General features: G+C 31.4%; 3 protein-coding genes and 1 long non-coding RNA gene across 5 annotated transcripts; all 4 read right to left on the bottom strand.

Annotated features, from left to right (window-relative positions):
- Positions 1–5,548: 5,548 nt before the first annotated feature.
- On the bottom strand, positions 5,549–20,801 carry LOC108457048 (protein CHROMATIN REMODELING 24). 2 transcript variants are annotated; one of them, XM_053018945.1, is made up of 23 exons: positions 20,399–20,801; positions 20,169–20,282; positions 18,644–19,578; positions 18,439–18,569; positions 18,294–18,348; positions 17,809–17,940; positions 16,247–16,354; positions 16,062–16,117; positions 15,901–15,991; positions 14,995–15,129; positions 14,819–14,896; positions 13,876–14,085; positions 13,722–13,793; positions 11,606–11,686; positions 11,414–11,532; positions 10,339–10,450; positions 9,972–10,040; positions 9,780–9,874; positions 8,929–9,057; positions 8,735–8,800; positions 8,514–8,646; positions 7,439–7,531; positions 5,549–5,746 (listed from the first exon to the last, which is right to left on the bottom strand). In XM_053018945.1, the coding sequence occupies exons 1-23, from the start codon at positions 20,502–20,504 to the stop codon at positions 5,723–5,725; spliced, it is 3,144 nt and encodes a 1,047-aa protein (XP_052874905.1). In that variant the 5' UTR covers positions 20,505–20,801; the 3' UTR covers positions 5,549–5,722. The 2 variants fall into 2 exon arrangements, with proteins under 2 accessions (XP_052874905.1, XP_017611345.1); XM_017755856.2 differs by lacking the exon at positions 5,549–5,746 and having other exon boundaries at positions 6,980–7,531.
- A 4,795-nt stretch (positions 20,802–25,596) lies between these two features.
- Positions 25,597–26,421, bottom strand: LOC128280593 (uncharacterized). The gene is made up of 2 exons (XR_008270688.1): positions 26,287–26,421; positions 25,597–25,838 (listed from the first exon to the last, which is right to left on the bottom strand). It is a non-coding gene; the product is annotated as an uncharacterized LOC128280593 (long non-coding RNA).
- A 9,589-nt stretch (positions 26,422–36,010) lies between these two features.
- LOC108454525 (uncharacterized) lies at positions 36,011–39,858 on the bottom strand. Its single transcript, XM_017753014.2, has 8 exons — positions 39,638–39,858; positions 38,788–38,997; positions 38,561–38,698; positions 38,350–38,428; positions 37,580–37,648; positions 37,362–37,437; positions 36,353–36,409; positions 36,011–36,257 (listed from the first exon to the last, which is right to left on the bottom strand). Exons 2-8 carry the CDS (start codon positions 38,989–38,991, stop codon positions 36,167–36,169), a joined length of 714 nt encoding a protein of 237 aa, XP_017608503.1. The 5' UTR covers positions 38,992–38,997; positions 39,638–39,858; the 3' UTR covers positions 36,011–36,166.
- A 5,315-nt stretch (positions 39,859–45,173) lies between these two features.
- LOC108456055 (uncharacterized) lies at positions 45,174–48,416 on the bottom strand. The gene is made up of 6 exons (XM_017754648.2): positions 48,158–48,416; positions 47,730–47,822; positions 47,385–47,643; positions 46,756–46,870; positions 46,080–46,247; positions 45,174–45,443 (listed from the first exon to the last, which is right to left on the bottom strand). The coding sequence occupies exons 1-6, from the start codon at positions 48,251–48,253 to the stop codon at positions 45,407–45,409; spliced, it is 768 nt and encodes a 255-aa protein (XP_017610137.1). The 5' UTR covers positions 48,254–48,416; the 3' UTR covers positions 45,174–45,406.
- Positions 48,417–61,212: the final 12,796 nt, after the last annotated feature.

Raw genomic sequence — 61,212 nt, 5'->3', positions numbered from 1 at the left:
TCTCTGCGACTGTGCAGGACCCGATGCTGGAGCTTGCACCTAATCAGCCCTCAATGGACATTCCCGAATGTGGTGCTCAGGAGACCCACACCTCAAACAAGCTCCAATCCTCCTTCAACACTCGCTCGGATGGCTCCTACCACAATCTTCATAATGTAGTATCCCAGTAGAAGCAACAAGAGGAACAGGGCTTCCACTCTAACTAGCCCATCATATCTAGCCTGTTTCTTAGGCCTTTGCACAGAACTTGAAGGGTCCGAATCTCATTTGTTCTTACCTCTCTCCATGTCTCTATTCTGGCGCTCTACGCGCTTAGCCTCCTCAACGATCTTCGCTTTTTCTACCAGGACAGAAAACTCGCGCTCCCTCTGTGGACCTATCAGTACCTTCAAATTATCCATTAAGCCATCCTCAAATCAAACACACCTCTCATACTCACCTGCCACCATGCCTCGAGCATAGTGGCTCAACCTCAAAAATTCGACCTCATACTTGACCACAGATCAATTACTTTGCGTGAGGTTCAAAAACTCACGTTTGATAAAATCAACATAGTTGACTCCCACATATTTACTTTGAAACGTAGTCTTAAGGAACTCCCAAGTCAGATGGTCAAGCTGAGTGTCTTCCTTAACAATCAACCACTATTGGTAAGCCTCATCACAAAGCAATGAGACTGCACCCTTCAATTTCTGTTCAGAGGTACTGTCCAGATCGTCCATAATCCTCACTGTGGCCTCCAACCAGTACTCAGCCATATTAGGGGCGACTCCTATGATACCCCTGAATAACTAAGCTATATTAGATTGGAGTCGCTCAATCACTGACCCTCAGCCCCATATCCAAAATTAGGTCCAGCGACCCTCTCTAATATCCTTAACATGGCTTGGAAAAGTGCGTTGTCCCAGCCGATCGACTCTGAGACCCAGTCTCAGTAGTGAGCGAAATCTGTGTCTCACTCGTGTCTAAATTTAGCATACTGCCTACAGAGGAAGGCTCAGCTCGAGCCTTCTACAGCCTCTACCACGGCCTTGAATACCACGTCCATAGATACCTCGTGCACTCATTGTAATTTCAGAGTTTATCTACATTAAGAATTTTATGCATCAATTTTAGTTTTTATTAACAGATGTTTATGTATAAAGTATCATAAATTCAGAGTTGTCTTCAAAAATTTTAGTCTTCTAACTAGCTCAGTACAGTTTCAAAAGGTATTAACTATAGTATTTCAAAATAGTTTAACTAAGTACAAAAATACTTACAGGATCGATCCTAGAGACTCGGTGAACCACTACAAAAATACTTATAGGATCGGAGCTAGAGACTCGGTGAACCACATTCTCAATCAGAGTATTTTAAACCATTTGTAAACCAATTCTTTAAAACATATTTTGAAACACAAAATCTACAGCCGAGTTTTGTAACCTGGCTCTGATACCACTAAATGTAACACCTTATACCCGGCTTAGACGTTATGGCTGAATCTAGCGATGTCACATGGAATGGGTTTTGAAATCAAATTTATCGAGTTAAAACCGTTTCTGTTTATTAGCTTTTATTTATCTCTCGTCAATTTCAAAATTATTTTCTCATTAATTTGATTCGTTTAAAAACATATTCTGTAGCGGAAGCTTTTAAAACCGTGATATTTAAAGGAAATTGTTTGCGTTTAGGAAAAACGTTATTTTTAATTAAACCGAATTTTCGTTGAGTTTTGCAGTTTAAAAGTCCATGAACACAGTTAAAATTCAAAATAAAGACAAACAGTCTGAAATTAAAACAAAAATACCTAAAAAAAAGAAATAAACCGTAAATGAAATTAAAGTAGTTCAATAGACATGTGGTCATGTTGAGTCCTCTACCGTACCGATCCATCTAAGTCTAGGGATTACCTATACGGATATGACTGAAAGGGGTGAGTTTACGTAAACTCAGTGTGTAATCCCCACAGAAGACATGCATACAGTCAAACAACAGTTATCAGTCAAATGCGGTTTGGGGCCTAAGCCCATTACAAATTCAAATACAGATATAAATTAGGACCTTAGCCCATCTCAGATACAGAATGGATATAGTAACAAAAATTAGTATCCTACCCACTAGCCTCTACACACCATCTCCGACCATCCCTACACACCATGTGGAGTTTAAAACACCCACTAAGCCTTACACACTAAGTCGTACCGAATGCGGCACATATCAGTAATACTGCAGCTGAGCTGCTAGATAATAGACATGAAAGCCTTTCAGCACACTTCCTCCAATAATCAATCATCCCACCCCAATCACATTAACAGGCATGCATATAGATTTAACTAATAAATCATGCGTTTAGAAACAGATAAAAAATAAAAAATATGGGCATGCTCAAAACAGTACAACGGTCTAACAGAACACAAAGGTTTAGGGTTTAGTAAGCCTTTACCGACCTTATGGTAGGTTCAGAGTCGATTAGGACGACCCATGCGATCCTACGAAAAATCTTAGCATAATGGGCCCACATACCCATGTAGGCCCACACACCCATGTGGCCTATACGCCCAGATTGGCCTTGCCCATGTGGATCACACCGTCTGACCCAGATATCACACGTCCGGGTGGCGTGCCCATGTGGTCCATAAGGCTACACCCCAGCCATCACACGACCATGTTCTGCGCACAACCTAGCCTTCGTCATTCACACGGCCGTGTTGTCGCACACGGCCTACCACACAGGTGATCACACGCCCGTGTAGCGACAATAATGGCCTTTTTTAGCTTTTGCCAACAACTTGATTTCTGCATTTCGAGTATACACCTAATACAATTCGTAGCAAACGTAATCCCGAGCACTCCAGAACCTAACAATCGATAATTTAAAGCCCAAATTCAGATTTAACATGCGACTAAACCATAACTACGAAACCAAACACGATATATCGTCTACTCATCACTTACCTCCTAATTCTGGGCAATCCTTAACTATGAATCCGTAAGATGAGGGTCACGACTTCCACGATTCGCTGCTGCCTTAAAAATTCGACATTAACGGAGAGTTAAAAACTTCTCAAACGAACAAAAGAAAAACTTTCTCCCTTCAAACGAGAATGGAAGGGTTTGGGAAAAAATATAGGCCCAAAAAATGGGCTTGGATAAAAAAAAGAGGCTCGTTTAGAAAACGGGTTGAGCCTCGGGCAAGAGTTTTTGGCCTGGGCCCATCTCGGCCCGACCCGAATTATATAATAATTTATATTTTATTTTTAATCATTTTAAATTTTTAATATAATCACTTTTTATTATATTTTCAATTTGTGTATTGTTTTAAGAATTGTTTTAATATTATTTTTTATTTGTTTTAATATTTATTTTTATGTTTTAAAATGTATTTTATTTATTATATTTTAAAATTTTTTATTTAATAAAATAAGCTAAAAAATTTAATATGGGTCGGGCTAGGGCTTAACAATTTTATTTTGGGTCGGGCTTGGACAATTTTTTAGGCCCCCATTTAGGGACAAGCTTGGGCCTAGAAAACGAGCCTAAAATTTTGTTTGATCCCGAACCCGACCCGGCCGATGATCAGCTCTAATTATACCTAAAGTAAAACAAATTAGTAATTTAGGTTATAAGTATTGTTTTTACTAATATTTTTAAGAATATATACTTAATTTAGGGATCCAGCTCATTTTGAGTTACTTGTTCAAGCCATTTAGGTTTATGTTCATTTGGAGTTCGATTCAAATTCGAGTTCATGTTAATTTTAAGTTGGGTCGATTTTGAATTCGAGTCATGCAACTACTGTAAATAATGCAAAGGACCTTTACAATTGCTAATATGAATAATTTTTCTAAAAATCTTTATGAAAGTTTTTAAAATTTGTTGAATTTTTTAATTTTTATGAAATGTGTACATGGATTACTACGAGAGTAGTCACATCAACATCATTAATTTTAATTGTCCAATTAACTTTTAAATTTAAAAAAAGTAAATTGACTAAATTTTAAAGTTGAGGCCAAAATAATAAAAATTTGTGATCAAAATAACAAAAATAAACATTAAGAGATAAATTTATTATTATAACTAAATTAGAACAAATTAATAATTTAGGTTATAAGTATTATTTTATTAATTTTTTAAAATATTATACTTAATTTAGGGATTCAAATCACATAAGAGTTACTTGTTCAAGTCATTTAGGGTTCTATTTATTTCAAGTTTAATTCAAATTCATATATTGCCACGAGAGTAATCACATTAGTGTCATTAAAGTTTTAACAGTTCAAATAACTTTTTAATCTAAAAATAGTAAACTAAATTTTAAAGTTCATGGTCAAAACGACAAAAAAAAACAACTTTAAGAGATAAATTTATTATTATACCTAAACTAAAATAAATTAATAATTTAGGTTATAAATATTATTTTATATTAATTTATTAAAAATTATATTCTATTTAGGATTCAAATCACTTTGAATTACTTGTTCATGCAATTTAGAGTTATATTTATTTCAATTGATTCAAATTGAGTTCACCTAAATTTTAAGTTAGGTTGTTTTTCAATTCAAGTTGGGAAAATAATATAAATAATGTATTGAACCTTTTACAATTGCTAATATGAACAATTTTTCCAAAAATTTTTATGAAATTTTTATAATTTTTTATTTATTGAATTTTTATAAAATGTGTACATGGATTGTCATGAGAGTAGACGTTTAGTGTCATTGAAGTTTTAATGATCCAATTAACTTTTTTTATATAAAAATAATAATTTGACTAAATTTTAAAGTTGAGGGTCAAAATGATAAAAAATTATATGAAAAAAACGTTAGGAAATAAATTTATCATTATACTAAAACTAAAATAAACTAATAATTTAGGTTATAAGTATTGTTTTCATTAATTTTAAAAGTCGTGCTTTAAAATCAAATCACTTCAAGTTACTTGTTCAAGTTCACATCAATTTTAAGTTGAATATTTTGAACTTTTATTATATTTTATAAAATGTGTACATGAATTGTTAAGAAAGCTTAAAGTAATTTAAATAGTCCAATCAGCTTTTTTATCTAAGTAATTTAACTAAATTTTAAAACTGAAGACTAAATTAATAAAAAATGACTAAAACAGCAAAAAATCAAACTTTAAGAGATAAATTTAGGATAAATTATACCAACAATCACTCAACTTTAAGATAATTGGTAAAACAGTCACTTAAATTTCAATTTAGTCACTCAACTTTTAATAAATAACAAATTAGTCACTAATATTATTGAAAAGTGACAAATCAGTCACTTATTATTAATATTTTTCGTCACAAGCTTAATAGTATAGTTGAGGTGGCTAGTTAACTTGTCACCAGGTTCAAAAAGAAAAGAAAATATAATTGGGTTTTACTTTTTTCCTTCTCATCTTTCTCTTCATCGTTTTCTCCTTATGCTTCTTTTCTTCTTCATCTTCTTTTCATCTTCTTTTACCACTTCTTTATCCTCGTGTGCTCTTTCTTCGTCTCTACCTCCTTGTCTTTTTTCCTTTTTTTTTTCTCTATGTTCTCATCATCTTCTTCATCTTTGTGCATCTTCTCCTTCTTCTCTTTCTTTTTCTCTTCTTTATTTCTCCAATTTCACTATCCTCTGTTTTTCTTATCATTCTCTTTATGTTTCTCCCCTTTATCCTCCTTATGCTTCGGCTTTTCCTTCTCATTAATTTGGTCTTCTCCATTGTTTTTCCTACTTATGCTTCACTTTCCTTATGCTTCAACTGAATGTGAAAACTGACATTTCAAGCAAATATAATAACAAGAAAAATAGTGTTAGCATAAAAGGTTTCAATGATAAATCAACACAAGTCAAAGAAAAACTGCATTTTCTTACTCCCTCTATCTGTAAAAAGATTTTGCTTGCTGTTGTTTCTAAAAACTGCATGTTGGAATTTCTTCTATTTAAATAGAAAAAATAAAAATTTCTAACTTTATACCCAGATTTCTAACATTTCAAGTCAAAGAAAATGCTACAAAGAAAATGGATCTTTATACCCAGATTTGTTTCTAACTTTCTTCAAGCAAAAACAACCCATGAATGCAATTAATCTTTTTCCAAGAAGAAGGTTAATATAGACCAGACATGGTGCATTGGCTAGTGAGAGAGATTAGATCGAGTCGATGGACGATAAACTTGTCGTTGAGGACAGAAGATTTAGCTTCGATTTCGACGAGACCGATGGTTATGGTGGGAACCTCGGTGATCTTGATGCAACGGAGGGCGTTGACCATGGAGGCATCGGTATCGTGGAAGTAGTTATCGTCTTTAAGTTCCAAAATTTTGACTTTTGAGAATCGCTGGTACAAAGCTACTTCAATTTTCTCCTCTTCTTCACCATTTCTTCTCTTATTCTTCTCTTTCTATTGCCCAAGGCTTTAAATGGGATTGTTTAAATGACAACTAGACCCACCATTAAATACCACGTCCCTTTTCGTTAAGTCGAAGAATAATTAAAAGATTAATTTATTATTTTTAAAAGTTGAATAATTAAATTAAAACTTAAATGACTATTTTTCTACCACTATAAAGTTAAATAACTGTTAGTATAATTTACTTATAAATTTATCATTATATTTAAATAAATTAATAATTTAAGTTACAAGTATTATTTTAATTAATTGTTTTTAAAATTATACTTAAATTCAAATCACTTCAAATTACTTCAAAATTCAAGATCAAGTTTGGTCAATTTTAAATTTAGGTTAGGCAAGTTTAAATTATTGATTTTAATGGCCAAATCTAAATTCAAATTAATTGAATATAATTTGGAAGAATAAATAATTGGGTAGCATTACAAAACAAGCATAAATAGAGGAGGTAAAACAATTTATGCAATATTGTAACCAAAATGGAGCCAAAGTGATACATAATAGCATTAAGTAAAAACAATTTTTATTTATAGTTAAGAAATATAAATACATGCTCCAACAATTATAAAATCAAATCAAATCATAATGAAACAAAAATAAATTAAAAATTGAACTAAAATTAACCAACCAAATTAAAATCTGTACATGATAACACAATAAAACAACTAACCATACGCATGCTAAAACACAATCCTTAGTACTCAAACTCAAATCCTCAATTTCAATCTCTCATTGAGTAAAAGCAAAATTAAAATAAGACATATCAACATGTAATTTTGAAATCCTAGATTTCTTGTGTACAAAAGAGCTGTGTTTAGAACAGTTACCACCCACAAAATTATGCATTTCCACCACAAAATCTAGAGGGACCATCAAACACTTGTTCGAAAATTCGAGTCCAATTGCTAGGTAGTTTTCTATTGTGTCAGGTGGGACAAGCCTAGATTCAGGTGAGCAAAATACAGATATAACCAAAGACCTTATCTATACATTTAACACTTTCTGGAGTTGTCCAGTTATATCATCTACACCTACTTCAGTTTCTTTTTGAGTTACCTCTGCTGTCTTCATCTTTTGGAGCTCTGCATTCAGTTCAGCAATCTGCTTTTCTATCTTGGCTCCCTTATCAGGCAACCTCGAAATCGTAATCTGGCACAACAAATTCAGAAGATTATAACACAAGATTTAGAAGAGTTATGCAAAAACAGATTTCCTGGTGTACCCAAGGTGGTATCTTCAAAAATTGAGTATGAAACAACAAGAGTACCATGGAGACCCCCATACTAGGAGTCTTATTACATTTTGCCCTTTTTACTCAAAAATAGGCAAATTAGTTTCTATATGTTAAATCAAAGAGCAAAATGGTCCTTTTTGTTAACAATTTCATCCATTTCTACTGTTAAAAACAAATGTCGCTAACAAAATAATCAAACAATTACAACTTATGCTAACATACAATGACCAATTTTTAATAGTAAAAATATTTGCTCTTAAATCTAACGAACAATAATTAATTTAACTATATTTTGTGTAAAAGAGGCAAAATATAATCTGGCTCTTAATACAAGAGCCTCCATGATACTTCTACAAAATGAAACTGTAGGCTAATGAAAAGAACCATATAATTTCATTGCTTGCATACACTTAATAGTCGAACACAGGCAAGACTACACAAACAAGATGAATGAAATGCAAGAAAACATGCTATATTTGGAAAATTGAATTTCAAAGAGTGAATTTGAATACAGTTTGTTGTATAAATTGTGAGGAAAAAATTGAATTAAGATTCAATATATACCCTATAGTTGAAAGAGTATAAAAAGACAATCATGCATATTTAGACTGGCTTTATCATACATTTTATACTAATTTTGAAATCCATATCCTTTCTTTCAATAGTAGGATCAGAATATAATTTTACAAACAAGCCCAACCAGAGAAAATAAGGTTAAAAATTAAATAAAGTAAAATGCAGCCACCAGCCTGATCTTGAGGGAAGATAACTCAGCCATACAAAAAACTTCGGTTACGTAATTTAGTTTACCATTATTTAACCATTTCAAGAAAGAAATGCACACAAGATTTGCCATGCACAACACTGTCAAGAAAGAAATTTGATTCAAAACCGTACCTTATTAGCATATATTTGGGACAGACGGTTAATTCTTTGTTTAATTTCACTCTCAGTTAATTTAGCTACTTCGATAGGCGACAAGCTTTTCCTGCTCATCATGATATCCTTTGGCTTGAAAGCATATACAGCCCTGTCAAACATTTCAGATATAACTATCATGTTCCACACAGATATGTAAAGATTATATCATTAAAATAGTGGATGGTCATAAGAAATACCCATCAGCTTTCTGTTCAACAGAAGAACTTGAAGATGAATGTCGCACGACCATATTTTCTTTTTTCCTGATTCCGTTAATGTTTGGAATGGTTAGAGCTTTGACAGAAAAAATGAACATACTATAATAAAGGAAGCTAAGTACACAATTTGGATCAAAAGACAATAGGGGGAAAGCAAGAGGCAGAGTTTTTACCGTATGTCTTCTTCTTCTTCCTCTACAACTTGTACAGGTGCTGTTTTAGAGAAAAGTAGACTGTGATGACTAACTCCTGCTATTCCCAGTGTTTCCAGGAATTTTATGTGGGTTTCCAATAACTCATCCCTGTAAGACAAATTACAAAAATCAGAACATAGAAATACATGAATGCATAATAAATGAATGTCATAAACAGTTCCAGAAAAGTCTAAAATTTCGATATGCTCCTGCAAACAAGCAAATATTATGTTGCTTCATAAAATTGTATCTAGTGAACAAAAATGATAACATTGTTTACTCACTTAGGTTTTTCAGAAGTATTATGATCAACCAAAAGAAAGGTTTCAATTTTTCAAATAAATTATTGAAGACCTAGATTCTAAATGAAAGCAGAATTTATCGGTTGGACATTTTAATTCATAGATGTGGATATTAGAACCAAGAGTGGGGATATTCAAGACACTAAAAAAAACAAGGGAGAGAACTAGACAAAAAGAGAAGCAACTTAGACAAAAAAGAGAAGTAAACATATTACATAAATATAGATAACAGTTTAAAAAGAAAATACAGCATTACTCATCCCAACAGGAAAATAAGCAATTTGGCACAGGTGTCTATATTCAAGAAAACTATAGCACGTTCAAACAGAGAGTAGTTTTTGTTAATACTCCCAAAGAAAGATAAATTTCACCATACTGCTGGCTTCATTATCCTTTACAATTTAAGTTATTTCACTTCCATTAAAATAAGGTATTAATAGCAGTGTTATCATAGTAGGAAAAGAAGTTCTAATAAACAGTGCAATAAAAGTAAATCATGGTATCATACTACTATAGATAGAACAGTACATTTTATGTTGACTATCATGCTCTTCATGTAATTGCTTTTGGGTGAGTGAAATGTCAAACCCCTGTTTCGGAAGACTAAAAAGTTCTCGAAGATCCTGAAAGAAATATAAAAAAGCTAAGTATGTCTATCACACACAACAAAGTACTAAATGCTTAAAATAAACAGGACAAGAAGTTTTAATTAAAGAATACCTGCTGGCTGAAGTAGCGAATCTGTTCTTTGTGCTCAGTTGCCGTCTTAAATAATCCCCCCTTGTATATCTAGATCACAATTTTTAGGCAAAGTAGTGAAAATAAACACATCAGTAAAGAAATTAAGGAAAAATGAGACCACGGCTGTAAGGCTGGAGGCAAGGAATCCTACATGTAAACTAGAATCCAAAGTTCCCATATGTTATCACAAAATAGTTATTGTTGCCAGATAAAATTTATCATTCTCTTTATGCACAGCTACAATAATTACGGCAATGTCAACCACCTGGGAGTCCCAGCAGGTTAACATATAGGTACTGTAAATGAATCAACACGGATAACAAGAAACTTCTGAGATTTCATCAACCTGCTTTCTGTATATCTTTTCTTCAACAGTTCCACAGGTCATCAACCTGTACACAAGGACATCCTTCGTTTGCCCAATTCGATATGCCCGATCAACACTTTGATTATCCGTGCTGCAAAATTATTAATTAGCTTATTAACCCTGAAACAGGATATACCCTTCCCAGAAAAGCAAAATCAGTTTAGGTTAAGAAAGCACATTTTTCAAAAGCATAGCAGCAGAGTTAGTTCATAGTAGAAAAAAATAGGATTAGGAAAATACAATTGCAGAACTTTTTATCATTTCAACAATTGTTCTTAACATGCCCAATCCTGTCTCACGTCCACCAACCTCATGTATGCCCCAAGATGTTTCAAGTATTTCACCATATTGTCTCAAAAAGAAGTGATAAAATTAAATGATTTTATCAAAAAATAATAAAAATTGCTGAATGTATTTCTTTCAGGACTTTGGATACAGATAATATTCAGCAGGCAAAATTTATGCGAGTACCACTTGGCAACTCTTTCATCCACCTTTAATGGAAAATTTTGCTAATGACTACAGCTGCTGGGCAAGAAAAAGCTGTTACTTATTAGTAATAAAATCCCATCCACCTCCCAATGTGGGGTGCATGCGGACATACACAGAAAGAATCCTACTGAACCAAATAATTTTGTTCAAACTCTGTTCTATTACTTGAATATCAATCTTCTTATTTAACAACCTGAAACTATAGGTCTAATAGAAGCCCCAAGTGAGTATTTTTTTAATAAATGCTTCAGATAATCGATATGGGCAATCCAATTTGGAATAAAACTAATTTTTGGGTGAGGAAGGTCCGAAATAGAACATGAGCCCTCACAGTTTTTAACTCAATCGGGTATTTGAAACCACGCGGCCAAGATGTAGAGAAAAATCCACCATTACATTGTTAGATATTAGATAAACTGATGGCCCAAAAAAAAAAAAACAAAGATATTGAATAAACTAATATCAAAGGCTAACTATTTTACCAAATTCTTCATTTCTTAAAAGGGAGTATTAATCAAATTATACTAGAAACAAACTGAAGAACTGAGGAGAAAAAAAGAACCTTGGGTTCCAAGCAGGATCGACCACAATGACACGATCTGCTTTTGTAAGTGTAAGGCCTAGACCACCAACTTGGGATGTCAGAAGAAATATAGGAGCCCCATTACCTTCTTGAAAATCCTGAAAATAGAAGAGATGAAAATATAACACCAAGAGAAAATTTAAATCAATTTAATGTTAAAGAAGCACTTACATTAACAATCTTCACTCTATCACTTGCTTTCGTGGTACCATCAATACGTAAAAATTTGTAGTCGTTTAACACTAGAGACTCCTGTGATCAATAATAAAACGTGATCACAAATTGCCTTGGGCACAAAGTCTAACAAATTAGAAATTCCAAATAAAAAACAAAACACAATTCAAAGAAGATTCATCTTTGATATATTGCAGAGATTTTTTATGTTACAGGGTAAATCAGTGAATCCACAAGTTGGGTTGCAAGCAAGGCTACCACATGCCCTATTTCTCTTTTTAATTCTCCTTTTCACTATACCCTAACACATATATGTCACCATTCCAACATGCTTGTGGAGTCTAAAAAAGCTCCATTGGCAACGTATTAGATAGTTTCTCATTCAAGGAACTCTTGGTTCTCAAGTTTGCATTCAAGCATTTAAAAACAAGTCAAAACCAAGAATTTATAAAATTCTATATATGGAAAATTCCCCCTATTTGAAGTTCTTGGACAATTATGTTATAAAACAAGTGAATTCTGTTCGAGAATTATATTATTACAAAAGAGTTAAGCATATAGTTTCACCTTATGAAACATGGACATAGACAAGACATTGGTACGATATGGCACAGACACCAGGACATGACAATTTTCAACAAGACAAAACATGGCAAAAATACAATAATTAAAATGTATTTGATATATTTTAATTAATTTAGTTTCATATATAAAAATAATTTTATTTTTTTCCATATCAAAATTTTTTTCAAGTACTTTTGAGCAATATTTTTTATGAGTATTAATTTTCTTAAATTTTAAAGTATTAATAATCTTTTTATGATATATATTTTAAGATTAAATAGTTATAATTTATTAAAATTCAAATTAATCTTTTTCTTAATTTCAACAGCCCAACCTTCTCAATCTCTTTAAGCTTTACCATGTCCAAACAAATTTGACCGCGTCCTAACCGTAGCAATTTTTTTTTTGTTTGTTTGTTTTTTCTTGTGTTCCAGTCAGGTAGACATTCTATGTCCATGTCAAAAACCAATAAAATACCACTACAACCAAGGTTCAAGCATGTCCATGCTTCATAGGTTTCACGATACAGAAAAGCAAATGAAAGCCAGACCTTTGATGTATTCAAGAGAAAAATAAAAAAAGATTTTTTTTTCTTAATCATGAATGAAGACAATTGTGAAACCCTTAAAATTTCAAGTTTCAAGTTCAGATAATGATTAAAAAGGTTGATGAATTATATGGGAAAATATTTGATACACTACTAGTAGAAATTTTAAACTCCACAAGCATGGTTGGAGTGATGACATGTGTCCTATAGATATAGTAAAATATTTTAAAAAATAAATATATAAAAGAAAAGGAAACCATGGCAAATTTTTAACTCTGCTTGTGGAGTTAAAAAGTTACACTGCTTGTGTACCAAATACTAACGCAAATTTTATATGCTAATCACACTATATTGCAATACATAATATGATAAAGAAATTTGTTTCATATCTCATGTCAAAATGGGATAGACTCCATTCAGGATAATTTAATGGATCAAAAGTATATGTTGCAACCTCAAATGGAGCTAGGATTTTTGGCTCACCACAAGTAAGCAACCAAGAAGACACGCCATGTTACCCAATTTATTACCTATCACTATTAAGAAACTTCACTTTCTTCTCTTCAAGCAGAATGAGTGAGAAATAGACATCAAAAGGTAGTGTCTGTTTAATTGTTGGGAAAACAATTATATAAATATATGGTACAGCTGCCTCACAAAATTGGAAGATGTTATAGAGCAATCTCAGCAGTCTAAGCAATAACTCAGCTAATGCTACCATGAACAAAAGCATAAAGTAATACCCCAGAGAAAAGGAGGATCAAGAGGGAAGGATAAACAACAAAAAAAGAAGGGGCTGGATGGCTTATTTGGAGAGTCCATTGTATTACTAGGGGTCAAATTTTAGAAATGGCAAAAAGTTGCTTCCCTTGAGGTAAAACTTAGTCCATAATTTCCTACCAAATTGCTCATACTGACAACTAAAACTCAGAAGCTTGAAAAATTAGACAGCATGCTACCATGAAAGGTAAATGAGCTAGCAAGTCAAGATCTAAAACAAACCTGAATATGATTGAGCATTTTACGAGTTTGAGAAAATATAAGAACATGGTGGCCCTCTGGAATTAAAGTGTCCTGAAAAAACCATAAAATGCATTTGACTTAAGAAGATTATTTATACCTTGGAATAAATCTATACATAAGCAGAGCCCCTTACCAAAAGTGAAAGCAAAAAGGATATTTTGCATGAGAGATTGTTGTGATTATCTTGAAAGTCATTCGTTTCAGCAACATCAGCAACATGCATTGCCAATTTTTCAGCGACACTAGCATCTTCTGGATTTAGCATTGAATCCATCCCTTCTAGTACATCCTCAGCAGCTCTCTTTGTCAAGAGAAGCGGATGATCACATATTTTTTTAAGAATCTGTTTCAAAGAATGGGCACTTTTTCTTATTACCTCAATAAGATTAAAAGGAACTAGCTAACTATGTCAAAACTGTATAATCCAGCACACAAACTGTTTCAGCTAGTCCACATAAATTAACAGCTAATTATAAAGAATAACAGATCATACGCAAGTTAAATATAACCAGAAAAGTTTGGATACTAAAGATTGATAAAAGAGACAGGTTACTTTAATAGTGTAACTTTATCCTGACAAAATCTGTGAAATAATATATTCTAACCACCTAGATAACCTAAAATAAATATTCCAAGCAAGCAACTACAATGAAAGATAATTCCTCCAATTGAAGCACTGCACAAGAGACATATCTCTTCAAAAAGGAGATACAGAATGCACATCTTATGACAGATTCAGAGAAGAAAAACATTTTCATAAATAGAATGGAATATGTTCACAACTAAACTTTCAGTATAACAACAAATAATTATCAAAAAGCTGGTGCCATCATTGGATTCTTTTGGCCAACAATCCCTAGAGATTTTAAACAGACTGGAAGCACACAACTCTTGTGTTGATTGACAACCAAAATACCTGAAGAATGTTCCTTATAGCTAAAACCTCCAAATCTTAAAGAACAATTGATGGTTGTGCACATCAGCACATGAAGAAACGACTAAACATACAAAAAATCAAATGCGTGTGTAAACTGGAGGAAAAACAGAGCTGGGAAAAATTGAACAGAAAATGGTACCGTCAATGCAGCTAGAGGCGAGCCATCAAAAGCTGAAAGAACTATCTCACTATTCAAAAAAGCTTCGTACAACCGTCGCTAAAAGGGGAGACACGAATAACCATGAGCAATAAAAAAAACTAATAAATCCACAATCAAGAGTAACATTCAGAAAAGTAATGCTAACGAGTTTGCACCTGGCAAGCAGTCAACTTTAACCACACAATGATCTCATTTTTCTTAGAAAGCTTGGCAGTTGACGTATCATCTTCACCAAATACCTCTTTCTTTAACCGGCGCAAAAAGTAAGGTTGAATACGTTCTCTTAGCTCCTACACGGGGGGAAGGAAAAAAGATAAAAAGTTATGTTCTTTCATTTCAAGACACATTCAATGGCCATAACAGAGAAAAAAGAAAAGGCAACAAGTAGGCATTATGGCTCCAAAACATAAAGGACAATTATATGATATAATTTAAGATGGATAGCAAAGTACAAATAATTGAACATTAAAAAATAAAAAACTGGCCCCCCTGAATTGCAATTTTTCACTAATAAATTTTACCAGAATGCATTTACTTGTAACATCACCAAAAACCTCAGCATTTATATGCAGTCAGATTTTACCAAGATCTTACATGGTGAACTTGAATACTTATATTTTTGTTGAGGATATTTAAGCAAATAGACATATGATAGTGCCTCTTAAATCAAGTTTTTACAAAGTCATATGGGATGCAGCAAAGATTGATGTGTACCAAGTCTAAAACAAAATAAAATTACTATAGCCATGGATGGTCAGGAATCAAGAGAGATTATAGATTGAAGTCTCTAAAACATCGCATTTGAAAAGCAGTTTGAGATCAAAATCAATTTTTACAAAGTAATCCTATGAGACTAGGAGTAGAAAAGATTGATGTGTGCTAAAGCAAATGGCAAATAACAATGCCCATGGTAAGGAATATAAAGAAAGATAAGAATAGTTTCTGCAACACTGTATCTTCACGGAAAGCAATTTGACTTTTAACATTAGAATAATTGAATGATGCCCAGGATTGAATCATCAAAGCACATTCTTATCAAGTAATACTTATTAAAACAACACCTTGGCAACCGTTGAGCCAACACGCTTTTCCCTCTCAGAAGCATTTTTGTCATTTCCACGTAAAATAGCATGCTCATATCTTTCCTTGAACCTGAGAAAATATCCAATTCTGTTACATGCTGCAGGAGCATAACAAACACCAGTTGAGCAAAAACAATTACCATTTATTATCACCGAGTAGCTCAGGACAACAGAAGTTGAACAAGGCCCACAGTTCCTAATACAAATCAATAAAAGACAAAAACAAAGTAGAATACGATAATCCAAAGTTTGATTTCAAGATAAAACAAAATATAGTGAATTTTTGGAGTCAAAGAAAAATGAAGATAAATGTGAAAGATGTTACCTTTAGATTATTCTGAATTGGTGTGCCACTTATGACTATACGATGAGCACTTGGTATATCAAGTAAACTCTTTGCCCTTTGTGTGCTAGGATTTTTTATGAGATGGCCCTGGAACAGTAATGCAGTATGAAAGTCAAGCAAAGGAACATGAAGCACTTACAAGAAAAATGACACATTCAAAAGGAGACAAGATTTTATGCAAATGCAAAACATAAAAGATATATGTTGAGTGAGTTGCCATCCTAGTGCTGTCATCTTCAGCAGGCAACCATTATCTGAAGAAAATTCATCAATAGTAATCATATATCATTTAATTATCCTAAAACTCCATCATTTAATGGCCCCACTTTATTTTTGAAGCTCATCATGCTTCAATAGTAAATCATTTATAAGGTATCTTAAAGCTCATATGACTTTACCTGCAAATAATAAGTTCTAACTACGCCAGAAGATTAGATCTTAGGCCATCTTTTGCCCCTCACATAGTACAATAAATATCTTATTACCAGCTTTACGTGATAAAATCCATCTAAAAATACTTGGCAGTACAAAATACTTTTATTATGCCAATAGAATCAAGAAGAAACAAAAGGAGAAAAATATATTTATCCCTATTGTAGAATCAAGAAAATTTGAAAATGTTATTTACCACTGCTCTTTAGAATTTAGATCAATACTTTGCCTTTTATATTGGATGGATTCTTTAACCTTTAAAATTTAAAATAAATGCTAGTAAGGAAAAAAACAAAAGACCCCAAATCCAATATACATACATGAATGCATGAATAAACTCATTAGAAGTACAACATTTATTTAGTTAGCCGTTTCAGCACTGTCAAGGGTGTCAGGCGCACTCAAGGTGCTACGACAATGCCCGATTAAAATAAGACACATACATATAAATAAATATAATATATAATTATGTAATACATGTAGATTAGAATAAAGAATAACTAGTAAGGTAAAATATGAAGAAAAAAAAGAATTTACAATACAAACTACAAAGCCAAAAACAGAGCTCTGTTTTTTAACGCTGAGCAACATTTCCTCTATTTTTAAACAACAAAGTAAACTTTAAAATCAACTGACCATAAAGGAGAAAAAAAAATTAAAAGCAGGAAAGAATAGTAGAGTAGATAGAGATTAAAGTTTGGGCCCCAAAAAAGACATATTAAAGCTAAAAATAGGGTGTTGGACAGAGGATGAAGGTTTAAAGAGAGGTTCACTGTCTAGTGCTCATCTAGATAGCTAATCTGAAATATCTGAGGGTTGCATATTATAGCCAACAAAGATAAACTATATCAGCACCCTCCTCCCCATTCAAAGATCTGGTGATAGGATGCTCCGATGGAGCTACATTAAGAATCAGTTAAAACAAATCATACTTAATGTAAATACATCAGATTTTTCCTATTCTGCATATTCAACAGCTTTTGAACATAATGCCCACAAAAAAAATATAAACCAAAACACTGCCATTAAAAAAATAGAAATTGCAAAAATTCATTGGCAACCAAAGCCTATAAATTTTGAATTACAGGCAGCATAGCAACATTGTCTACCTCATCAAGAATCATATAGTCCCATATGATATCATCCTCATCCTCATCATCATCACGGTAGTAGCTTTCTCCTTTCAAAGCTTTAGAATTGTTTCGTACAATATCATATGTTGTAAGAAGAATCCCTTGGTTCTACAAGAAATAAGAAAATTCAACAAACATGAAAACACTAATGTGGAACAGAATAACAAGCCAAGGAGGAATTACAAGCATTTTTGTGTGAATGCTATATGCACAAATTAAACAGCAAACAACACCATAAATGAATAAATAATGTCAAATATCCAGAAACTTCAAAAATCAAATAGAATTTCATGTTAGCCAAAGTTGAAATAGCCTGAAACCTTGAAACTTGCAAAAAGATAACTTCCTGAAAATTGAAACGGATCTTAAAGGTGCAGTTATTGTCTCTTATTCACTTGCAGAATATGAAGTATTTGTTTATATTTAGCATTATTATGGGGTGTTAAATCAACAACCATGACCTGAAGCACATCTTCGAGCTCATATTGCCGAGTTTTAGCAGAAGTCGCAAAGTACCTGTGCAGAAGCCGAAATAATGATTATTCATACTAATTCAGCATCTTAACATCAGAAATACTGTGAAATTTTTAAGTCAAGTAGCCTCACTCTCTGGTCTTCCCAGAAAGCCCTACAACCGAGAGTTCTTTGATCCAATGAGAGAGCAATGTTTTCGGGGCAACTATTAAAGCTCTTTTAATCAACTTTGAATGAAACAATCCTGCTAGAAAGCCACAAATCTGCCCAAATAACAAATAAAAAAGTTTCCATATGAATATATATGACACAAACACACACACACACATTTCCTTACCTGCATTGTTTTTCCCAGGCCCATATCATCCCCTAAGATTCCACCCTTACCCTGACAATGCAAAGACCAAAGCCATTTCAAGCCCTCGCGCTGATGCAGATACAACATTTTTGCAACTTTAGTTGGAAGCTTAAAGGTTGAATTTGGGCCACTCAAAATAAAAGGCTGGTCAGCTTCTGATGAGTATGAATCATCAAGCTCATCAGCTTCCTCGGACTGATCAGACTTCTTCAAGTTACCACCACATTTAACAGCTTCATTAAATCCTTGCTTTGAACTCAATACTGCACAATCATTGTCATCCTCTTTTTCTCCATGTTTTGATGCAAATGACCTACCCACAGACATCAATCGCTCATATGCATTCTTAGGTTCATTCTTCTTAAGCCTTTGGAAGTTTTTCTTAGGTTCATGTACCCTAGTAACAAAAGTGGCATTCCCAAAGTCACTCTGTGATTCACTCTTTTCTTCTTTTTCTTCAACATTTGAATCAAAAACCTGCCTTGCAGACACCAATTTGACATTAAGTTTTTTTGACTCTTCTTCATAAACATCATCTTCACACAAATCAACTACATCCTGAACACCACCTCCAACATTCTTACTCGAACCTGATGAGGTATCAGATGGATCAGACATACTGGAAAATGAAGACTCGGCACTACCATATTCTGGAATATTCCTTTTAGGAGCTGTCTTTTTCTCTATAGACATAAGCTCAAGCTTAGAGCTCAAGTCATTTAAAATATCTCTAATTTGACTTCCACCCTCACAAACATTCTTTGTTTGCAAAGGTGAATCAAAATCACAAATTCCAGAAAGTTTAGGTTCATTGGGAATAGAGGTTTTATCAGCACCCCCGCCATCTCGAGATGAGACTTTGCACAAACGACGCCTACCCTCAATCTTCACCTTTACAGGCTTTGCTTCCTCTTCTGAAATTCATTCATTCATTCAAAAAAAAAAAAAAAAAGCACGTTAATTGCAGAAAATAAAGTAAAAGGAAAAGGGAGGAGAAAAGAAAAACAAATAGATCGTCCTTCTGAAAGCAAAAACAAATGAGAAAAAAAAGGGGGTAACGACAGACTCTAAACATATAAAGGATAAAATCTTTCAGATAAGAGAATTAAGACCTATAAACAAAAAGAAAACCAAAAAAAAAAAAAAACCAAGTGCACAAATAAAATATATAAAAACCGATTGAATAAAGCAGAAAGAAAAACATCTAACAGGAGAAAAAAAAAAAAAAAGAAGCACAATTTATTGTAGAAGAGAAAATCAAAACCCACACTTTAGCTCAATCGAAATTATATAAGTACTTATATCCCTACTCAAAGAACTCGGTTCCAATCTCCGTTCCAAAAATTTGAACTTGATTGACACTGAAACCCATTTAAAAAATGAAGAGATGTAACATCACTATGCTTTTTAGTAAAGAAAACCAAAGCCCACCAAATATGTAATAAAAAAACAAACAAACAAGAAACTGGCATCTAAGCAGTAAGAAAAAAAAGACTTCTTATACCAAGAGGAGAATCAAAATCGGTGATTTCAGAGAAGCCAGGAATAGAATCATCTGTATGGGATTGTTTGCAAAGACGACGCCGAACTTGGAATTCCTCCTCTTCAGACTCTTCTTCTGCAAAAGCCACAACAATCGAACCAATAATCACGACATAGCCCAAAAAAGAAAAAAGAAAAAACCCTATTTGGGGGAGGGGGAGGCAATAGAAAGGAAAAGAGAAGAGATTGTACTGGTGGGTTTGGGTTTGGGAGGTGCAGAAAGATCGTGAAGGAAACGGTAATGGCTGTCGTTTAAGCTTACAGCCTTTCGAATGTTGCTCTCCTCTTTGTCCGCCATTGAAAATGTATCTCCTAAAGGCTAAAACTCAACATTTGGAAAGATTATATATAGAGAAAAATTAAAGGGCGTCACTCCTTTTCCCGCTTTTGTGTTGAATTTTTGAATTTTAGTCAATTGAAACAACAGTTGCTTCTCTTTTCGAGTTTTTAATTTCTTTTTCTTTTTACAAAATCAAACTTACAAATGCGAAAACTCTTCGTATTAATAAGGTTTCAATAATTGATTTGCAGGGCTATCCATTTTTTTATGCTTTATCAAATAAATCATGAGAGGTTTTGCTCATCATGGGTTGGAGCCGGATGAATGAAAAATTTTAGATTTAATTTTTAGGTTCTGGTGACTCGGAATATGGGCTTTTTTTTCCCAAATTCAGCCCGCTTGAAAAAAAAATCCAAAATGAAATCTGAAAGCCCCCTCGAATGTCCGAATTTGAGCCTCAATTACGAGAATTATTTGAGATACACGCATAACATAGTTGAATTTTAAAAGACTCAGTATGAGATCGTTACAAACATATATTTCTAACACATAGCATAACACATCCAAATCATCATAAATATAACTTTCACATATCATCATATTTAATGAACATAATAAGTTATGCTTATGCACATTTCTGAGGATTTACTATCCATCTCCGCTACACACTAATATCAAGTTCCCAAAACTTCTCCATCCGATAACACACCATTTATGGACAACATCACATAGATACCGATAAACGATCACATAATACATCGTGGATAAGCCACCACACATAATTGCCGATAATTACCACATAATCACAGTTAAACTACCACATAGCTTCCTCCTTTCACAATCCCACCCCATGCATGTGATATGACCATTTTAACAAATATGTTTCACTTTTCACATTTTCCACATATTTATGCTCATAACTCATATTTCTCAGTTTTTACACGTATCCATATATCATGCTCACATTTTCACATATCACATAGTTTTCACTTTAGAATGGTTTAATATTTTCACAACACTTAGGGTCAGTTCTGTATTGCTTTTCAAAAGCACTTCTGGCTCCAAAAGCACTTTTGGAAGAAAAGTCATCGTAACAATTCGCTTTTAGAAATTTTAGTTTTTAGAGTGCTTTTCAAAAGCACTCTGAAACTGAGAAGTTAAAATTTTAGCTTTTCCTCTCCCAAAAGCACTTTTAATGCTTAATTACTTTTTCACCCCTTCAATAATAGAATACTTCTCTTTTTTTTTCTTGGTACTCAATTACAAATGTGTTAAAATCATTAATTAAAAATAAAAAAATTTTAAAATACTAATTACAAATATTTAATAGTTATATTTAAATATTTAAAATATAGTTTATATACTCTAATTAAATTTTATAAATAATTAATATTTATTGCTTAAAATATTTAAAATTTATATTTTATATATTAAAATATTAATAAGAAATTATAATATATTTTTATATTTTACTAAAATATAATAATATTAGCTAATTTAAATATTATTTAAATGTATATTTGTTACTTGATAATAACATGTCTAAAATGGACATTTTATTTCTCAAAAGTACTTTTTGACAGCAATGCTAAACACTCAAATTTTAAACCAAAATTTTCAAAAGCACTTCTCAAAAGCACTTTTCCACAGCATTTCTCAAAAGCACTTTTCAAAAGCATTTTTCAAAAGCATTGCCAAACTAGCCCTTAATAGTTTAGGACACTTACTTAGATTCCTCTTTGATTAAGTTTTTCAACTCCACTCGAGTACTTAATGTACTCACAAATTAATTAATTAAATAATATTTTATTAAAATAAATAATATTATATTTCACTTAAAACGAGAGTTAGATCCCACGACTTAAACTGTAGATCCAATTGCACAATCCTATTAGAGGAGATTTCACTTGGACCTAAGCCGGTAGATGAATCTATCACATCAAACATGTATTTTAGTTAGATCTATCAGATTTGATTTTTTAACACTTAAAAGTTTTAATCATTCGAAATAGTTCTCACCATCACTTATTCTTAAATCGAGACTTAGATTAATTGTCTTCGTTATCACACTAAGGATCTCTTTGATCAGCGCCATTTGGTCCTTCAAGCTGATACAAAATCACATTAGTATTTATGTTAAACCAATAATAAAATAACTTGATGATATTATCACCCTAAACCATTCAGCCAAACCATGGTATTACTAAAATGATGAATTTTACGAATCGAACAACCTTACTTAAACTAAATTTAATACAAGAAGATCAAAGGATCGAGAATGGAATGGGATCAATGTTTAAGTGATCTAGAAATAAATAATCAAATAAGTGAAAGAAAAATATGAGTTTTAGTCACTAAGCAATCGGCAAAAGAAAGAGGAAGCAAAAAGGAAAAAATTTGGTCACTGGCCACAGCTCGGCAGTAGTTCAGCTATGGAGGAGCGGCGGTTCGACAGTGTGAGAAAATATTAAAAGGAGGAGGTTTCGGTCACTACAATTGGAAGAAAGGAGAAAAGAGAAAATAGGTAGAGGAGAAGGAGACCCGTGGTGGTTTGCTGTGGCAGTTATGATAGCTCATTACGGTGGAAGGGAGAAGGAGTGAAAAAATGTGGCATCTATAGTGGTTAGGAGGTCTTTGATGATGGCGGAAGGCTCAGTTGGGGTGGTTGGAGAACAAAAGTTAGAAAGAGGTGGAGGTGGTGGTTCTATGTTAATTTGAGAGATAAAAAAGATGAAGAAAATGAAAAAATGGAGATTAGGGCGCAAATAAGGGTGGTGGACGACATAGTGGGTGTGTGTAGCTTGGTCAACCATAACCAGGTTCATTATATCAGAAACTTATGGCAAGAGAGGAGATTTTGGCAAGGGAGTGAAACAAGGAATGAAAAAGAGGATGTGTCTCACAACATAAGGCAAGTTTGACTTGCTAAAGGAGGAAAAGAATCCTCCACATATGGCAACAAAAGGGTGGACAGCAAGGCTTGAATGCACATACCAATTGTATGCAAAAATCTAATTAAAAAAATGAGAACATGGGGGGTTCAAACTAGGAATTTCTAGGGTAGTTAATGAGCTTCATTCGACTAAGCCACAACACTTCTTTGTGTTCATTTTTGTGCAAATAATTTAAGGCATAAAAGATGGCAGTTTCACTATATTACAAATAATAGAAAAAAAATGAGATGTGACAAAGGGTTGAGGAAGACATTTTGCAAAAGCACAACTACATTTTCAACTTTTTATGTTTTTTTCCCCTAAAAACACTCTAAATCCAACTCTTCATCATATCTCTAAACCTTTTAGTAATTGTAGATGTTTATTTTTTGTTACAGAGGTTTTTAACAATAATAGTTTAGGGAAATATCGTTCTTTGCAAAAGCATGTTTGGGAATAACTACCTTTGGGAGTAACATCATGTTGGAAATAACTAATCTTGGGAGCAACACTATGTTCAGAATGACTACCTTTGATAACAACGCCATGTTGGGAGTAACTAGTCTTGGAAACAATTTTCTCATTCAACAATGAGACAATCTTATTTTGAGTTATTATTATGAACATTTTAAATTTAAATATTAGTATGTTTATATATATTTTAAAAACTTAATTGAAATAATAAGTTTTCAAAGTGACCTCTGTTATTGAAATTATTTTGTTTTAAAATATAAAAAGTTGTGTGCATGTAACTTAAGCTACGTTAATATTGATTGGCCTGAAGGAAGGTTAATATTTAACAAAATTACATGTGCAACTATAGTAATAAACATGTGTCGACTATTCGATTTTACATGTGAGTAATAAATCGACCCAAAGAAAGATTTATTGCTCAACATGTTTTTATTGCCATTGTTTGATTACTACACTAAAATATCACTTACAAGTTAATATTTTGTCCAAAGATGAAATATTGATGGAGTATCAAATATCTTGAGATGGGGTTTGCCTTTATTCTAATTATTTTGGTTTAAATTTGAAGTCTTATATGAAGTTGTTTTATTTATTTATTTAACTATTATTATATTTGCCAACATCAATGTATGATATTTTGGGATAAATATATATACATATATATTGTAACACCCCCTAACCCCAAATCGTCGCCGGAACGAGGTTATGAGGCATTACCAGACATATCAGACAATTTACGAATAATTTACAATTAATATAACTTTCATAGTATAATATAATAATTAAGTCCCTATATTGGACTCTCGAAGTTCAAACATGTATTAAAAGTAAAACGGGACTTGTTCGAGTGTTTCGGAAATTTTTTTTTATAAAAATTTCGGCAGCATTTCTGCTTATTTTTACCTAAAACCCCCTGCAAATTCAAACCAAAACAACCAACACCAATGTTTCACATTCATATAACTAATATTCATATCATTAACATAATTTTTAACTTAATGTATACATATAATTTATATGCAACTACCTAGTACATGCCACTTAACCAAAGGAAGAAATACATCACCAAAATCTTTTTGTTGGAGTCGGGTTTATTTTGGATGCTAGATCGAATCCGAAACTCTAATAACATGCGCACGGAAATAACCGTACGCTGAGTATTTCATACTCAGTGGTATTACTATAAATCAAGACTATTTAACATTAATAAATTACAAATATCAACCATAAATTTTATAATTATTTAAACTAATTTTATATATAATTATTTTACTTCATAAATCTTAAATTCATAATTCATTTTTCTCATACCAACTCAATTGATATTTTAGTTCATACATTCTTTCTCATACTTTTCAATAGTGCCAAAACAAATAATCTTATTTTCAAAATTTCATTTCAATTATTTACCCTATTAACAAGGCTCGGACTCTGACAGATACACGGATTCCACCCAAACACACCAGGATGTCCAACCCAAACACACCCAGAATATTATAAATCCTCCATAACACACCAGTAAGGCATTAAGTGCCTCTTCGGATAAACCGAAGTATATAATAACAGAAACATCTTCTCGGCCGAACTACAATCTCCTCATCACATCACAAATCCAATGGCATGCCATTTGTATCAAATCTAGTCCGACAAGTTAATAGGGTATTATTTTACTTTTTCTAATTTCAATTTCATTTACACAAAAATTTTCAATACTCAATCAATTCAAATATCTATTATCTTAATTCATATACAAATTAATTGTCACACATACTTATATTTAAATTTAAATATAATACTTACTTTATCTTAATTATTCCATAACTATAAATTCAATATACATTTAATAAATAGTTTGAGTTATAGTAATACAAACCCGAAACACGAGTTTACTCCTCAACGATCTTTTCTTTTCCTTTGGATGCCGATGCCTCGGTTTCCTCGTTAGCTATGAAAAAAAATAAAAAATAACAATTTACATTATTAATTACAGCATTAATTTAATAATTAATTGAATTTTTATTCAATTTATTCCCTAATTCTCATTTAATCCTAATTAATCTTTTATTTGTTTAACTTAATTTATACTTCATTTCTACTCAATTTCCTTCCATGTTCACCTAACAATCTAATGTTCATTATAAAACCCTAATTTAAAATTTATTTCAATTTAATTTCCTAAAACACAAAACTTATAGCTTCTTTTACAATTTAATCGTTTTTTCAATATCTAACTTAAAATTCATTCAATTAAATCCCTAATTCTTCTTTTTCTTCAACATGAACTTTGTTTAAAAGCTTTTAAACTTTCAAACTATCAAATTAATTTCATCAAAACCTTGTTTTAAGACTTCTAAAACATCAAATTTAAGAAAAAAGGACTAAATTTAGCTTACCAAACAAGTTTGAAGCTTCAAAATTCCAAATTTTCCCCTTTTTTTTTCTTTCCCTTTTCTTCCCCTGTTTTCCGAATGCTCTCTGTTTCTTATTCTTTTTGTTTCTTTTTATTTCATTCTTTTATTCTTTTATTTACTTTATTTTTTAACTAACATATATTATAATATATTTATTTTAAATATCTATTAAGCATTTAATTATATACTCACAAGTGTACACCATCAATACCATACATTTGTCAACATTTATTTTTTATTTTTTCATACAATTATTTAATAATTTAATTATTTAATTAATAAATATCTTTTACTTTAATATAAAGTAACTTAATTATTTTATTACAAGTGTACATGTATCTATTTATTACAATTGTACCAATATTTTTTTACAATTGTCATTATTCAATTTATTTGTCAAACAAAATTTCATAAATTAATAAATTAATTATTTAATTAACAAATATCTTTTTACTTAAATTATAAGTAATTTAGTATTTAAATTACAAATGTACCAATATAATTTTTACACATATATATTTTATTACCATACAATTATCTACTATTTAATTTATTTAATAATAATGCTAATAATAATAATCTAATATAAAACCATAATGTTAATTAATAATTATAATAATTTAATATAAAACCATAAATAATAATTATTATAATATATAAAACCTAAAAAATCTTTGATTTTATTTCACCAATATGTCGCCTCATTTGTAGTCAATGGCTTAATTGCCATTTTAATCCTTTTTATTTTCTATTGCTTTAGAATTAAACTTTTACCCCTTTTTCAATTTAGTTCTTTTTGCTAATTATTCTAAATTAAGATAATTTCACCTAATTAAATCCTAATTAGACACACCACTAGGCTCATAAATATTTTTAATAATTATTTTCGAACTTATTTCACTAAGACGGAGGCCCTATAACTCACTTTTTCGGTGCCCGTGAATTTTTGGTCATTACATATATACTATTATCTTTTAATTTGGTTGAAAGATGAAATTAAGAGAAATATTCTGAAACAAATAAATTCAGATTTTGGCTTTGGGTTTTAATTAAGGATGTTTAATATTTTAAATACATTAGTTGAAACAAAATGTCACCAAAGTGATCTCTTTTGCGTAGATTAGTTTATCTAAAATTATAAGATAATTATATGTTTTTGTGATTCATGCATTTATTAATTGACCCAAAGGTAAATTAATATTTGATAGAATTTTAACGACATAGTGATAAATGTGTGACAATTATAAGGTACTTTATGGGAGTAATAAGTTAGCCCAAAGATCGATTCATTGTTTGACATAATTTATTATCAATGTTTGATTGCTACAATAAGATTATCACTTACTGTTAATATTACTATCCAAAGACTTGATATTAATGTTGTGTTTGGTATCTTGAGATGGGATTAACCACTATTTTTAATTTATTATTTACTTGTGAATATTCATGTAAACTTGTTTTTATCTATTATGTTCTATATTTAGCTAGTTCATCTTCTGCTACCACTATATCTACTAATATAAATTCTATACCCATGCTTAATGGGACTAATTTCAAGGAATAGAAAAGGCACTTACTTATAATGTTTAGTTGTATAGACATAGATCTCACACTAAAGGAAAAACAACCAGCACCTTTCACTACGGAAAGCAACCCTGAAGCTAAAAGAGATTTTGAGAGGTAGGATCGTTCAAATCGCATGAATCTAATAATCATTGAGCGCAACATTCCAGAAGCCTTTAGGGGAACATAATCTGAAGAGATTACTCAGACCAAGGTTTCCTTGACGAAATTAAGAAACGTTTTGCCAAAAATGATAAGGTTGAAATGACATTACTTTGACTTCTTTGATGTCTATGAAGTATAAGGGTCAAAGAAACATGAGAGAATACATTATGAAGATGTTCCATGTTGTTTCAAGACTTAAGACACTTAAGATCGATTTTTTTGAGGAATTGTTTATTCTTATGGTTTCAGTATCATTTCTTGCATAGTTTAACCGGTTTAAAATTAGTTACAACTATCAAATGAACTCATTTCTCAATGTGTGCAAGAGGAAGAAAGGTTTGAAACATTATAGTCTAAAAGTACTCATTTTGTTAGTGCCTCTAAAGACAACAACTTATAAAAGTGCTTATTTGGTTAGTACCTTTAAAGACAACAACTTACATTCTAAATAGAATACCCACTAAAGTAGTTGCAAAAACACCTTACAAGCTTTAGACAGGTTGAAATCTTAGTCTAAAGCATTTTCACATTTTGGGATGTCTAGTTGAGGCAACGCCTTGTAGGCCACATAAAAAAAATTAGACTCTAAACTAGTGAACAACTACTTTATTAGTTATTTTCATCGATCTAGGGGCTATGAGTTTTATGATCCCACAATTGGAAATATTTTTGAGACGGGAACTACAATATTTTTTTCAGGATGTTGAGTTTGGAGGGAGAATTAATGTTAGAGACATTGCTTTTGAGGAGGAATTGGATTATAACTCAGTTCTTGTTATTACTTTTGACGATGTTCAAGTTCTCATACCTATCATTGATTAAGAAGTAAATCCAAAACCTCAACAAGGCAATGTTGAATAACTCCCTATTCAAGATGATGTGATTGTTCCCGAAGAGCAAAATCAACAACCTCAAGAACGAATGTCATTAAAAAGTTCCATTAAAGAAATGATTATAATGACTTTAGTGGAATATTTTGACCTTAAGCTGCATCATATGAATGTTAAGTTAATGGTTTCTTAATGGTAACATTGATCATACATTTATATGGTGCAATTAAAAAACATTGTCTCTAATAATACAAAGTTAATGATTTGCAAATTAAATAACTCTATCTATGGGCTTAAGTAGACTTCTTGTCAATAATATTACAAATTTTACCAAATGATTATCTTATTCGGTTTAGAGATAAATTTGGTTGATAATTGTATATACCATATGTTCAATGGAAGTAAGGTTCTATATTTGGTTTTGTATGTTAATGACATACTACTTGTCAATAATAAGTTAAATTTCGACTTATACCCCAAGCATGATTTTGAGATTAAGGAAATGCATAAGATTCCTTACGTCTTAAGAGTAGGGAGTCTAATGTATGCTCTGTTAGAGTATACCCAAAAACCAATCATGAGATTATTGTAATCACATACTTGTTTTACCTTATTTATTAACATAAAACATTGCCATTATTATTTTAGTTTCGTTTTTTGTATATATAAATTGAATTGTAATAAAGTCCTAAGAAAATATTATTATTCTTAAAAGGTCATTAGTCAAGTATTATTGTGGGCTTGGATAACAATAATGAATTGAGACTAATGTGTAGTTGATTGATAACAAATAGTTGTCATTAACATAGGGATGTCAAAATCAATACATGAGTATGTGTTAGAGAACAACATATTGGATTGAACTGCTATGAATATGTTTCTTGGATTATTATGTAATAGTCACAATATTATTCATAATGTTAACTATGTATATGATCCTCAGACTTGATATTATTATTATTCCAACAATTTGAGTTGTATATTTTGATACAGTCAAAACGTCTACCGTAACAGGTTTTACTATAAAAACTAATGTTGGATACACCATGATCCATGTAGTGGGATATGGTTAATCAAGATAGGATTTATCTCTCCTACATAATGGGAGTAATATCTTTGGCCTATTGATGGAGTGAGGCTAGAAATGCATGGCCATATTCGAACAAGTTGATATGAGATATCACACTTATTTGTTTATTGTAGTATGCTCAGAACATCAATAAATATGATATTAGACTATACAAGTGTGACTATTCCATGACTTGTGTCCAATCTAGATATTAAAGATAATATGATATAATACATGAAAATATTATCATAGAAAGATTATGTTGAATCACGACTTCTTCTAACTTGGGTGGCAATGATACATTGCTAAAATGTCACTCATTGCTTGACTAAGATGTCACTCATTACTTGTAATGTTTTAAACGTTATAGTATTACTACCAACATTACAAGAGCCTATAAAGTCACACACTATAGTTGAAACCAACAAAATCCAAATACATTTGGTATTGTATTTAGTTGTCACATGAATTAAATTAATTGTTGAATTAATTATGTTAACCAATGGGTAAGAGACTGTGTGACCTGTCAGATGCGTAAATATGGTCATACTGCTAAACCTGGTCTACTTTAGCCTTTACCAATTCCTAATCAAGCTTGGGTTGAGGTCAGCATGGATTTTGTAGAAGGTCTACTAACTTTAAAAGGGAATGACACTATTTTGGTGGTTGTGAACAAATTGACCAAATATGGCCACTTTGTGGCCCTCTCGCACTTTTTTTACAGCAATAATAGTTGCTTAGGAGTGCCTTAATCATATTTACAAGTTGTATGGAACACCAGAATCAATTGTCTCCGATAGGGATAAGATTTTTATGTTAACCTTCTGCCATAGACTTTTTAAGAGATTGAGAACTTGGTTAAAGCTCTCTACAACCTATCACCTTGAGACATATGGTTAGATAGAGGTGCTGAATTGATGTTTGGAGCGCTACTTGTGATGAATGTCAGGGGAAAAGCTAGAGCTTGGGCTTTATGGTTGCCATTGGCTGAATGGTGGTATAACACTTCTTACTATTCAACAATTGGAACTACCCAGTATGAGGCCCTCTATAGGCAAACTCTTCCTCTCTATATTCCCTATTTGGCTAAAATGTCCATTACAGCTTTTGTGGACATGAGCCTTCAACATGGAGAAGCAGCCAAACAATTTCTTAAATTTCATCTTCAAAAAGCCAAAGATCAAATGAAGCATTTGGTTGATAAGAAACGTAGTGACAGGCACTTTAAGGTGGAAGACATGGTGTACCTCAAGATTCATCCCTATAGACAACATACTATGAGGAAAACTTGGAACCAAAAGCTTGCTTCCAAGTTTTTTGGTTCTTTTTCTGTGGAAACTAAAGTAGGGAAGGTGCCCTAGAGGTTAACCTCACCTTTGAGATCATGTATTCACACCATTTTCCATGTTAGCCAACTTAAGAAACATGTGGGCAACTCGATGGTGCAATCTGACCTACTTATTATCGGTATGAATGATGCCATGGTCAATAAGCTAGCTCGGATTCTCAATTGGCGAATGATGAAAAAAAGAAACATGGTAGTCATTAAAGTCTTATTCAAATGGATAAACGCCTTTCCAGAAGATGCTACCTGGAAGAACTTGCTAGAGTTGCGGAAGAAACTTCTATCTTCTCATCCTTGAGGACAAGATGTTGGAAGGGAAGGAGAATTGTTACATAAACTAAAATTTACTTAATAATCAATTAGTAATGAGTTAGTAAAATGGAGAGTTTTAGGGAATTAGTGAAACAATGAGTTTAAAAGAAAAATGAAATGAGACATTTTTGTTGGGAGTTAAAGGTTAGTGATACGGTGCGTATCACTTAGCTGAGTAACAACCATTGGTAACAATCAGGTAGTCCATTGTAACTACTATTTCTGATTGGCTTTTAAAAACAATTGGAAAAGACTTTGTTTCTCAAGTAACAACCCAGCCAAAATTCAATTTTCTTTTTCTCTTTTCTCTTTGTCTCTCATTTTCTCTTTTTCGTCTACTGTGCATTTCTAGTGTTGTATCACAAACGCAAAAAAATGTTGTGTTCATGTTCTTGATCTAAAAGTATCTTCAAAGATTTCATTTTTCCTGATTTTTTGGATTTTTTGTATTTCCATTTTGTGTTGTTTTTTTTTTGTTTTTTTAGTATTTTTATTAATATTTCGAGAATAAAATAAAAATAAATAATATAATGGATGGCAATTACACCATTTAACGCTCTTTGACTCTTTATTCCCAATGTACGACAATTACATCCTTAAGATTTTCAAACCCTAACTTGACATCTCATAAAGATGTGTGCCTTTTGAGCCTCAAAACAATTGTACTTAAACTTGACTCGATTTGAAGCTTAAGCAAATAGATTCAGGCTTAACCTAATTGGGACCAATTCAAATAAAATGAGTTTTAATAAAACATTTATTTAAAACCAAACATAAAATAGTTTTTACTCCAAAATTATTTAAAAATAAAACCATTATTTACAACATAAAAATGATTTTATTTATAAAAAATTTCTCCAAAAACCACATGTGGATATCAAAGCTCATCATGCCAGATTTTTCTAGAATTTAATTAAAATTAAACTTAAAATTACTTCAAAAATAAATTTAAAGTTAATTTAAATTCAATCCCGTTTTAATTATGAAATTCAAATTTAAGCCCAAAACTTATAAGGTCTATTCGATTAAGTTCTTGTCTCAAAAATCCTAAGTTTGATTATAATTTTAAAGCTAATTTTGCTTAACCTTAATAAAAATTTTGCTTAACCTCTCATGAATTTGAGAAGTACAATTGAAAATAAATAATCACATGTAGAAGGTAAATATAAAATGATTAAGTTTTCACAACTACAAAATAACACTTAAAAGAATGAATGGGAATTGAATCGACAGGTGATTATAAATGAAAATAATAATAACAAGGTGAAATGTTTGGATTTTTGTTCTTAATCATTGTAAGCTTGTTTCTTATCTTCATTTAAGCGTCCTTAGATCATATTTATATCCTCTCATTTATTTTTGGATGTTTAGAGTCATTGAAAGGAGTTTCTAACCGTTTAGAGTCATTGAGAGCATTAAATTCTCGCATTTAATGCAATTTATATGTCTAAGTCTTGAGACATCGAGACAAAAGTATGACCGCTGGAGCAAAGTGTCTCGAGGCAACAAGACTAATGTCTCGAGACATCATGGACATGTCTTGAGAGTTAGAGGATATTGTCTCAAGACATTTCACCCCTGAAGCAAAACTTTAGCTTCGATGTTTTATTTCTCGAGACAAGCAGGCCTATGTCTTGAGACATGATTGGTTGTTTCAAGAATTGTTTGAGACTTTTCTTTCTTGAAGCAAAGTTTACATTTGAAGTTTCATGTCTCGAGACACATGGTCCTATGTCTTGAGATATTGTTGGAAAAAGGGCAATTTTTAGGCTTAGAAACAATTTTAAAAGACTTGGGGCACTCAAAAACTTTTGTAAAATGAACAAGTTATTCAAAAAAATTGTTTTTGAGTTGGCAACACTTGAAAGTAAATTTAGATGCGATCAAGTTAATTTTTTCCAAATTTAATTAAGAGAAATTAGAATTTATTTTGTTATATCAGAACATTTGAATATCAGAATTGATAACCTATAACCATATAACTAAATTGACATTTGAAATATTTGATGTGTGCACTACAACTGCCCATATAAGCACTTGCACAAGATCCAAAACATTAGGCCCTTATTTGAACATTTAGCCTAAATAAAATATTGCTTTTAATTTAATTGAATGGAATAAGTGTAACAATAATTTGATTGGGTTGTAGGGAAAAAATATGTAAAATAATATTATGGAATGAACAACATTTCACTATTACATGATAACATTTCATTACATCTTTATTCTATTCTAACGAACCAAATATATCATAAGTTTTAGATTATTTGGATGGGAATAAACATCCAAGTAATGAATCATTGCTTGTAAGACTGGAAGTTTACTAATTTCTTTTAATGTTCTAGATTTCTTGTCACATACGTTGCATGTGAATACATGCGTTTATTGTTTTAGAATAAAAGAGAAAGAAACAAATAATATATTATATTTGTTGTAAATAAGATTCAAAATAAGGGTAAACATTTAGTACACTAGTAGTATACTTTTTTTATTTCACAAACAACCTTAAAAAATTAACATGTCTTTTTTTTACAATATTTTGCTGTACACCTATAGGATATTTGCCAATCCCCCGACCATTCTTCTGTAATCTAAAAACTCTACTTACAATGTACCCAATATTTTCTCTTAAAATAAATAATATTTTATAAATAAAAAATTAAAATCATAATTTAAGTAATCGTATAATATTGTTAAAAATAATACAATGATTAAAAGATGAACATATTTTGATCTTTGCAAAGCTTATATAAATATATTAGTTATCCGGATTATTTATTAAACTTTTTACCGAGTTGATATCACCCATCAACAAAGTTTCAACTCAATTACGTAATTATCAAAAATGATTTTATTTGCAAAGTTATATGATTTTGTGGGTGTTCTTGTCTTTTTATATTTTTATACATCAAAAAAAATATATATATATATATATATATCCATAATGAAATTTGAATTAAGGACACCATGCTAGAAGTGATAATGGGCCGAATGGGTCAAGCCTCAACAAAATGTTAGACCTATTTTCTAGGCGAAAACCTAACCTAAAAATGAGTCTAAAATTTATCCAAACCCAGCCCAAATTAAAATAACTAAGCCCAATCCAGCCCATATGAATTTTTTAGATTATTTTATTAAAATTTCAAATTTTAAAATGTAAAAAAAAAGTTTAGCGGTTGAAAGTCGGGAGAGGAATGGAACTAAGGTGGGTTTGGATGGGCGATTGGGTGCGGTGCGATGCAGTGCGTTTAACTTACTTTTTATCTTACACTATAGTATTTAATCTTACCGCCCTACTATTTTTACACTAACAACAATAAACGCACCACCCATCCAAAGCTACCCTAAAACAACGTTTTGTGCATAATCCAACTACTTTAACATTGCTAAACCCTGTAAGGGAATAGGCCTTTTTATTTTTGCAGGTCATTCAATAAATCTTTCTACCAAAGCAGCAAATTGCTATGCTACTCGGATGAATATAGTCATGTCTGACAAAGATATGTCTAATTTTTTTTTTTCATATATTAAGATTATATCCGTGGGTAAGTTAAATTTACAAATTTCAAAATAAGCACGAAATTATTTGAAAATTTTCATTTTAGAATATTGAATTATTCAAAAATTATTATTTAAGTCATTAGACTGTTAAAGTAATAATTCGACGATTAGTATAGTAGATCAATACTCATTGATAAGTAGAATATATCTTAAACCCAAGCTCATCTGACAATTAATATTGAAGATCGAAGAAGAAAGCTATTTGAATTTTAATTCGTAAATTCATAATGTTCAAAATTATTTCATGAAAAAAACTGAATTGTAAAAGAGAAATGAATGAAAGCTTGTAAAAATGGTACGAATAGAGAAAGCCATACAATAATGATTTTAACATTCTAGTGATTTAAATAAAAACTTTTAAATAATTCAATGACCATCTTCTAGTGCACGGAAAATTGCACAAAGAATACCAAAAGGAGTTATTCATGTTCAAGCAAGTTTCAACAATACCATTGTTACGGTTACAAATGTACAAGGTCGGGTAATCTCTTGGTCCTCCGCCGGCACTTGTGGATTTGAGGGTACAAGAAAGGGACTCCTTTTGCTGCTCAAACTGCAGCGGAGGATGCTATTCGAGCAGTAGTAGACCAAGGTATGCAACTAAAAACATAAACTTATTAATAGTCTAGTGGCCTTAGATGTAGTTTACCCTATCTGAATATGTTTCAAAAATTGATGCTTCAAAAAGTGAGGTGTCAAAGTAACATAAATAATGATGTGTGTGAGTAACATAGGCAAATAACCAATCCTAACACCTTTAATAGTGTTACATGTGCTTCTGAAAAGCAGGAACTCATCATTGAAACAGAGAAATGGGTAGCAAAGGATGCTTCATAAAAGTAAATGCTATGACAATGGAAATGCAAACCTTGAAAACAATTGCATTATGAAAATAGATTTTTATAAAGTTACAGATTGATCCATTATTACTTTCCAAATATTACAATGAAAAAAGAGGAGGAAGGCAATAGAACCTTTTTCGGGCCTTTGTTCTTAAATTTTTAGAAACTGCTTCTTCTAGAATCTCCTCTCTAATGGTTTGCTATGCTTTGATGTTGAAGCTGAATTCTTTCCGCAAAATCCACTCGACTTTGTTATGGTGGTACCACTGCGTTTCAAGAAGCCAATATGATGAGCAATCAATTCATATCAATCAATGGCTGTTCGATGTAAAATTGAATAATATACACCTAAAGATATTACCTATGATGACTTTGAACTGCTTTTTTCTTCATGGCTGCGAGATTTTTCACTTCCTGGCTGTTTAAAGATAGAAGAAAATAAACAATCAATTCCTTCAAATATCCACCTGGATGAAGTGGAGTCTTGATGCCAATTTTATTGTAGGTGTAGAGCCATTTTCTTATAAACTTAGGCCATTATACAAGTTCATAATCTTAGGACTGATTGTCAGTATTTACATGGTTTTTTAACTACAATAGAGCAAATTTCGGTAAAAGTACCATGGAGACTCTACTTGAAGTCAAATTGCATTTTGCCTCTTCTACTAAAAAATGGGCAAATTAATTCCAATATTGTAAATCAAAGAACAAATTAGTCATTTCTATTAAAAATTGCATTAATTTGTATTGTTAAAAATTGATGTGACAGACAATATAACCAAACAGTGCCACGTGTACCTCATGTTATGTACAATGATCAATTTTTAACAATAGAAATGACTGAAATTTTTAATAGAAAGACTGGTTTGCTCTTTGATCTAATGTTCAAGGATTAATTTATCTATTTTTTAAATATAGGGGTAAAATGCAATTCGATTCCTTTACTAGCAAATTTCCTTTAAAGCAACCAAGCATATCGACTTTAAAATTTGAATTCTACAATAAGAAATTGTAGACTGCATTCAGTTGTCTCAAAAGCTATACCTTATTTATAAGGCACTCACCTATAAACTGGAAAAGGTAACAGTCTGAGGGAGAAAAAATTAGGAAAAACTTCAAGAATGACACTATCGCAATGATAAATAATAAATTCAAGGCATTTTAATGGATTCCAACTCCTATTTTAGCTGCTACGGTATTATTGCCACTCAAATTCTAAGAGGCTACGCAACATGCCCTTGTAAACTAAGGGTTCTTACTTTTACCAGTTTTTGGAGGAGCTAGCATGCTTTTCCTAATATTCAACAAATTTGCAGTGCTCTTTTTCCTTTTCTTCACAGTTTTTAATAGAGGAAGAAGAAGAAGATTACCTCTTCATAAGATCTATCTTCGCTTTCTTCAAAATGTTGCTCTTGACATTGGACATATTGTAACCAGGTCCACTTCCTAGATAACATTTTTACAAATAAAACCAACAGATCACACAAGACCCTTTTTATTAACAGCCACAAAGATCAAATTCGCATATTTTCCAATAGTAAACCAATAAATTAGATCAAACAAGCATTAGAGGAACAAAGAATGTTACCAGCAAAAAAGCTTCTTTTGCTTGAAGGTGGAACCTTTGTGCAAAGCTGAACCTGCCGACTTTGTTTTCCTAATCAAATTGAAATCAAGGTAAGAATTCTGACAACCAAAAAGCAGAGTGTGTTAGAAGTTGGAACACACAGATACACACATAGCAAGATCTTGCTTGCAACAAACTCATTCTATTAATGTATTGACATGAAAGGTTCTTTTAAATGCTCCACACATCTTTGTTTTAAATCCATGATCTTATTCATCAATTAAAGGCCACTTCTCACTATTACTTTAAGTATGTAGGCAAACAATTAAAGCCATGTCTCAGTGCAAGTTTGGGCCAATACAGGTTCTTGTGAACAGTATTCAAGAAATAGTTCCAATTTTCAGCACTTTCTGAAGAAAGTTGCCTTTATTTTTTTGCAAAGCTTGGGGACTATTGCACAAGTTATGACCACTAAATGCATATCAAACCAGTAATACAAGAGTCTAAGAGATAGAAGCACACATGTAACAAGATCAAGCTACTTGTCAAAACAATGGGTTATATTGTTATTAAGAATTCAAAAAACAAGCCGATTGAGTCTTAGCTCGATTGGCATCGGCATTGTTGCCAGTGCAGGATGACGCGGGTTTAAGTGCGTTGAAGCGGTTGGGGAGGGGCTATGGTTAGTTCTAGTATTGTATCAAAAAGAGTAGATATGATAAGAACCTATAATGAGATTAATGTTCAAAAAAAAAGAAGAAGAAGAAATAATCAAAGAACAAGGAGCATACGAGCATCTTCTTTCTTGTATAATTGTTTAAGCCGGTCAATTGCTTTGTTCTCGGCCTCCTGAACATCCTTCAATTTTGCCTAATACAACAAATCATTGAACTTTAGTGGGGAAGTTGGTATTATAACAGTGCTGATATTTAATTAAAGGCATATTGCTGGTTCCTACGCATTTCACCAACAGCCTAGCTATTAAGTAAGTTAAAAGATTACCTCATACAACTGTCTCCATCTAAACGATACTTTCTTTAGCTTCATCCTCTCAATTACTATTTTCATACTCTCGCGGCCAAACTGCAGCTCATAGAAATTCTTCCATAGTTTATCAGTTACTGAACTAAGATCCCTTCCCTACATCAATTAATCAGTCCCAATTAAATATATATAGAAATTGAAGGAAAAACATCTAATTGCGGCATAAACAATGCAAGTCAACTCACCTTTGTACTCGTTTCCACATGCAATAATTGATCAACTGTACAATGCGGTAGAATACGTTCAAGAAGATGTGAATCTGTCTCACCAACATCTCCAAGGTACCTTACATTATCTATCACTGTTCTAACACAAAGGTCCACCAGTGAAGGAGTTTTTCTCATTTCGCTTTTATTTGCTATGTTTCTCGATCTCTTCTCCACATACATATTGCTCTAGGAGAAAAAAATGCAATTAAGATAATTTATTTTGTTATGCCATAGCTCTATCTCTAGGTAAAAAAGACCTCTCCACTCCTCTCAATTTCGAAATTGAGCAAATTAGTCCATCCCAACGAAATCAAAGCAATTTAATCCGTCAATTTTGAAAGTGAGCAACTAAGTATAATTAATCACACCAATGTTTTCCATCAATTGTACATGGTTTTGATTGATATAATAACAAATTTGCTCAATTTTGAAATTGAAAAGGACAAGAGAGGTCTTTTTACCTCTATCTCTATTTCTCACTTTTTTACAAATGGTCAGTCTTGGATTTGCAGATAAAATTCAGTAAATTAAAATTATGATCAGATTAGATGTATAAAAAGAATTCAACTAATAACTTATTTATATCATCCAACAGTAATTAAATCTACAATTCTCCAAAACTTTTCGGATTCTAGCTTTCAACAATCAAAGAAATTTTTCCGTATTTTCATTATAAAAAATAAAATTATTGTAAGATAATAAATAATCAACCTAAACAAAATCGAAAAGATAAACAGATGTATATCATCATATCAGAAACATTAAGAAAAATAATAAAAAAAAGATCGGAGTCATTGGATTTGAAACTAAGCTGAAGAGAGCTTACCGATTATTGATTTGCGAGAAGGAGCGAAGGGATTCGATGAAATTGGAGACGGGGAAAACCAGATCGATCAACGATTGCTGACGATAATCACAATTCTTTGGGCAATACGAAAAATTTCCGGTTCATGTGCTAACATGCGCCGACTCGAAGATGATGACGAGTCATGCTATTCTTTGCAGACTCTTGTATTTATCTTGAGGGATTATCCGGGATAAATCCGAGTCGGCTCTTAATAAAATTTTAGGTTGGTTTAATTGGTTTGGGTTTATCTCAACTTTAAAATTAAGTTAAAATTTTATCTAAATTCAACTCAAATAAAAATATTAAAACTTAAGTTTAAATCAATTCACTAGTGTTAAAATTTTTATATAAAATTTTTTAAATTTATATTTTTACTCAAATTTTTTTATTTTTTAAACAAGTTATTGAACCAGACCGATGACCCGACCGTCTAACTATATTAACTTTGCTAACTTGCGCCAGGGTGCATGATTTGCCAGTTTTTGTTTTTTATTACAATAAATTTTGGATATAATGATAAAACAAATTGTATTTTAAGGAAAACTGAGTTCTAAAGTTAGATTATAAATTAAAATAAATGTCTAAATTTTATTTTATTTTATTTTATGTGAACCCAAAATTGAACAAAAATATATGTATTTTATTTACGAATCGATTTGAGTGCTTAAAGAGAATATTCTCTAAAGAAAGAAAATGTCAAGCTTTTATATAAATTTCAACCCTAATATAATTTCCTTTATAAAATTAGATAATATATATTATAAGGTCTAAGACTTAAAATTGACGTGAATAACTTACTTAATTGATGGTATTTATTATTTTTAAAAAATTAAATAAATAAAATTTAAAATCTTAAGTAGAATTTAAATGGGTTAAATAAATTTTGAAATTTTGCATAAATTTTTATGGAAGAAAATAAAAAAAATTATTATAAAGAATTTGTCTCATCTGCTTGTTAAGATTTTGCCTGTTATAGAGTGGTAGATGTTATACGCTTATATATAGAGATAATTGTTGTAAGCCTACAATAGAATTTATATCGTGAATTTCTATCAAATAAAAAAATTGAGAATTATGTTAAAAAAAAGAAATAAAGTGAGAATCAAATCAACAAAATTAAAAGGCGATATTAGGCATTTATATTATTGTTTTTATGAATATTTTATTTTACATTGTTTCACATGATTAATTATAAAGTTCATAAATCTAACAAGTACAATTAATCAATATGAGTTATCAAATTAAATTAATTAATTTATCACGAGTTATTAAATTCAAGTAATCAATTTATAAGTTTATGATGCTCAATTCATAGTAGGAATTTTAATTAGGGAACTTAATAGTTTATTGAATTTATATCTTTAATATCTCTTATTGAAGATTATTTTCATTTAATAAAATATGATTAATAGAATTTTTCATGTGAAAATTAACTATTTTAATTAAGATCATTTTTATTATAAGGTTGTTTATATGAAATAGCTATAATTTCACTTAAATTTTAAAATTATAGAAAAATAATTTAATAAAGAATGTACATCATAACTATGGATATTGTTGTTATAAGTTAAAAAACTGTTAATAGAGGGTTAAAATAAAATATAAGAAATCAGTTCTTCTAGAAACTCGGTTGTTATAGTAAAATGTTATTATAGTGGGTGGTTGTTATAGAGAAAACTGACTGTGTATATATATTATTTTTCAGTTATGTTATTTTAACTTATCACTTATAATATTTATATATTATTTAATTTTTTAAAAAATAATCAATTAATTATCAATTGAGTTATAGCTTGATTGGCATGTGTATTGTTGCCAATATAGGAGGATGTGAGTTCAAGTGCGCTAAAGTGCATTATCCTTTTATGGGTTGGGAGGAATTATGGATAGTTCTGAGCATTGTGTCAAAAAAAGCATATATTGTAACAACCCGATTTTGGGTCTAGTCGGAACAGTGGTTTTGGGACCACAAATTCGATGTAGAAAAATTTATTTTTATGGTCTACAGTTTTATGGAATGATTTCGTGAAAATTTCATTCAAAAAATTTGATGTTTGAGCACTCAATTTAGTCAAAAAGACTAAATTGTAATAAGTGCAAAATGTGTGTTCTAGAAGCTAGAGGTGTCTAATTGGTATGAAATTTTAAATTGGAGGCCCTTAAATAGTAATTAGACCATTGATTAAATTGGTGGACAAAATGGATATGGTTAGGTATGTTTCCAAAGTTTTTTATTAAGGGTATTTTAGTAATTTGGTAATTAAATGAATTAAAAAGCCAAATTAAAAGCCAATTTTTGCTCACCTTCTACCCCATGGCTGAATGTACTAAGAAGAAACCACGTCTAGGGTTTTTCAAGCTTCTAAGCTCGATTACAAGTCCGTTCTAGCCCTGTTTTTAATGATTTTTATGTTTTTGAAATCATTGTAACATGGATATTTGTGTATTTTGATGTCTAATGGTAGAAAATGTATGTTTGGTGTATGATAAACGACTTTTGCTAAGTGATTTTCGATGAAAATGCCTAAAAAGGACTTATTTGTAAAAAGTTATAAAGTTGGTGTTAAAATGCAAATAAAATAAAAATATGGACTGCTATAAGCATGTATAAGGTTCGACTAGGCATGGGTATTGAAGAAATTGAGTACATTTCATTTTACGAGCCTAGGGATTAAAATGTAAAAATGTCAAACTTTAGGGGCAAAAATGTAATTTTTGCCACAATGTGATTTTGGGCTGATTTGAATAGTATAATGATTAAATAAGTTAAATGTGATATTATAGATCGAGAAAAACAAGGTTCAAAATTAGACCAGGGAAAAACGAGTATTTAACGATTAGGTCCTTTTCGCCATTTTTATGTCGAGGTAAGTTCGTATGTTTAATAAGAATTAAATTATATATGTATAAAATGCTTAATTGATATAATTGTGGTAAATTCTATATTATTGAAATGAAATGTGAATGCTATTGAGTACGATACTACGGAAACGACCGATAGAGATTCAATACAGCGAAAGTCCCGATTGAACCTTAGGAATAGATAGGATACAAATGTCATGACATTAGGGTTACTGAGATTACGTGTAAGACCATATCTGAGATATGACATCGATATGAGACTTCGTGTAAGACCATAACTGGGCTATTGGCATCGATACGAGATTACATGTAAGATCATATCTGAGATATGACATTGGTACGGTACTGTGTGTATGAGATTCCTGAGTATCCTTTAGTATTCCAAGTGGTTCAACGGGTAATTTAACGAGTATGTCAAAGATGAGAAAGAGCATGTAAGTATTACGAAAGTGTACAGGTATGTACATAAAGTTTTTAAGCATTGACTTCATCATATTGGAAGTTCATGGTTTCCATGAGAATGTTTTTGTGAAAGCCTTGTGAATTAATGGTCTATACTTGTGATGTAAGAAATACATGGTAAATTTCGATCGACAATCGTGTAATTGGCTTTCGGACTAAATTTTGTTATGATATAGCATGTTTTATTCACACAAATTGTGATTTATTGGATGTGAGAAAAAGGAAAGATTGGCATAATTGCCTATTAAAATGATTATGGGGAGATATGAGCTTTAAACAATTAAAAGATGTAAAAATATATGCTTGAAATGTGAATACTCATAATTAATGTGCATGTTTATTTTGAGGTTTGAAATTAAGTGTTTAGTTCTCTGAGTACAATAACCTATACAAGTTTTTCATTATATAGAATATTCTAAGACTTGCTAACATAAGATGATCTATATCAATCCCTATTAAACAACAATAAAATATGTTGAATACAATAAAATAATAAGTACAAGGTAAAGATTGACTCTTGATAGCCAAGCAATTAGTGTTTCGACTCAATCCAATATTTATGATCTAAAGGATTAAATAGGGTGATTCGATTCGATCCAATCTCTAAAAAATAATTTCCCAAGTGATATGATCTTCATTGATAGACTAGATACCATCCATATATTCAACACAACTCATAAATATAGTTTAATAAATTGTCAATATCTCAAACATGAAAACGATCTCAAACACCTCTAGTGGTAAGGGAGTCAACACTTCATTGGCACCCAAACACCATTTCCATATTTTTAACATAAAAATATTAAAAATAATATTTTATTTAAAAATTAGTGTCATTAAAATTTAAGAGATATTTAAAAAATATATTTTATGTCAAATATATAATAACTAGTTTCTTATGCTGTGTTATGCATAGATTTGTTTTATATATCTATTAAAATAAGTTCATTTATTAATTTAAAATAATTCTTAAGATTTGTATTGTTTGATAAATAAAATGACTAAAATAAATTTATATAAATATGAATGCTTATTTTTAGTCTTCATAATAATTGTAAAAGTGGTATATAATTTTTTAAATACAATATTAATTTAACAAATAAATGTTTATGTATGTATTTATTTCAAATTTTTAATGTAATTTCATATAAATTAATATTAGTATATACCAAATATATTTATATTCATGTTAAAAATTATTGTTATCACATAAATATGCAACTATTGTAAAATTAAAAAAATGTAATTAAGAAAAACTATTTGATATACTGTTATTGAGTCAAACTCCATAAGTAGAATTAGGGATTAACAAGTGTCATATAAAGATGTAGTAAAATATTAAATTTTTTTTAAAATAGATACAATTTAATTTTTAATGCTACTTATGGAATAAAAAATATATTGTCAGGTACTAAATACCCACCATTTAATTAATATATAAACTAATATAGAAAAATAAAAGAATATATGTATCATCTATACTATTATTTAAGTCTCGATTGAGTTGATGTTACAAGTCAATTGGGTACCAACTGGGTTAGAAAAATTATAAAACGTCGTGTTGTAATTAAAACAAGTTGTATTAATCTTTTTGTTTTTGAGGTAAACTACACTAGCAATCACCCAAAAATTAATAAATTTCTTTTTTATCCCCTAACTATAAAAAGTTACAAAATAACAACTCAACTATTAATAAATTTCTTTTTATCGCTCAACTATAAAAATTACAAAATAATCACCCAATTGTTCAATTTTGTTTTTTTAATCACTAACTGACTAATAATGGCAGCTTTTAAAATTGACATAATAATAACTTTATCCTTCAACAGTTATAAATTATGTCAAATTAATCTTGATTCTAAAAAATAACCCTAAATATTTACACATTTTATAATTTAATCTCTCTTTGCTTTTCTTAAAAAAAAAAAAGAAGATTTTTCCAACATACGAATTCCAAAGGCATCTTCCATTTATACCGAATATCAGAAAAGGTGAAAGGTGTTACAATACAAATGTTTATATAAGATCAAATGTATGTTAGACAAATGTTGTGTTATTTACATTAAGTAGAAGTTTTGTTGTTGAATTTATTAATAAATGTAAATAGGATACTAAATAGTTCATACTGAAGTAGCACCTATATAGCATTCATATTGACATATATGCTCTAAGGGAATCGAATGAAGATAGCTTTTTAAACTAATCCAACAATTTCCGAATTTGTAATTTTGTTCTAAATTCACAAAATTCGTATGAACTATTTTATTTTAGTACGGATTTACAAAGTCCTTGCCAACAATTTAATAAGAGCAACAGATACTGAGAGTAAGCATCGAACATTAATGGCTACCTCCATTTATATCAATATAGTACATAAGTTTGTCTTCATATATGTGCATGAATGCTTCCACCACCAGTTTGATCTCAAAGTTTAGGAATAACAATACGTAAAAATCCATCTCTGCATCATTAGAATCAATGGAGCCATCAACATGAGTATAAACTGTTATTTCTGTGTGTTTTAGCTACCACATGAGTGCCAACCACCCCCCCCCCCCCCCAAAAAAAAACTGGTTTTAACTTTGTGCCACTTTATGTACCTCATTCCTTCCATTAGTCACTTTAAGTAGTGGTCGTTTGTATTTTAGTCATTTCAAACTTTTTTTTTTTGTTAATTTGGTTACTCCACCGTTAAATGGTAACGGAAAAATTAACGGTGCATTTTCACATATAGTTTTGAAGTGATCAAAACAGGAACGACTTTTATTTTAAATACCTAATGAATAGCTTACCCTAATTTTAGAGTTACTAACGTGAAAATGTACAATCAGCATTTGTTGCCACTTAACAGAGGAGTGACCCAATTTCTTTTCTTGGGTGACCAAATTAAAAAAAATCAAGGTAACTAAAATAAGAACTGACCCCTATTTAGAGACACTAAGAGTGTAGATTACCTAAGTTCTAACAGATGTGAAGATGCTATAACTCAGGAAGAAATGTTACTTTTTGTTTGATGAAATACGTGTTAAGATGACACATTCAAAAGCAAAAGCAAAAACTCAGAGAAGAAAACAAGATACATATGCTTAGAACTTACAGAAACTCAGCTGAGACACTGTCCCTGTTTACATTAGCGGGAAGTGGCCACACAACCTGGTAAGGCCCTTGTGATATCTCCCTTTTGTGATATGCAGAGATTGAGCCATCAAAGCAATCAGCAGCTAGTTTCCAACAATGGCTAGACCGTTTACCCCTCACCGTTAAACTGTTGGGAAACAAAATTCTTATCACATCAAATGTGAAGATCAATTGCGTTCTCTGCGGGTAATTGCAGTCACTTGCAACAAATATTAATCTTTGTACTGGAAATCAGATTGTATTTTGTCCCCTCTACTTAAAAAATTGACAAATTAATCCCTGTACATTAGAATAAAGAGCAAACTGATTCTTCTACTAAAAATTTCATCTATTTTTTACTGTTAAAAACTAGTCTCTATATGTCAGCACGAGATACACGTGACACATAAGGTGTAACTATCTAGCCATTTCATCAGCCACGTCAGTTTTTAATAGTAGAAATGAATGAAATTTACTCATTTTTTGAATAAAAAAGACAAAATACAATCTAACTTTTAATACAAGAACCTTCATGCAACTTTTACGGAAAAAATAATGATGGTAACATTGCGTTTTGACTGCTATTTATATCCTATTTATGACTCATCACATATATGAAATGGGAAGAGCTTAGAGTAAGAATAGATTAGCCTTACTTTTGGTCATCAACCTCCACTCTAATGTCACCAATGCTGACACCCGGAACTTCAACCATCATAATATAATTGTGTCCAGATTCTGCAACATCCATCTTAGGGGACCATTTAGTGCCTGCATGAAATATAAAAAAATTAGACATCGAATATTGGCAAGGAGATATGATGTTTCTCATTCTAAGAAAGGATGATGGTTGACTTTTCTTTATAACAATTTATAAGTCATTAGAAGTAAATCATGGTACTGCAATTTGCACCTACGTGCACTCCTTTTCAGATCGAATATTGCATCGCTAAGTATTCAACCACTCATTAGGTTATGAAATAATAAAAATACTATGGAAGCTCTTGTAGTAGGAGTCGGATTACATTTTGCCCCCTTTACTCAAAAAATGAGCAAATTAGTCCTAGAGAGCAAACTGATTCTTTTGTTAAAATTTCTATCCATTTCTACAAATAGATGAAATTTTTAACAGAAAAAGTACTTTTAGCGTTGTGAAATCCATCTAGCCTAGACAATTTGCTTATTTTTAGGAACTTGACATGTAAGAACTATATACTGAAATCAACAAGGTAAGACTAAATGCATAGAAACAAATACATCTTGTTCAGGAACTAAATTGACTTACCATTAGATTTGGACCAACATGTATTCTTCTTAGATTGCAATGGCATCTTTTCACTTGTATTTTTATTTGGTCTAGCAAACTTAGGAGGGTCAGGCGTGGATAATCTCCAATCTAGTCCCAGAGGTTCTAATTTTGCTAAATTTGACAAGTTTGAATCCATCATTGTAGGTCTAGAAAATAATGGTGCTTCAATAGCATTAGAACTCTCCAATGGAGTGGGAACGGATTTGGGAGGTGCAGAACACTGAGAAGCAGTTCTCTGGGGGCAAACCAACATAGAATGGTTGAGTGAGTTGCAGCTAAATTACAGAAGGAGCAATTTATTGCAAAGGTAAAGGTGAGTACCTCTGGTCTTGAAACTTGTCTCATGAAGTAAGCTTGATATGCTGAACCTTGACGTGCAAAGTACATTCTATTATCACATCTCCCACTACAGTTCTGTACCCAGCAAAATTCAATTAACTTTGTAACACCATTCAACAACAAGAAAGGAAAGAGATGCAAAATTAAACAGAAATCATACAAAAAAAAAAAAAAAACTTTTTCTATAGGAAAAGCATGAAGGTTTCTGTCTCAAATATTTCCAAGATGAAATAAATATGAATCAAGTCAACTCTAAATTCATCACAAGGTAGAGCCTTACAACCAAGTTTCATCTAAGAACCATGTTTAGTTCTTGTAAAAGAAGAAGTAACATATTAAACCCTACTCAGTATAGGAAAAGGAGTAAAAACATGCAGAGATGACAATAACTGGGAAATGAAAAAGAGTACCATGGGAAGAAGGTGAGCAACAGATAAAGTATCATCACAGGGTGAAAAATGGGATGCAATGTTGCTGATTCTGCGTCTTGCTGTTTCGCTTTCCATTTTCGTTTCTTGTTTTCAAAGATGGAGGTGATATGGCTTTGCAGTTTCTCTACAAATGATGACGATTTTTAAGCTGTGAGCAATCAAATATCTGAGTGAAAAAAGATATTTTGTTTTGGGTGATGGGACATTGTTCATTCAAATATCTAACAAATGAGATACAAATATCAGTCTCAGATATTTCTCATTCACAATAAAATCTAAATGAAATTCAACTTTCATTTTTTTATAATTTTATAATTTAATTCAATTTTATAAATTACTTATCAAATTAGTTTATTTTGATATATTATATAAAATTAATCTAATATTAAATAAATATATATACAATTTAATCAAAATTAAAGTTTTATATATAATTATATCAAGTTTAAATATGATATATAATATATAAAATCAACTTGTAAAAAGTGTTAAATAAAAAATAAAGTGAATATCAACATTTGTGTTTTATATTTTATAGGGTTGTAATAATATTTTGATACAAATGAGGATGTTGACAATTTTCCATTAAATAAATGAAATAAGTTTTCATTGGGCTTGAATGAAAAATTGCACTTTTCTTTAGCTGCTAAACCATGATTATGTAATATTTTTTGAATTAATTAAAAGAAATCTTTAGCCAACCAAGTTATCCCATTTCTCTCACTCTTTTTCCACTTTAAAAATGTGTCAGTGTCTTCAAATCTCCATTTATCAACAAAATTCAAGATTGTAGTGTTAGATGTTAGATGGATATTAAGCATTTTAGTTTTATTTTTGTTAGTTTGATAACCTAAAAACCACTTAATCTCATCATTGCATAATACCCACTGTAACAACCATCAATTCTAGTCACTATCCAATACTTTGAAATGGATTCAAGCTCCAAAAGATGCTTGAACTGCAAGTACAGAAAAAGAGTATGTGGAAGAAGGTTGGGATGGAAATCTGAAGCTATGAAGTGGGCTAATACATTTAGTGTCGGATTAATATTGCTTCTAAAATTTATTTCTGGGACAAAAAATATTTTTGAGATAAAAATACTGTTAGATAAAATGATTTTAAATTTTTCAAAAATACTTTTGAGACAAAAAAATATTTTCTAAAAATTTTTTAGTCAAAAGTGAAAGTAAAAAATTTTAACTTTTTGAGAAATAATACTAAACTAAGTCTTAGGCTAATATCCCCATCCAAAACGATGCTTCTTGCGGTTGGATGTGTCACGGTTTCATCAGATGAAGCTGAAAAAAAGGCTCGGGAGAAGGGATATTTGTTGATCATGTTTCGAGGCACGGCTACCAACCATGAATGGGTTGCCAATTTCATGAGCTCACTCACGTTTGCACGAGTCGACCCGCACAACCCGAGGCTCGAAGTGAAAGTTATGCACACATGAAGAAGCTGAAAGCAGGTTTGGGTTCGAACGTTGTCAACAACAACTCTTATCTGAGGCTTCCAGACTATTAAACAAGTATAAAGGTGAGGAATTGAGTATAACTTTGGCTAGTCATACTATGGGAAGTGCTTTGGCACTTCTTTTAGCTTATGATGTAGCTGAGCTTGGGTTGAATAGAACTGATAATTCAAATAATCATCAACACCAAATACCAGTCATTGTCTTCTCCTTTAGGGGACTTAGAGTTGGGAACTCGAGTTTTAAGCAAAAATGTGGGAAATTGGGAGTCAAAGTGTTGAGAATAGCGAATCTCAATTTGTATAAAATAGATATTTTAATTATTTAAGTTTATTTTGGGAAGAGAATAGGTGGCTTTTATGGTGAGCATTGGGCAATGACAAGGATTGGTGGTTCTTATGTTGTAAATAAACCAAAAAAAGTATTTTGAACTAATATAAAGTTTCTAATTTTAGTCAAAAGTAAAAAAAAAAAGTGTCATGTCAACAATCCATCTATGAATTAACATAGTTTTTAACGGTAGTGATCAATTAGAGCAATTATCTTAATTAAAGTGATTAAAATAGGAACAATGTTATTTTAGAGTGATCAGTGGTGTAGTTTACTTGAGAAAATATAAAATATAGCGAGAAAAAGAAAAAAAAAGAAAGGTGAAAAGCGAGAGAAGGAAAATAAAAAAAAATATTTTTAATCTTTTTGACAAGTATCATAATTTGATTGGCTAAAAGTTTTTCTAACTAAAACAGGATGATTAATTTAAAACGACAATTTTCATTTAAGCCTTTTCTTTACATAAAAACAATTATTATCTCATTAATTTAATAATTTGTGGGACTTTATGTTAGAATGTTTATAAAAAGTGTTTATAAAAAAAAAAGTCATGTAAGGAACTTGTAAATGAACCAAGAGAAAGAAAACTATTCTCTCATCTTGTGTCTTATATTTTCTTTTGTCTTTTGTTTTTTTTTTACTATAATTTCCTTTAATTTGATAGTATAACTTAAATTATTAACAAATGATAATATTTGATTATTCTTATTAAACAAAAATAAAAAAAATTCAGTTTCTTAGTTTATGGTTCTCATTGAGTAACAATTAAAATTTCATATTATTATTTAATATTGAAATTGTTATAAATATTTTATTATAAAGTGGATTTAAATTAAAATAAGAAGTTTAATTTATTTTAATAATTTAATATATAATTTTATTTTATTTATATTTCTTATGTCTATAAATATAGATTTTGAAAAATATTATAAATATTTCTATTGATGAATAAAATAATTACTTCTATTTTGTTCTCCTATTTCTCTTATTTTTATTTTATAACACCTTATCAATATGATTCACTTCTAAGTTTTCTTGTAACACCTCAGATTAAGCGGATTCTATGTTTTTTTTGTGATGTATCAAATAATTTGTTTGGTGAAGTGTTATCCGTTCAATTGTTTCAATTGATATATAGAAAGGGCGTATAGTAGTCGTCAAGGTTGAAAGTAGAGACTTATATCAGAACGCGTTGTTATGTAAACATGAAGATTTTTGGTAAGTGTAATGAGACAATTATGATTGAGATAACGCCAAGGGTATTGTACGCCATGTTTGTCTGAGTTACTTTGCTAGTTACGTTGTAAGTATTTTGATTAGGAATCAATTTGATCGACTAACATGATATTTATTATTTTGGATTCTCATTAATGTTTTTCTCAGAATCTATAGACCATTAAGTAGGACAAACTTTGAATTCAAGTGACACTTGTCAAATTACAGTAAGAGAGTTAAGGTTATTTATGTATGTGGAAGAGTTTTTGAGAGGAGTTTTTTTTCTTCCTGATTATGCTATTCTCTAGTTTCTCTACTACAATTCAACACTATTTCTTCCCATGTAAACGAAAATATAAGGACCTGGATCTAATCAGTGGTTATTTTATAATCCTGCATGTTAAACTCTAAAAGAGTAAGTTTGAAAGAGGTGCATGAACAATAAGATGTAAATATAAGGTTTTGCATGAGGGTTGTCAGTGTTTGAGTTGATGATACTTCATTTACGAATGAGTTTTAATGATGTCACTACATTCTGTAAGCAGTGGATGCTACTGTATCTTGATGGATGTTTGGATCTTGAATTCAAGCTGCTTTAGGTGAGTTATTAGATGAGTTTCTACTTTGACTTTTGCATGTATATTGTTCATACTAAAGTATATCTACATGAAAGAGATTAAACTATGAATTGAAAATCATGGATAGTATAGTATAAATATGATACTTATACGATTATAGGAATAAAGTTATGTTGGAATTTGTTGAGTACATGAATGACTACTAAAGATAGTACGTGTAATAGTTATGGGATTTGGTGAGTCCAAAAATGTGATGAATTGTGTATGAATGGTCGGGTCACCGAAGTATATCTATATGTGTGCATGCTTGAAATGTATATTGGGTGATGAGCCTTTGTTGATTTGATAGATGCATGTGAAGAATTATGATCTTGTTAAGAAAATAAGTTAGTCTGCTTTAATGTGAGGTCTATTAGATGTATGTTGAGTGATACGAAATGTTGAGTCTAGGAAGTGTCTGAGTTTGAGGGGTTGGTAATGTGAATCGAGTCACTGCAGTGGTAACTGATGAAGTCTGTTGGGACAGTAAACACAAACTTTGATATAAAATTTTGAAGAAAAAGTCCATGGTCATGACACCCTATGGAAAAGAACTATTGAACGACATTTACAGAAAGGGGTTCTCTGCGTGTCCCGAGGTGATGATGGGCAAACCTTATGCAATGTGAGTTTAAGCAAATCCATATAGCAAACATGACAGTTTTGGATTGCCTTTGTGGCGTATTGTAATAGATTGCCCTTGTGGCGTGTTCTGTACAAAGCTATATGGAGTATTCAATATATTTCTATAAAGTGCTTAGTAAAATCAGTATGGTATAAGGTATCTATTAGCTGTATGGAAAGTACTATACAAGGTTAAGATATGATTAACGATAATGATTTGATGAGATACTGAGAGGTAATGGGTTAGTATTGAATAGATGTTTTGAACAAAATTTCGAATTTGTATGTTCGAAGAAGTTATCTGCCAATTCTATTTGTACTATGTTAGTATAAGCAGGAAATAATGTGGGGCTAGATTGTTATTGATTGGGTAAACTGTGATAGATAAGTTGTATTGTGATTTTGCCAACTGAGTATGTGTTCGCCTAAGAATTGTGTTTAGAAATATTAGTTCTGGATTAATAATACGTGTGAGGTGATAATCGATATGTATACGTTTTTGAATGATATTTGTGTAGATTTATGAATGATGAGAGTTGAAGAAATATCTGAGGATTGAGGTTGATAAAGAATAGAATCGGGAACAGATCAAGGTAGGGTAGTTAACGTGTATATAAAGGGGTGAGTTTAGGGAACGTATTTTTCAGAAGTAAAACCACATGACTGAGAACAAGATCGCCATAAACAACTAACAACTAGCATATGTATGAGTATTAACTAAGGTAAACAATGTCATTTCTCACAAAGTTCCTTAGAACTTATCAATTTCTATCTTCATGTTTCATGTATTATTGTTGGGTACACGCCTGAAGGAATGATGCCAAGAGTATGCCGAAGATGGGGCGCATTGGAATATTATGCATGCAGTGCTGTTCTTTTGGTGTTTAAAAAAGGAGTTAATATATCGAGTTATAAATGTAAAATAGTTGTGTCAGTCTCGATTAATTTTGTATAATTATATGTTTAAATACTTTATTTGTTCTGTTGAAATTTAGTTCTAGATTGTAATTTTAAACTAGGTTTGTTTGTAAATTGTGGTGGTTTGTTAGAGTATTGTATATTTGATTATGTATTATTTGTAGTAACACCTAAAATTCGGATCCAGTGAATCAAATTATGTTGAGGGTTTTACATTTTTTCTTCCCAAGTTATTGATAATTGCACATAAAATTTCTGAAAAAAAAATCTCTCCTAAACTTGCGTACTCCAAGATTTCTCCTAATCTCTTCTAAGCTTTCTCCTTTAACTACTTGACGACTCTAAGATTTCTAAGTTTGACACACAAAGAAATATATAAAACCAATCACGGTTAAAGAGAAGAAACTAAATCTCCAATTGCTAAAAGCAAGATTCAAACTTGCACCATTTGCAAACAATACAAGATTTTATCCATTCAAAGGGATCACTTTCTTAAAAAAAAAATTGTTACACAAATATATCTAATTACGCTATACCTAGTATGTGTTTAAGCTTCTTCCTTCAATTTTTTAATTATATTTGATATGAATCATTATTGTTATAAATATTTTCCTATTTTGATTTTGATAGAAATAGAGAAAATTCAATTATTTTGCATGGCATTTGGATGAGTAAAGATTTGACTATTGAATTAATATTAAAATTGAACTTTCATTTTTTTATTTATATTGGGTTGAAACTTTAATTTGTAATATTAAATTTGATTGGTAAAAAAATAGTATAAAGTTTAATATCCATGCAATTTTATTTTGTATAGTAATTATTATTACTTTTTATTATTTGAATTTGTTGTGACATATGTTACTTGCCAAATGTGGTTGCAAATCTTGACCCATATATAATCTTATGGTAGATTGGATTTTTGATTTCTTTAATTTATTGGTTGATATATATTTAAATTCTATTATATCATCTATATAAACTATAATGTCTCAAATTTTGTAAATATGCATGTTAGAATGATAATTGTGGCATATCTTATATTAAAATTGAATTGATTGTGATCATTTGTCATGATCTTCCTTTGTTATCATTCTCATAAAGGGTTAAAAGTAAAATATTTGATCTGTGAAATATCCATTTCAATTATGAAATAATTTAAAAGAAAGATATGAAAATTGAAATATGATAATTCTATCCGAAGCTCGTTGTGATTGGATGTACATGAAGTTGTAAGATTTTTAAAATTATGAGCGAATATAACTCTATCATATTAAGGATATTTTCTCAATTAAAATTATGCGAAGTTAATATTATTAACAAGAACCTATTAAAATTTTTTTAACCTTTCATGGTTGGTATGTGTATTTTAAAATATTTTCTGAATAATATTATATTTACTTATAGTTGAATAAAATAAAATCATAAAATGTGTTGTAGTAGATGTGTCCAATTTCGTGAAATATATATAATAAATTTGAATAATTAAAATAACAGCTATGTTTGAGAAATCAGTTGGAATGTTGAGAAATTTAAAAATAATGCATAAAAGAAGGGTTAACTTTTAAGCCACTTAATCTTTTTAATTTAATGACCTTAAATTATTATTACACAGGTGGAATTTTGAGTAATTAGTTGGAAGATTAGAAAATTCACATTAATAAATCCATCAAAATTCAAACACAGATTAAAATTTAGTGATAAAAATATTTAATTTTAAAAAGTTTAATGATTAAATAAAAAAAGTTCAATGATCAAAATAGAACGAAACTAGTAATTTAGTGAACACTTTATGATATGTACTTATGATCACTAACCTGAAAATTAGATAAGGTTTGGGTCGTCTACCTGCGGCCTGACTAAGCCCTATCAGATGGATGCGTGCAAGCCTTTTAGTGAGAAGTCAGCAAGGGGAGCTCGCGGTCTCAGCTCGCACATGCCAAGGGGTGCTCATAAGGGGAGCTCACGGTCTCAGCTCGCACATGCCAATGTGTGCTCGCAAGGGGAGTTTGTGGTCCCAATTCACATATACCTAATGAGTTCGTATGTGGGGGGCTGAAGAATCCAACAGGCAACCTAGAACAATACACGTGTCCAGCATGTATAAAATCTACTAAGCACGTTAATTCCATGAATAGTAACTATGCATATAAATATTCAATTGTCCTATTTAATGAGACACAAAGGAAAATTACTCAACAATTGGTGCAATGAGCGTGGATAAATTTTTGACCAATAGATTTCTTTCAGTTTGAGAAAAAATTTTTGAAAAAAATTACAGTGGCTCATTCAAATGACAATTTCCCCTTCAATCTTTCATATGGACAAGTTGGAGCCTCGAGTTTTGGCAGTCAATCCAATGACACAAAATTGTTTGCCGGTTAGTTTGCCATCTACTGGAAAACTTTGACAATGCGACTTATTAGAGAGTTTCTGGTCCATTGGACTTGAACTTATCCTTTGGTCACGGGCTACCACTCCCTTTTAACCATGAAACATCACCACAACAATTTCTTGCTCTTCAGGAGCAGATGAAATTGATGAGAGAACAAATGGCTGCACAAGATGCACAATTCGAGCAGCAACAGACTTTTTAGCAAGAGTTACTAAAGCAAAATGAGGAGTTAAAAAGGAAGGTACAGTCTGATAATTCTGATTTCCATGATAATGTGAATACGCAGGACGAAGGTCTAAGCATGCATGTGAGAGAATAGCAGAATGAGATGGATAAATTGTGACGAATATAAGGGCGTTGCACCTCGAGTCTCAAGACATAGATCGACTTTTTTGTTCTAACAACCCATTGGCCCTAGAGATAGCAACAATGAACTTAACGGGTGATTTTAAAGTCCCAAAGGACATGTTCAAAGGAATGAGGGACCCATAAGCTCACCTAATGCAGTACAATGATTATATGAACGTCCTAGGAGCAACGGATTCTGTAAAATGCAAAGATTTTTCCACAACACTTAAAAGAAACACGTGGGATTGGTACTTGTCCCTTCCCTAGGGCTCAATCTGAATTTTCTCCCAGCTGGGTCAGATGTTTCTGGGAAGATTCAGGGCTCATAAGGTGATTATGAGCACGCCTATGGGGTTGATGTCCGTGAAATAGAGAGAAGGCGAGTCTCTCCAGACTATGTGAAGCGGTTCCAAGCGACAACTTTAAACACAAAGAACTTAGAAGATTAGTAGGCTATCAATGTTTGAATTATGAGGTATAAAATGACCATGTGCAGTATTCCTTTACTGATAATAGGCCCCAGAGTTTGGTAGACTTGTACGAGCAGCCCACAAGTTTGCAGAGGCAGAGGAAATTAAAAGGGCATCACATGACACCTTTCAAAGAAAAGATAAAAAGGTTTAGGAACCGAAAGGGAGATTATAGCAGTAAAGGACCTTTTGGCCAGTTGTTGTGAACACAGGGTGATAGGCAGCAAAGAGCACAGATGCAATGTGATTCTCTTAAGGCCCCTTAGAGGTCTTAACTAGAACATACGAGGAAGTACATCCCCTAGGGAAGGTTCAAAGTTTACACTCTTTTAAATACTACCCATACTTATATTCTAAACTAGGTAAAGAGTCTTGGCATCTTGCCCAAACCATCTTTGATGAGGCATAGCACAAGAAGGTCAAATTTAAGAGAAGATGTGATTTCCATAATGACGTTGGGCACAAGACTAAAAACTAATTTACTCTAAAGGATGTTATCGAAGAGGTAATATGAAATGCCGAACTTGTTGAATTTGTTGATCAAAATATTTCCTAGTAGGGTCAGAATTCACGTGGTAGGATAAATAGAAGGTCAAAAGAACTATCATATGATTGTAGGTATAGATGAAGACTCGGTAGGTTCTAATGCAAGGAGGAAAGCTAACATGAGAAGTGTGATGTCTGTTAGTGCCCTTAAGAGGTCATGTCATCAGGAAAGATGGAACGTTGAATTTGGTAATGATGATGAAGAATTGGTCTACGACGAAGAGGGAAATAATTCGATGGTTGTTTCTGCGACGATCGCAGGCTTTTGAGGTTAAAAAGATACTTATTGAAAGTGAGAGCATAGTAGAGGTGTTATATTAGGAAGTGTATCAAAAAATAGGGTTAAAAAGCCAATCTTTATCTAAATTAAGCTCATTAATATGGTTTTGCGAGCCATCTAGTTGAGGTGAAGGGGTCTATAACTTTGCCAGTCACTTTGGGGGATGACGAGAATACGACTACATAATACGTTCAGTTTTTTATTATGGATTATCCCATAACGTACAATACCATCTTTGAACGCCTAATAATGAGGATAGAAAAAATGGTAGTTGCAACGTTTTGTATGAAGATCAAGTTCCCAACAAGGATAGGGGTTGGGTTCTTGCGAACAGATTAGTGAATTGTGAGGCAATGTCATATGTTATTTGTTAAACAAGCGTGAGAGCCCGCAACTAGGGGGTAGAGTTCACAGGGGGTGGAGTTAGTGAGTCAAGCCTTGAACTTGGACAGCCTAGATGTGAGGGATGAAAAGAGAAGTAAGAAGCCCGAAGTAGCAGAGTACACTGAGACTTTGCAACTATTCCACGACAATGAAGAAATGACTGTGAAGATTTTATCAGTATTAGCAACCGAAGAAAAGAACATGTTGGTTCAGTGTTTGAAGGTGAACTTAGACGTTTTTGCCTGGTTAGTAGTAGATACACTGGGGGTAGACCCTTAGGTGATCTTTCACAAGTTGAATGTACTCCCTGAAGCGGAACTAGTTAAGTAAAAAAAGAGAAAGTTCACTCTGCAGGTGGTGGAAGTCGTGAGTCAGGAGGTAGCTAAACTGTTATCAGCAGGTTTTATCAGGGAAGTTGAGTATCTAGATTGGGTCTTGAATGTGATTATAGTGAAAAAAGAAAATGTCAAGTGGAGAAAGTGTATTGGATTTACCAACCTCAACAAGGCGTGTCCTAAAGACAATTTTCCTTTGCCTTCGATTGACTGTTTGGTTGATGCTTCTACAGGTCACAAGTTCATGAGCTTCATGGATGCATTTTCAGGTTATAACCAGATTTTGTTGGATCGTGATGACCAGGAAAAAAAGCTTTCATCACCGAAGAAGGACTTTTTTGCTATCAGGTAATGCCTTTTGGTATTAAGAAGTGTGAGCAACCTATCAGAGGTTAGTAAAGAGAATTTTCAGAGAGCAGATAGGACGCAGACTTGAGGTCATGTGGATGATATGCTGGTGAAAAGTGAGACTATGGAGGAGCATGTACGAAACTTATTGGAGGCGTTTGCAGTTTTAAGGGCCCACAACATGAAGTTGAATATTGAGAAGTGTGCTTTTAGTGTGCGAGTTGGCAGATTCTTAGGTTCATGATCTCAGAAAGGGGAATAGAGGTGAACCCGAAAAAGATCCATGCTATCTTAGAAATGCCTCCTCCGTAAACAATAAAAAATATTTAATGTCTTACAGATAGGGTAGTGGCACTCAACAGCTTCATTTTTAGAATGGCGGATAAATGCCTCCCTTTCTTCAAGGCCTTGAGAACCTCTTTTTCATGGAATAAGGAGTGTCAGACAGCCATTGAAGAATTGAAGTTGTACCTTACCTCCCCATCGCTTTTGAAGTCACCGCGGGTGGAAGAAACCCATTATTTGTATCTGACTACCTTGGATGAGACAATTACAGCAGTACTAGTCAAAGTAGAAGATGTTCACCAATTTCCAATGTACTACATCAGCAAGGTACTCCAGAATGATGAAATGAGGTACTCAAAAATAGAAAAATGTATTTTTGCTTTTATTGTTGTAGCTTGCAAATTGTGTCCATATTTCCAGACTCATCCAGTTGTTGTCATAACTAATAAACCTATGAAAGAAGTATTGTCCAAAGTTGCTACCTTAGGAAGGGTAACAAAATAGAGCATTGGATTGGCTGAATTTGGAGTGGAGTTCGCCTCGAGAACAACAATAAAAGAGCAGGTACTAGCTGACTTCAGGGTTGAGTGTTCTTTCGAAAAGCCTGTTGGCCCAACAGGTAATACAACTTATAACTTGAAATATTGGATAATGAACATTTTATGAAGTTAAATGTGTATGTTATTTACAGTTTCATTTGAACATTTGGCGAACACCAATAATTCAATTCGTTATTTCTATAATAATACATGATGATTTTATATTTTATTCTAAAATCTCTTTTCCACTTGTTGTACACAACCTAGTAGTTAGCCCACCTCAGGAGAGTGTACATAAAACTGATAATTTGAAAAGCTGGTTAGTTTATGTTGATGTAACACCCCTATCCCGTAACCGTCACCAGAATAGGACGAGACGTTACCAGAAATTAGGAATCGGATCAGAACAGTAAAATTTTGAACCTTTTCTTAAATATAAGATCATTTATTTATATAACTAATAGACACAAACAAAGATCGAATTTAAAACTTATAAAAGTAAACTTCCATAAGATGCCATATTCGCATGGCTTATATACAATAGTCAAAATATCATTCTACTTATAGTCTATCCTATGCATGCCATAAGCTAAGTCCAAATCACATGATTACTACAATATTAGATAGTGTGACGAAGTGCTGACGATCCCCGAGCTAATAGTAAGAGTCAAAGATCTACAAAAATAAACAGAGAAACATAACATTCAAAGTAAGCTTTCATAAGCTTAATAAGCCTTAAGCAATTTAAATAGTTGAACTTAAAAACAAACCAAATGTTCGAAATCACATAACACTTTCTGAGTACAATACTATTTGGCCAATTATGCACAACACATATCATTTTACTCCGTTTATACTCAAACTCATATAAACATAGTATTTACAAGCTTCTGGATTAACTTTAATTCTTTCAAATTTTACTAGTGTATCATTTCTTACCCACACTTACTTTCAACATTCATAGTTAAATAGCATATCGAAAACTATCTTGTAACTTTGCATAATAACTGAATGCACACATATACAAATATACATATGAATTTACAACATCTTTTCATATGCTTCTCAATACATATTCTTAATTCCCGTCAGACCAATCTCACATATAATATATATATCACATACCTGAATCACTTAATGTGTAATACGAGTTCAATTTATCATCTTAGCATAGGATCTCGTAGTCATATAATTTATCAAGTTCACTAACACTTGGCCTGCGAGGTATAAAACCCGAACATAACATCAGCACGAAGCCTACGGGACTTTAAACTCAGATATAATACCAGCACTAGGCTCATGGATTTAACCGGATATAATACCAAGATAAAGCTGCATGGATTTAACCCGGATATAATTCCAGCATAAAGCCTACGGGTCTTTAAGCCTGGATACACATTAAATATCATGTTTGATCATATATTAACACATCTCATTTAACATATCACATTAGTAGTCATTTGCTACATTCGGATATAAGCTCCATATGAACACCATCATTTACATTTCGGTTCAAAAGTCATACATAAATATCACATATCCATTTCACCATTCAAACTTAACCCACAGTGACCATTCGACAATAAATCATATACATAAATTATTTATCGCACAACTTAATTCAAGTAGAACCAAAAGGTCACAATTCACCTAATATATACATATTGCTCACCGATTCGCACACAACCTTTCAAATTAGCAATTATAAGTTGGTTCCACACATAGCCCATTCTTATCGATAATTTACGATGGTTTTACCCTTACTCACATATATAACATAGGTATTTTTACCTATTCTTCTCAATTCACATTCATGATTCAATTCCAATCGATTTAACATGCATAAGTACATATCGCATACCTGACCAACTTAATGTATTGAATGAAATCGATTGTCGATTTAACACAAGGTCTCATAGTTGAACATAA

The sequence above is a fragment of the Gossypium arboreum genome, chromosome 9 (genome assembly GCF_025698485.1).
Source record: "Gossypium arboreum isolate Shixiya-1 chromosome 9, ASM2569848v2, whole genome shotgun sequence".
Lineage (NCBI taxonomy): Eukaryota > Viridiplantae > Streptophyta > Magnoliopsida > Malvales > Malvaceae > Gossypium > Gossypium arboreum.
This window is presented reverse-complemented; position numbering and strand designations above follow the sequence as displayed.

Coding starts and splice junctions, on each gene's coding strand:
- LOC108457048 (XM_017755856.2), bottom strand. CDS start 20,504: ATGGCGGACAAAGAGGAGAGCAACATTCGAAAGGCTGTAAGCTTAAAC. Junction 20,283..20,398: donor TCCCAAACCCAAACCCACCA/GTACAATCTCTT, acceptor TGGCTTTTGCAG/AAGAAGAGTCTGAAGAGGAG. Junction 8,801..8,928: donor GAAGAAGAAGAAGACATACG/GTAAAAACTCTG, acceptor TAACGGAATCAG/GAAAAAAGAAAATATGGTCG.
- LOC108454525 (XM_017753014.2), bottom strand. CDS start 38,991: ATGTATGTGGAGAAGAGATCGAGAAACATAGCAAATAAAAGCGAAATG. Junction 38,699..38,787: donor ATGTGGAAACGAGTACAAAG/GTGAGTTGACTT, acceptor TAATTGATGTAG/GGAAGGGATCTTAGTTCAGT. Junction 36,410..37,361: donor AAGATAGATCTTATGAAGAG/GTAATCTTCTTC, acceptor ATCTTTAAACAG/CCAGGAAGTGAAAAATCTCG.
- LOC108456055 (XM_017754648.2), bottom strand. CDS start 48,253: ATGGAAAGCGAAACAGCAAGACGCAGAATCAGCAACATTGCATCCCAT. Junction 46,248..46,755: donor GTGGAGGTTGATGACCAAAA/GTAAGGCTAATC, acceptor GTTTCCCAACAG/TTTAACGGTGAGGGGTAAAC. Junction 45,444..46,079: donor AGTGTCTCAGCTGAGTTTCT/GTAAGTTCTAAG, acceptor CTAATGATGCAG/AGATGGATTTTTACGTATTG.